The sequence below is a fragment of the Ammospiza caudacuta genome, chromosome Z (assembly GCF_027887145.1).
Source record: "Ammospiza caudacuta isolate bAmmCau1 chromosome Z, bAmmCau1.pri, whole genome shotgun sequence".
Classification (NCBI taxonomy): domain Eukaryota; kingdom Metazoa; phylum Chordata; class Aves; order Passeriformes; family Passerellidae; genus Ammospiza; species Ammospiza caudacuta.
The window spans coordinates 10,179,639-10,250,109 of record NC_080632.1 but is presented as its reverse complement, the minus strand read 5'-3'; the positions used below and the strand labels follow the sequence as shown (position 1 = coordinate 10,250,109).

Below are 70,471 nucleotides of genomic sequence, written 5' to 3'. Positions count from 1 at the left end.
TGGAAGCAGTTAAAGGTAAATCTATAAAACCAGAGTGACCTTGTGTTAGATCCCTTGTGCAGATCAGGATGTTTCTACAATTTACAAATAGCAAAACTTAGTTTGAAAAAACTCATTCTGAATTTTGTCGAGATTATCTTAGACTTGTTCAGACACATGTCTTGAAAGTCATCAAAATGTGGTTAGATACAGATTTAAGGGACTCAGAGCAGCCCTACAAGGGTGTTAAACATTTCCTTTAAAATAATTTGTGCTGTTTGATCTTCAGGAAATATTAATCTTAAGCCATTAAAGAGAAACTTAAGTTGTGAGTAGAAAATAAGTATTTTGAAGATCTAAGGACTGTCTCTTAGTGATCAAAACACAGTTAGGAGTACTTTTACTTAGAGCAGATAAACTAAAACTGCAAGAAGTTTATATAAAAAATTATCTAGGACTTGGAAAACCAATAATGCATTTTGTTTTTTTTTTTAATGAAAAATCATTAAATTGGCCAAGTTGGTAAGTATTTTTGTATGAATAAGGCATTGAGTGTTCAGGAGCACTGAAGGATAACAATTGTCCCTTCTCTAACCAGTTATGTTAGATGAGTAAGAGAATGGTCCCTTGACAACAGAGTACATGTTGTACAACTTGAGTGAGAATTAATCAATGCAGAATGTCATATTTATGAAAATTGAAGCACATAGTATCTGCTCTGTGTATCTTAATATTATAAACAACTGCTTTTTTTCCTGTGGAATTAACAGCTGGAGGATCAAGGACATTTCAAAAATATTTCCGAGGGTCATTTTGAATCCAAGTAGAAATTTGGAATTTGTTCATTAATTCTCAGAGCTTGTTGCTTTTTATTAGTTCTGTGGTTTTATCTGCTTCCGTATTTAACAGCATCACATTTTTGTGTGTAAAGTTTCATCAGTGTAAGTTACATTTTACCTTATTTACACTATTTCTGTCTGACATTGGTCTGAATTAATTCTTAGCTTGCAAAATTACATGACTCCATTTTAAATATCAAAGCACAAAATCACTAGAAGGGTTCTTAATTCTGTGTTGTGTGTTTGTTTCTCCAGATGGAGTCTGCGTGCGTTTCAATTCACGAAGCTTTGAAATCTGTCATCGACTATCAGACTCACTTCCGCCTGAGGGAAGCGCAGGGCCGCAGCAGAGCAGAGGATTTAAACACAAGGGTGGCCTACTGGTCAATAGGGGAAGCAATCATCCTTCTTGTTGTTAGTATTGGGCAGGTATTTCTCCTTAAAAGCTTCTTCTCGGATAAAAGAACCACGACAACACGCGTTGGATCGTAACCAGTAGCGGCAATGCTTCAGGTGTGTTACTCACTAAGATTAGTGGTTCTCCAATTTAACTGTAGGTACAGAGGTCTGAATATATGCAACACTCAAATGTGTTTACTCCTCATCTCTTAAAAATCACAAAACAGATCCAAAAAGTTATGAAAGGGACACATAATTTGAAATATTTTTAAGGATCCTTCGGAACGTAAATATTTTAATTCCTGTATTAAAATATCTAGCAGTGTCTAGTGTCTCTTTATTTCTACTGATATTAATCCAAACCAAGTTTGATTTTTACCACTACAATTAGTCATCTGCAGTGTAAAACTTTAAAATAACACAACAGTCTAGTGTCTGATACAAGAGATCATATATATGAAAATCTCGTTTCATTTTAATTTTCAGGCTGAATATCTTGGATTACAAAACAGAAAATATTATTAACTGTAGTGCACTGGTTTGATTTGCTGTTTTAGAAAAATGGAATCATACCCATTGCTTTTTTGTAAAATCATTGAAAGCTTGGCACTACATTGTGGTACACATTCTTTATCAGCCTGGAAAGTCGTCAGAATTTGCTGAATTTTATACTTCATTATGATTGCTTAAACATCTTCTGTATTAAAATAAATACATTTTCTCTTTTGCAATGTTTGTTTTACTGAAGAAATTGTAAGCTGAGACTAAGACTACTCAGGAAATCCACTTCTGCATACAAAACAAAAAATCCAAGTTTCCAAGTTTATGTAAAAAATGTGCAGTAGAATAGGGAGTCTTCTAACTTTGTCATTGAACCTGTGCAGTACTATACATGCTGCTGCTGCTTTTTGGATTTAAGACCAGAAGTAGCTTGGTTTGTTAAGCAGCACAGCACCAGCACTGGATGAGGTTATATTATGTGTTAGGCACGTACAAAGCTTTTTACTAAATTGTTTTCCTAGTAAGAGGGCAGTTTGATATTGATACTGCGTTGCACAAGTGCTGTAAATATTCCTCTCTGTGTTGCACTGAGACATGACAGCCTTGTGCATCTAATTGCCACTCTATTTTGTTAGTGGTCAGGAAATGTTTTAAATATTTCAGGTTATCTTTTTGGTAGAGTTATTAGAGTTACATTGCTTTCACTGCTCATGTCTTCAGTAGCTTATGTGCTGTAAAATTCTCTTTTATTTCGTTGTTGAAGGTAGTAAATGTATGTACATGCCCATTGTTTGAATTGAGCTGGTCATAGTAAGGTTAAACTCCTAATTGCTCTGGGGAAAAAAAAAGTATGCTGACCAATTCTTTAATGCACACAAAATAAGCTAAAGTAAAAAATTTGTCATATATTACTAGTTCAATCAAAAGATGCTTCTTACACAAGTTCTTGGCAAGCAGAGAAAGAGTTCTACACCCTTATAATTGCCTATAGTATTTCTAGCAAAAACTTGAAATTACTTGTTCAGGTGACACTTGAGCAGTCTGAGGAATTGATCTAAGATGACTTGATTTTAAAATCATGTCATGGTTGAAAACAATAAAAGTGCCCCATCTCTGTTGTGAATTGATTGACTGCTCTTTTGGAAACTGAAGGAAAACATCAGACAGCTCAAAGACTATTTTAGAAGGTCATGGAGGTATTAAATTTCCTTAAGTAAAATTCAGGATGTAAAGTTTTGCTATCCTGTACTGAGTTTTGAATACTGCAGTCTCATTTTGGGATGCACGTTCCCCAGAAATAGTTAGACCCACTAATACAAGAAAACAAAAGTCTGCTTTTGTCTTGGGATACAAAGCTGTGCCTGCATACAACATTCTTGATTGTACCTCTGTGCTTTCTTCTTGTGCTTCAGCAGCTGATGTCTAGTACTTTTTGTGCTGCATTGCACACAGTAGTAAAGCAAGTGGTACACTTCAGGTGCAAGTGTCAAATGAAAATATGATTTACTTTTGCTAGTGTTCATTATTTCTGGAGTTTGAATATTAGTTATGTAGCTTTAATCACAACAAAGGCATTTGGTTGAAGGCTTGAATTGTGTTGGGTTTTTTTTCTACTGAGTTGTTCTGTGTGCTGGCAAAAGTGGTAACTAGTGCTATAAAACTGATGATGATCAGCTATTGCATACATGTCTCTTTATTCTTTCACAATGTTTGAATGTGTGAAGTGGACTGTTCCATTCAATGTTACTCCCACAGCAGAGGTTTAGTGGACTTGACTTTTCCATTAAAGTTAGGTGTCTGAACCAGTGGTCTGGCATCCTGCTGCATAATGTGCAGCAACAGCTTAAAAATGCCTTCATTTTTGTGTTGTTAAAAACATGGCACAAACACACGTTTCAACGTAGCTGTATATAGTTTTTAACTGACTGAATAGGATATAATAAAACACACATGCTAACACGCAGTGGGTGAAGAAGTGCATTGTGACCTTTGGTTAAAGCTGCACCTTTTTAATATACGAGCAGTTTGGTTAATCTTTGGTGTGATACACAAGAGAACACCCTGCGTTAAAGGGGATATAACTGTGTTTTTAATTGCTAAATGGTCTGGGTTTCAGCTATGCGTTGGATGTTTTATGTTTACAAGACTTCTTTTTGTGTCCTGAAATGTCGGTTCTTTAGTTTGAGGGTATGGGTGGGGAAATTTAGTTTGAATAAGACAAAAAGCAGACCCTGTGAATATTGTACGGGAAAATAAAAAATTAATATATGAATGTAGTCCAATTGTTTTGTTTGCATATGGGATTGGGGAACATTATTCTTCAAAAAAATCTTTGAATTATAATTTGAATAGTCAGCTTGTGTTTTAATGTACTACAGTTAATCTGCCTCCTGACAGTTGATCATTACTTCAGCCATGCTTAGCAAGGTAGTGTGATTATTGGCTCTTTGCTCAGGACATCCTTAATGCAGGCAGACACAGTCATAAATCGCTTCATGTTGGAGTAGAATTCGAGGTACTTAATTGCAGGTGCCAGGAATTATTTGGGACCTATTGCATGTTTTCACATTAATTCTGTAGATACAGAGTTACAGAGGGAGCTGGAAAGGTGCCTTCAATTACTATTTTCCAATTACAAAATATGAACTTCAAATAAATAGTGACTGAATGTGTGACTTAAGGTACTTTATATTGCATTGCATAGGTTTAAAGAACAGATATGGTAGGCATCATTGTTTTGTGTGGACACCTTCCAGAATTACTCTTCTTGCTAAGTCAGTTGCTAGATATTCAAAAATTTCAAGACTATACAGCAGTTGGATTAAGGAAAGCTTTTGTCTAGAAGTATGGGTAAATACTTCTTTCAGTGATGTGTTAATATTATGGCCAAGTAGTTGTCTGGGGCTTTTTAAGGTGCACTGCACCCAGCACTTTGAAGCACTTAGTTGTGGTCGGTGGTGCTTTTCTGCTGAAAGGAGATAATCGTACCAAAAAAAAAAAAATTAGACAAAGTGAAAAGATGAATCATTGGATCAAGTGACATGCATGATGATGATGAAGGCTTTTATTAGGAAGGGAGGAGAAATGTGCTCTGGACCCCCACAAATGTAAACAATTCCTGAACTACTAGGCCACCAGAGGGCACAAGTGCAGCAGCACAGTGCAACCACCTCCTTCCGGGGTGAGATAAAACCAAAAGTTTAACACAGGTCCTAAATGAGATGGATGAAAAGTCTTTCACATTCTTCCCTTGACTTGCATAATCAAGTTCCAGAAAAGCAAGGTTATGCTATGTGCACACTGAGGGTGCTACTGATTTCCATCAAGTTAAGTGTTGTGAGACATGAAGGAAAGTAGCGACTCAGCTTAGCTTAGTAGAAGCTCCAGACAGTAATAGCTCTCAAAAGACTCATTATTTGTATTAAAAAGGCCCGGTTGCACTCCACAGGGCAAGATGTTATGTAAATGTAAGGTGGTTTCACTTTTCAACACTTCTAAGCAGATTGATTTGACTCATGCCTTCTGACAGGAACCAGCATACACATGTCAGAGGCCTGGTCAGCATCTATTGTGTGCAGCACATTTTTAAGCACGTGGACTGCCTTGTGTGTCCATGTTTTATGTTTCTTATTACAGGCTGTTTTGCTAGTGAATTAACAGGAAAGGCAGTGGCATGGGTTGTCGTTTTGTTGCCAGCCTCCTGTTTCAGGATGGAAGGTCCTTAAATGAGTCATCAGAACTGTAGTTTTATCAGAGTGCAGAAACAAATCCTGACAGAGACACCAGGTTCCTTAATTTCACTGTTGATCATTGTGTGTTCAGTTGTCAGTAGATGCCATTGAACAGAACTTTCTTCTTTTTGTGATCTGAACATCATTGTGAGACACTGTCAAGTTCAGAATACAGCACATGAGACGCAGTACAGCAGGATGCCATCCCTTCAACAGCCTGCATTGTTCAGGTGCACATTCTGTAGCTGAATGTATTTTTTTATTTGTTTCCACAAGAAGGATGCAGTGACCTCCTGCAGACGTGTGACAGTGCATAGTCCCTTATCAGCTGCATATTTAAGAGGCCTCCACTTGATGGAGTATTCCTGGCTTTTTGTTAGGGATGGTTTCTATGCATATCTTGGACATTCTTTCCTAAATTATTGTACAGGGATTTTCCTGGCACCAAGGACAGTAAATTTATTCAGACTTTACTGTAAATGAGTATTCTTTATAAATAACCAAAACAGAAAGTATATTGATATATTTGATATGCAGGATATTAAAAACCAAAGACAAGCATCTTCTTCCTGGAAAAAAATCAAACAGGAAGAAAAAGGGGTTGGGAAGGATAAAACTGATGAGAGACAAGAGCTTTTTTGGCACAGCACTGGCTTTTGCTCTGGTGTTTGGAGAACACAATACCACTAGATGTCAAGAAAGTAACTTGACAGGGAGAGAAAGGGGGTAAAAGTGGGGAAAGAAGGATGAGTTAGGGTGTATTAAAAGGATAAAAAAAGAAGAGATAGGACCCATGTGCTGGGTTTGTGAGGCTTAAGGAGTGTCTAGTTTGCTCCCTATGGTCAGGAGGTTGCTCCATCTCCAGGGGTGCTGGTGATCTTTGGTGGCTGCTACCCCCAGTACAGGTTTGCAGCACAATCTGCAAATAGCAGCTGAAAATCAGACAGAGTCAACTCTTCTAATGCATATTGGCACACACATAATGAGGAATTCAATGAAAATTACCCTGGGGAAACTCAGAAGAAACGTGTCAAAGGGTGGGTGAAAGTTGGAAGAGCAGGCAGCTGCTACAGGGAGGGAATGTGAAGAATGGAGCATGGTAACAACCAAGGAAGTGCTGCCACCTGTGAAATACTCTGCCTCGCCTAAAAACCAGTCCTTAATGCACTAACACAAACCCACAGTGACTCTTCATTTCTGTATCAGTGATTGTCCTGAACTACTGACTCAAGATAGCTGCCCACCCATTCTGCATGTCCCTTTCACTCACAGAGATGCCTAAGACATAAAAGACCTCACTTACCACCACACCACACTTCCCCTTCTCTGGAACAAAAGCCATCAGAATCCAAACATTCACAGAGCAGAAAATAAGTCCATATTTCATGACTTGCACTAATCCTTAGATCAAGCCCCTAGGGAGTTAGATTTCATTAAGTGGAATTGTGTAGCAAATGGAATTTTACCCTCCTGCAAAGAAATTTTTACCCTCCTAGAAAGAAATTGCTTGAATTTCAAAATGCAATTAACATCTTAAAAACATTGGAAAATAATGCTTTTAGGCAAAGTATGTGGCATTTCTGGTCTAAACATTGCAGTTTAATTTCAATTATAGACTGTTACTGTTTACAATATCTTGGGACACAGCACATGACAGGATGCCTAAAACATTTCTTTCCTCCAGGTTATAATATTTTCCTGCAAGAATATTCAAAACCAAAATATTCCTTTTACTTTTTACTCCAAAACTCCAAGAGTTGAAAGCTGAGCTGCTGGCAGCCAAGAGTCCTGCATGCAGTGTGGTCAACAGCAGAGGAAAACACTTGAGGGTGTCCTGGGAATCTGTATCACTCTGTAGGGTTGGGCTCCAGATATCTGTTTCTTTTCCATAATATTTTCTCATGACCTTGAGTGGAAGAAGGACTGCTATAAACTAAGATTGCTTCTGAGCACTTGACTGGAAGCAGTAATTTTACTGAAGCATATATTTGGAAGTACACAGAATGCAGAGCAATAAAGAAATAGGATGAATGGCACATGTCTGCAACTGTAGATCAATACACTTCATGAATGCCAAAACAAAACATTGCTGCCTACCTTCAGCTCATCTCTGTAGGACTGAACTTTCTTACCATAAGTCCTGACAATAGTGCATGGTAAAAAATCCAATTAAGTACAAAAATTAAATAGAAAAATTGAACTCTTGGTAGTCATACAGGTAAAATTCCATATGGGGAAGGATAACTGATTTAGGGCAGGGAGTGCTAATAGATGTATTGGTAACTCATCTTCTTTACTAATGCATAAAGAAAACCAGTGTCAGTGAGTGATAGGAACCAGGTTCTGGATTGGAAGGCATTCAGAAATTACAATATTGGGGTGTCTTGCTGTAATGTGAGAATTTCAACATCTGAAATCACTGCAGAAACTATACTTCTGCCTTTCCATTTACTGGTAGACCAAACACTGCATTCAGTCAAGAGATCCCTGCTTGGTGAATACAAACTGTCACTTAACAGTCTCACTGCCTTTAGCTGTTAGGATAGGAAAAGCTCTGATGGGCTTTTACCATATTCAAATAGTGATAATTATAAACCTCTTCATCTTTGTCATACCTGTGGTACATACTGATACAGCCTAAATTCCCTTGGACCAAAAGTAGTTCTGAAGTCATAACAAAAGCCCTCAGAGAGTGGGGCTAGCCTGGCACTTAAGCCAACTGGATGTGCCTTCTCTTCTTGAGGCCCTACTCCCTCCTCAGGACATCTGGCACATAGAACCATCCACTTCCCATGAATTCCTAGGAATATATCAAGATAAAAACAAGGATCATTTGGATCACTAAATCACACTCCTTCAGGTGCATCAACCATGAAATGAGCATTTATGCAGGAAGGGCTCAAAGAACATTCTACAGCCACTACAGCCTTCAGCACTCAATAGCAAGCAAATGGCCTGTCATTAAAATACAAGCTCAAAAGTCTCAATGAAGATTCCCCAGACGGTAGTCCACTGGAGAATCTTTAGGAGATCTTAAAGAAAGGTCACTGATGGAAAATAAAATTGAAGGAATGAAATTCTGAAAGACCCAGAGCCATCACACCTGCTCATTTAGTTCTTTTAGTGAGTTTTAGACGCTGTGCTGGAAATAGCAGACCAAACACAGCTCTGCACACAGATTTAGAACTCCATGCTTTTAAATTTTTTGTGGGTATCCTTCAGAGCTCTTAACAATCTTTGTCCACATCAACCAGATGTGGACACCTGGATTGTGGTACAAGATGGGCAGAAGAAACAGGTGCATTTGAATGGTTATTTCCTTGCCACATGATTAACACTAGCTCATTTTATTGTGGATTTGGAGCAATAAAGGTTCTTTTTTTCCCATTCTGCAGACTAGGCAGTGGATCTGAGGAGGGCAAATCCTTCTGTCTCAAGTTCCTCATTGAACTTGTGGAAATAACTCCAAGGCAATACTTGTGTCAGGATATGGAGCAAGACTCACAACTCATGTCAACTTCTAGACTCCAGGACAGCACAGAAACCTTCCTACCCACCTTGTGAAACCTAATAACCCATGGTCTTGTTAATGCTTTCAGCCCACCCAGGCCTGCATGGCTGGTATCATGGAAGTGAAGGCACATAGTGGCCAGGGAAGAAGGAGAGGGAGATGGGAAGTGCAATAGTTTGCTTCCCAGCACTTTGCCATGCATGCAGGAATGTGGAGGATCTTTGAGTCTGTGGTGATTGATGATGGTTCAAAACTTGCACAGTGTCTAGTTCTAGCCTTGAGCTGCAGGTGTGGAAGCTGACACACAATCTAAAGGACAGAAGACAGCACTGGACAACCTGTTCGAGGTGCTGCACCCCAGGGATGCCTTAAGGCAGAGCAGGTGGCTGCTCATTAATTCCAGCTCCTCAAAAAACCCCATTCATTTGGAAGGTTTATTTTTAGTATGTCGCCCTTCCAGTTTGGCTGATTAGGATAATGGCTGTCAGGATTTTCCTTCACATCTTAATTTCCAAAAACTGCTTTCAAGTGTGAAATAAACACAAAATTTTTGGTCTCTAACATTAGTACTGTAGGACAGCAAGTGGATGCAAAGAGTGAGCTACTAATTTTTCTGCCAACATTGAAAAACTTTCAAGGACAAAAACTGTTGCTAGATGGCTTATGCAACAAGGTCTGTGAGATAACACAGTGTGGCAGCAAACTCCTGAAGCTGAGTAGCTGGGTACTCTGAGCATATCTTTACACTTTCTAGACCAATAAATAATACTTCCTGCGCTCTACCAGGCCCACTGAGTAAAGGCAGGGCTCCATAGTTTTTATGTAGCTCTGAATTTGAGTTCCACATGAGTTCCCTTGCCCTTTCCCCTCCGAATAAGTGCTCACCCAAGCATTGAAGTTGGCTTGGGTGCTTCAAAACTACACTGCCCTTACTGTAGTTTTGCCTGCCCTGTGGCTGGGCTGCAAGACTTCTGCTGTGAGATTATTGCACTGCATTTGGGACCCAAATGAAAGATAATTGTTTCCATGTCAGTAGCCTAAAGAAAAAGACTTCAGTGTCATTCTAGAAAGTGGAGAAGGAGAGCAAACAAGTCAGCCTGGCAGGTTTGTGTAGAGGGGCTGGGCAGATGGAGAACACAGGTAAGTATAGGCAGTGTAGAGGCTGCAAGGCCAGATCTTTCCCAGACCCAGGCAGAAGTAAAGGACAGTAACTGAGCAGCACTGGGAACCACAAACAGGAAAGTTCTATGGCCATTTGCGCCAGGTAAGGTGTGAGCTGAAGGGATAGGACAACAAATTAGCTGAATTGGTAGAACTACAGAAGTTCAGTCGACACAAGATATCCCCAGATGGCACACTCAGGCATTAAAGAAGATAGGGATCCCCCAAAGGTCAGCATTGCAGGAGTTGGGATTACTTCACAAGTGACAGTTTCCTATTGGTGGCTATGGGACAAGAATCTGCTGCTTGTGCAGAGAGAATATTTGTTTTCTCAGATGGAGAGCTCTCTCCAAATGGCAGCAGCTGAGAGAAATGCAGACACCTTCAGTGGCAGTCCTCTAAAACTTATGCTCTCCTTAGGCTGTCCTAGTTTCCTAGGCAAGAGAGCAAGGATTGCAGTGCACCTTGGAGGAGCAAAGAGCATAAGGAACAGCAAGAAGCAACTTGATGCTGTCAGAAAATTCTGTTACTAGACCTGGGTAGCTGTGCTTGGGAAATTTAATGACAGCCAGCTGCTGGGCACACAGGCAGCAGGCTTTGTGCAACATCAAGATGTGGGGCTTCAGGGTCACAAATTACTATTTTGGTCCACGTTTGTTGCATTGATGCAGGTCAATGGAAGGGACCAAGTTTCAGCTGTCAGATAGGCAGCTCAGGATGAGGACGTGACACTCCATGCAACATTGTCAATTGCATGCATGAAGACAGGAATACATAGAAATCCTAGCTCTAAAAAAGAGTCTTAGTGCCCAAATGAGATACAGAGAGCAAGGTCCATGGAACAGGAGGAAACCACCTGGGACAAGAGGAGTTTGAACAAGAGGAAAAGACTGCACTTTGATCTTAATGAAGTGAGGTTTTTGGCCCTAAAAATTCAAAGGCTCCCAAAGTAATATTGAAAGTAGAAGCTGGGAGAAAGCAAACAGGCACAGAAGAGCATGTAGTGTAGATGATGTGATGTTAAAAAGTGGATACATCTAGGGTTCAATGCCTCTTGTGAAATACCAGAAAGGAAATGAAAATAAGAATTGCAATAAGTAAGGACAGCAAGTTAGACCGCCAATGCCAGTTCATTTTCACATGCAAAATTAAACGTTGGTGTCAGGACAAAACTGGCACATCCTTGCACGGAGCCTGGAGAAACAAGTTAGGGATGCTGAAATGGTTACCTTCACAGAACAATGGCCATCTCAGCAGCTGGAATATGGAGGATCAATGGCATTCGGTGTTACCTTGCTGACAGTTTTCACGGCAACGAAAGAGTCAGGGCCCTCCCTCCCCTCTGCAAAGCTGTGGTCAATGCCCTCCTATCTCCCTCCGTACCAGCAGAATACTCCCCATATCCATTGAGTGCTGTTCTGCCCCTACAGGAGCGCTGCCTGCGCCTTCAAGGCCCATTTTCCCTGGCACAGCTCCTGTGATGCCAGCTGGTGCCTGTGCCCAGCAGGACAGGAGCAGGTGGAGAAGGGGTGAGGGCCAGTGACCCCAGTGTCCACAGTTCCAGTGAGCACCTCCTTCTCTGAGCAGGTCTGGGGGCTTCCTGTGATGCAGGGTGGTAGCCAGTGGCCCCCTTGTGCAGCACTCCCCATGCCCAGGAGGCCCAGAGGGCTGTCTCTGGCCCGGGCGCCTACTGCATACAGATGAAGCCAGCTGGGAATGGTGGTGGGATTAAGTTACTGAAAGGCTTCAAAAACCTCCCACACACATCTCTAGTGAGTCAACTGACAAATGTGGGAAATGAAAATCTTCACATAAAAGAGCGGGGCCAGCAGCAGCAGGCAGTGATTGCCCCCCTATGCTCAGCATTGGTGAGACCACAATTGAGTCCTATGTTCAGCTGTGGGCCTGTTACCAAAAGTCAGTAAAAATAAAAACTCCTTAACACTAATGCAGCATTAAGAAGACAGCATTCTTTATTGAGCTGGAATGCATGAGGGGATAGCTCCTCCAAAATCTCATTCATGCTGAGTACAGAGCTCTAGTTTATGCACTGTATTTTACATACACATTGACAGGATTTCCTAGAAGAAACATACATATGAGAATCATTTCTCTGAAGTCCTTAACATATGTTCCCTCCCCTTTCTCCATGTGTTCTTCTGTCTTGGGGGTCTCTTTGGTGGTCCCTGGTGGTCAGGGACTCCAAAGTCATAGCTGACAGCCTAGTGAACTGGCAAAAGTTGGCACAACTGGGCTGGTTGCTTTCCAATTCTTCTTCCTACAGAATAAGCATTGGGCAGTTCCACAGGTCAACGGTTTTTGAAGAATAAGCATTGTATTAACCCACCCACTGCGCAAACAATTCTTCATCTGGCAACAGGCCCCTCTCTGCAAGAAGGATATTGAGGTGCTGGAGTGAGTCCAGAGAAGGGCAACAGAGCTGATGAAGGGCCTTGAGCTCAAGCGCCCTGAGGAGCTGCTGAGAGAGCTGGGTTGTTTAGTGTCAAGAAAAGGAAATTCGGGGGACTTACTACTCTCCACACCTGCCCGAAAGCAGGTTGTAGACAGGCAGGGGTTAGTCTCTTTCTCCCAGGTAGCAAGTGACAGAACAAGAGGACAGCCTCAATCTGTGCTGGGGAGGTTTATGTTGGACATTAGAAAGAATTTCTTCACAGAAGATCTGCCCAAGGGGGTGGTAAAGTCAGTGTCCCTGGAGTTATTTAAGGAGAGACTGGATGTGGCACTCAGTGCTATGTTTTTGTTTACATGGTGGGATTCGTGGGATCGGCCTCGGTGATCCCAGAGATCTTTTCCAACCTGCCTTCTTCCGTGATGCTGTAGCAGCTGAGCCATCACAGCGCACACTACACAGTCCGCGGTCCTGGCGCGGGGGCACATCGATACCGGCGGCGCTGCTCGGTTGGGCCAGCAGGACGAGAAGGGAGGGGGAAAAGGGGGGATTTCCTTCAAGTCTCGTCTCTACCTGGAGGCAGCGCAGAGAGCGACTCCTGGGACAGGTCCGCCCAGCGAGGGGAACGCGGGCGCGGCTGCCGGCCCAGCCCTGCCCCTGTGGGCGGTGCTGCGGGCGGTGCTGCGGGCGGAGCGGCTGCCGGCCATGCCCTTCATGTGTGGCGGCGGCCATTCGCCAGGGCCGGTTCCGACATGGCGGCCAGCGCGGTGTCCAACCCGTCCCAGCTCCTGCCGCTCGGTAACGAATTCCCGGGATTCCCAGCCAGGGCCCGGGGCGGGGTCCCTCTCCGGGGGTCGGGGCGGCTGCGGGCCCCTCCAGGGGCCGAGCTGCGCCGGCGCCTGGCGGGAAGCGGGAGGGCGGGAGCGCCAGGCGGCGGGGCCCGCGCGCGGCCCGCGAGGATATCGGGGTCTGGGGCCCGCGGAAAGGGGGGTGTGAGTAGGGGATCGGTGTGGGGGATGAGGTGTGGGGCTGTGGGACTGTCTGAGGGAGGCCGGTGGGAGTGGGGATGGATGTAAAGATGTCGGGGGGGTATGGGAGAGTGTCTGGTTTGTGTGGGAGGGTGGAGGAGGGGTGTGTAAGGTTGTGTGGAATGTGTCTGTTTGTGTAAATAAACTCAAGAAACCCCGTAAGGCACGAAACCCTTGCTTTGTAGAACGTATACTTTTCTGTGTATCTGCAGAACTTGTGGACAAGTGCATCGGTTCACGTATTCACATTGTGATGAAGAGCGACAAAGAAATTGTTGGGACACTTCTAGGATTTGATGACTTTGTCAGTATCCTTTTATGGACGTTTAAGGCTGCCTGCTTTATGCTCTGGCCTAAGTAATTTATAGCTCTTCAGAGTTTTGGGTTCACTGAATAGACCTTTTTTTTTATGGATCAGTTGTATTCTGATATTTTCAAATTTAAGGTAAAATCACATATTGACATAAAATGAAAATAGCATTAAATAGTCTAGTTGTAAAATCTGGGGCTTATTTTCGTTGAAACTAGATTTTCAGATATGGTGCTGGAAGATGTTACGGAATTGTAAGTATGTTTTCTGCCTCTTGTTGCTGTTTATTATTTGGTTCACTGAGACAAAGTACTATGTAAGATGTGTAAAAAAGTGTTTTTACAGCTGTGGAATACTTACCAGTTAAGTAGTTTAACATTGCACTTAAAACAATAGAAAGTGATCTTAAAACAATAGAAAGTTCAGGACAGCCATGTCATAGAGTAGCTATTGTGTTGTTTATACTTGTATGGGGGTCCTATTTGTAGTCTTAATTTTGCATGGGTTGTGTGGGAAACTTTCCAGTAGTTAATTTGTTTTTACACTTCTTTAAGACCTAGGCTAAGATTCAACAAGGTAGCAAACTTCAATATTTTTACTTTGTCATAACATGTTGATATATCATATTCAAGAAGTTGTTAAGCTTTAGAGGGTGAATACACATCTCCATGTACTGAGTAGAAGAGACCTTTTCAGTTAGCTTTCTGTACCTAGGTGCTCCATTTATCCAGGTTATGCTGCCATGTAGCTGATTTATTTGTTAGTTCCAGCAATGGGCACCTTTATGCAGAGATTTCTGTCCGTTCTGTGGTCAAATCTGGAGCCATTGTCCCTGGTTCTGTGTTCTTACTTACTGTTTCTAATGCTCCTTCAGTGAGATCACACCTGAGGGCAGAAGAATCACAAAGCTGGACCAGATTCTGCTCAATGGAAATAACATAACTATGGTGAGTCATGCATGTGTTGACTTTCTGTGCCTGTAAATCGATCAGGGATTGTATTCAACTCCTTTAAGCCGAGCTTTCCTGACAGTTCCACTACATCAGCAAGTTTCAAGTAGCTTGCATGCATAGCTGTCCACAAAGCCTGGACTTCCAATACAAGGGCATTCCTAATTTTGTGGGAATAGGAAGGCTGAAGTGGAAAGATCTGATTCTAATTTGGCTCTGTATGAATGAGGAATAGTCTCCATTGTGTTTTTTACCTATCTTGCATTGTGTGTCGGAGCAGGTGCCATTCTGTGTTAATTTTTAAGCCTTTTTTCTGCTTTGGTTATTGTTCTGCATGTTGAAAGGACAGCATATGTTCTGACTCCTTGTATGGTGTGAAATTCCTACCATCCAGTTAGGCTGGGCCTGTGTTGCCCTTGAAGAACCTGGTGAATTTTCAGCAAGATAGATACATAGATAGATACATTTGTGCATTAGATCTCATGTGTCTTTTGGTAATGTATCTTCCTATATCAGGAAGTCCATGACTTAGGCTTTTTTTTTATTTTGATCCCAAAACCAGTGAAGCTCTTTCTCTTTAGAAGTGCTCAGCTGATAATGAAAAAGATACCAGTAAAAGTAGTGGTTAATCCTTTTTTTCCCCCTCATGTTTTGTCTTTTGTATTTCTTTTTCTGTTCTTCAGTTCTTTGCTTTCTTCACAAGGAGGTGCTATGCTGATTTACTCCCTGCTGCCTTTTTGGTTTGTGCATTTCTGGCAATAACTGACTTCATCTGTTGGGAGAGTCTGAAAGCCACTTTTGTGGTCTAGCATGAAGTCTCCATGTCCTAAAATGTTTCTTGTAAAGTAAGAGCTGTCGTGTATGGGTTTATAAAGCTTAACTCTATGGAACTAATGGAAAAATGTCTTACTCTTTTATAGCTGGTTCCTGGAGGAGAAGGACCTGAAGTATGAAGACATGATATTCATATGTATTTTTTATATATATATGCAAAATCTAAATAGAGATTTTGTGGTAGAAATGTTTGGGTATGGATCGTTTGCTTTGCTTACACAATTGACATTGTACAAAAGACAACTCTTAAGGAAGAGTGCTGGTGGTAATGTTGATTTCGTAAATTGAAATCATGTCTTTCTTGTAAAGACGTCCGAACCTCTTCTGAATAAAAGGCTTTTTCTTCGTTGGTTACTGTGTTCTGTTATGTGAGTGCACACGTTTGATAATTGTATAACTACTTAATGGAGTAGAAAAATGACGGTTGTGTTTTGGTTGCCATCAGTCATCATTTTTTCTACATCTGTTGCATTTGTTGCCACGATTTTGCTGTGGTTTGGCATACATGCAGATACTGAACTGGATGTTTTGTTCAAAGTCTGTCACTGGAAACCATATGGCAGAGTTCTGTAGAGTTCAGGCTGGGTGCATCTGTTTGATGCTCACTGGCACAGGGCAGGAGCGCTCAGAGCCTTCGGCGGCTGCAGCGAGAGCGGGGGTGTCAGAGCCACAGCGAGTGTTGTTCCACCTTGGCTGGCTCCAGCACCCGTTGTTCAAGAGCCCGATCCACCCACTGAGTGGAGGTAATTATTTACAGTTCTGTGCAGAAAGGGGGGCTCAGGGACAAATTCACAAATCCAGCAACACGAGAACCCAGAATGTTTGAGTATTTATACATTTGAGCAAAGAAAGGAATCAGTGTTCATTGAATGCAAGTTCCCTAGTTCTCTTCATAAGGAGTATTCTGTCTGCTGTTGGGTAATGATCCTCTCACTTCTTATGCTCATTAGTCTGCAAGCTCAATCTCCCCTTCTTCTCAGAGTTTTCTTGAGTAAAAAGCTGGAATGGCCTTTTACTCTGCTGGAGCTGATTCAGCACAGTTGCTGCATTGCCTTTATCAGTTTGTTCCTTTTTTCAAGGATTTGTCCAATTATTCTTGTGCCCATAAATTCTGCATTTTTTGCGTCCACCATCAGTGGTGCATCCTTCTGCCCAAGCCTTGCTGACCTGCCCTGTGTCTGAGGTCACTGAAGCCTGTCAGGCCCTGCACCTCCACAAGGCAATTCAGCCAAGAAGTCACCTGCCTTTCCAAGGCCTGGCCATCGCTTCCAGCTTGTTGGCTACTTCTTGTTTCATGGGAATCGTCTCCCTTCTTGTTGATGAGCCTTGGAAGCCACAAAGGCCAAACGTCCAGGAACATGTTTTCCTAAGAAAGATTTTACATTTTTCAGATTTTCAGCAGTGTGTGTGTGGGAGCGGGAGCAGCCGAGGCAGAGCGGGATGGCGGAGCTGCGGGCCTGGGCAGGATCCAGTGAGTTCCGCAGGGCCCCATTCCGCACCGCGTCCCGCAGGGCCCCCACCAGCACTGCCATGCCCGTCAGGGTGAGCCAGAGGTGCCAGGAGCAGCAGGTGAGGGGCAGGTGTGGGGCTGTGCGGGTTGGCAGCGGGCGGGGCTTGGCCATGGTGTTGGTGTCAGGTGCTGCTGAGCCCGCGGGACCTGTTGGGCAGGGCTGGGGCCCCTCTGGTGCTCCAAGGGCCCTTTGAGGCAGCTGCCCGGGGGGAAGCGACTCATGGGGATGGCACGGAGGAGGTGCCAGTGGAACTGGGAGGTTCTCTGATGGAAGTGGCTCTCAGGGAATGATATGGAGAAAGTGCCAGCGGAAGTGAGAGGTTGCTGTCATGGATTCAAGTGGCACTCAGGGATTACACGGAGGAGGTGCCAGTGGAAGTCAGATATTCTCCATGCTGTGACACTCAGGAAATTCATGCTCTGGATGTGGCTCGTGGCCAAAATGCATGGATTTCTCATAGTTCCAAGTTTGTACTGCACTCACTGAACATCTGTCATGCATAGTGGAGAACTGCACCCACATGCACACCATTTCAAAGCTTTTCTAGTTACTGGTGCACATTTAGTAAACAAAGACATTAATCTTCATTGGTTCTAAATTAAAGAATTCCTTCCATAGAGTAATATTCTGTGTTCTATTGGGTAGTGATGTCTCCCTTCTCATGGTAATTAGTCCACAAGTTTCAGTCCATTTATCATAGCTTTTTTGATTTTATCTCAGCCAATTTTGCCTTCAGAATGAAGCAATTGGTTTGCAGTAGTGGTTTTTGTTAAAAAATATGCTTATGCCAATAGACATTTGAGTGATTTTTGAGTTCCAATGGAATGTGTTACACGCTGTACTAAACGATGATTTCAGCCAGGCAACCAAATTTTGAATTAACTTAGGATAAACTATTTCCTATAACTTAGGATAAACTGTTTTACATCTATGGAAATGATTGCCTCTAGAGCTGAGGAAAAGAGAAAGGATTTTGGTGCCTGTTACAGCTGAAATTAATATTTTTGCAGTTGAAGTTGTTCTTGGAGTTGACTCCAGGATGTGCAGCTTCCTTAGTGCCAATAAATCCCAGTGTCAGGTACTGCCCTGGCTTTCAGATCTTTTTGTGAGCCTCTCTGGATTTTTAGCTTAGCACTGACCAGTTCAATTGTACTCAGGGACTTGATTTCAAGGGAAGCCTGTGCCTATAAATTCCAGCAATTGGGAAAGGATGACTTGCTACTCCAAGGCTTGGCTGCATTAGAGGCTGAGTGAGGGTGGCTCTCTCAGGGCACTTTTGTAACCAGCTGTTTTCAGAGTGAGAACTGTGTCAAAGCAGCCCTTTTTGGTGATGTGACAGCAAACCTCTGCAAATACAGCTCTTGTTTAAAAAGGAGGGCCTAGTTAATCAGCAGTAATGGAGAGTAGGCTGAAGATTTTACAGAAAATTTCTTTCCCATTTTAGACAAATGCCAGTGAGGTGTTGCACAATGGAAGTACACAGGATGTCAAATCGTGTAACCCACTTGGAGGTATGGCTGCTTTTCATATTTTGCTCAGTGTCTGTAAGATTTTCCACTTGGTAATTAATTTTTGTGGCATGTTCATTGGAAAGGGGATCTTTTGTGTTCAGAGATCTCAACCTGGAGGTGGTTTGCCCTCAGACCAGACTTGCAGTCTCTTGTCACAGCATTCAGCCACTGGTTTGTTTTCCCCCAAGAAAGTCTGCCAGTCCTTCCTTGTTCCCATACTGCTTGATGGGTTGGATTTTGGAGCATGGAGGTCAAAGTTTGGACCACCTCATGCACCTATATTCACAGTCTTGGTAGCTAATGTTTTGGTTTTGGAACACCTAGGCACTGTCATTATCCATTAAATCTAATTGGGAAATTGAAAGAAAATGCCCTTCAGAAAGTTGCATAAAGAATTTTATAAGGTCAGCATGGGAAAACCATGCTTGATTTAATTTTTTATCTTGGTCATTAATAGCTTTGCGAAATTCTGCATTGGGTTCTTTTGAGGAAAATAGAAAGGAAGATATTGATGTCATCTTGTCCATGGATTCCAACATTTCCCACAAAGCACAATGTGCTTAGGTGGTGCCATTTGTATTAACCTGTTCTGAGTGCAGTTTCCCCAAGGAGCCTGGCTCCAGGCAGACACCAGGTGCACATTCCCCTTCCAGGCACTCAGTGGTGCTGCCTGCAGCAGGGAGCTGAGCCAGGCACAGCCAGCTGCCCTGAGCAAAACAGGCTCTGACCTGGCTGTGGCTGCAGTCACCTGCCTGCAGGGACATCCCTGCCCCTGCGAGTGCAGCTCTTGCTCTGCCTTAGCCTAGTGCAGAGCATTTTAAGGCAGCACCATGGTGGCTTCTGAAGAGACAAAACTCAACTTCTGAACTTCTCATTGGGGACTTTCTTTTTCACATGTGTGATTCTTGCTGGCAATCTACATAGATCCTAAGGGAATATTTAACACTGAATACCTGGGGTGTTAGGACTGGCAGTAGTGAGAGAGTTGTGGAACTTGGTGCTGATTTTGCTTTGAGCTGGCACAGAGAAACTCAGGTGAGACAGGACTAGTTGCTGGTAGGGTACAGGTTTCCTTTCCAATATGCTCCCTACAGTACCAGTTAGGGACTGGGCTTTTTCACAGAATCAGACAATATGTGAGTTGGAAGTGATCCACAAGGATATTCAATATCAGCTCTGTCTCCAAGATATCCATCATCATTTTAAATCAACTGTTTTGCCTTCTGCCAACTTCCCATTTGACACTTCTTTTTCTGTTTTCCTTTCCTTTGGGAACACAAACAGATGTGAGAAGAGTCAAATCACACACTTCATGTCCTGCCCCTGAAGACAAGAGAAAAAGCCCATGAAGCCTGCAGAGAGGGAACAGTGCTGTTTATCAGCGACCCTACAGGGACAGGGTGATTCATTTACTTGCTCTGAGGGCTTACAAGAAGCCAGAGTTGCTTGCTCACTTGCAGAGAGATGGAGTAATGCAAAAGGACAAGGGCAGCCTTGCAAAGATCCTTCAGCAGGTGTGGAAGGATATATCCTGTGGAGTTTGTGACAGCATTATTTCCACCACACTATTCTTTTGTTCCTAATTGTCACTTGTTCCTCCACTCTTTAAATTAGATACTGATGAACAACTTAGGAAATGCTCCCTGTTAAGTTTTTCCATCAACTTCATCCAGAGGTCTCAAGCTGCAGGTCCATGTGACAAAAAGAAAGAAAACTTCAAAACTATTGGGGCATTGTTGTTTTTCTAGAATAGCTGGCAATGAGTAACAGTTTGAAATGTTGTTGCTCCTCTTGCCTTATTCCATTCTCTTTCTTTTCCCTGCACAGTTTAACTGCTTCATTGAGTAACTTCCCAGGGATTCCTTGATTGTGTGAAATGGTTTGTCATGGCACTAAAAATTTCCTGGGAGAAGTTCTGGAGCAAAAATTTCAGGAATTGCAGAGGCCTGTATTTCATTTGAACAGAGTGGGTGGCCTCTCAATAATACTTGGCTTCTGGTGGGATCTCTGGGGATTGTCTTCCAGGGGTGTTCTAGGCACATCCTCCATGACAGAGGTGGTAGCCAAACTTTGAGGAGAGGGTTTCTTGTCATATGAATTAGATCTCCATCTTCCTTGGAACTCTTTTATTCAGTAAATTCTGAGTGCTCCTCTGAATTCCATGGTTATTTTGTTATTACAGCCAGCAATAAGATGCACATGCATTTAAAGATGCAGTGGTTCTTTCCTTCCATTTCAATATTCACTGTTTCCCTAGTCTCTTACTGAATTATGCCAGCATTATTATATCAAGTAGAAACATTTCTTCTTTAGCTAGGAAACCAATTTTTTGAAAGCTAGTCAAGGGAGGAAAATTTAATAAAATTTCAGTTGATCCCACAGTGACTTTTAAGAACTCATTCACTGAACCTGTGAAGTGTGTTGCTGGGTTTGCCCAGGGCAGTGGCAGTGCTTTTTTACCCTGAAGATATTCACAATATAATGACAGCCATGTTCGGCTGTCCCAACTGCATGAGTCCTTTTAGATTTCAAGTTGATTATGAATTTTCAAAGCTCAACTCCTTAGAAGGTAATGAATGAAAACATTTTCTCCTGTTCCATTGCAATGTTTGAGATTTCCCTGTAGTCAATGTGCTGTAGGAGATGTGAACTGCCTCAGGGTCCAGGTTCGCAATCTGAAAGTTCTGTGTGAGCAGCCCTGCAGCCTGAAATGCCTTGCTCAGGCTTTTGTGGATATCAGAGCAAGTGGGGGTTTATTTTGTAGAAATCTCAACTGGGCAGTGTGAGCTTGCTGAGATCTGGTACACACACACTTGCTTCCCTTCCAACACAACCTGAGTTCTGCTTCTGAGGAGTGAATCCCTGATTCTGGGTATCTTTGCTACATCGACTATTTTTTCAGGTGTGTAAAAATAGACATCATCACACATGTAAATTATCAATGTTTATCGTGTTTTCCAGGAGAAAAGTCAAAGTTGTGACAGATGTTAGTGGTGTGTTATATGCGTTATTCAGTGTGTTGCAGGGGTCAAATAGATGAAGACTTTCCCAATGAGCTTTTCTGTGGAACTCTGAGCAGGTGTCAGTTGAAGAAGTCTAAACCTGAACTTTTGATATCAGTGGTCTTCAGGTTTTACTACTACAATTTACTTTTTGAGGTGACTTTGTCTTCAGGAAGATATGAATCTCATTTCATTTCAAAGGAATTACAGCAAGGCATGTGCATGGCCTTCTCATGGCAGAATTTTTCTGGAATGAACCCTGGCTCTACCACATGAAGAGGGACTCTGGGCCTATCCCCCTCTCCTTACACATTGTAGCTCTCAATGTTGTTTTCAAAGGAACACTTGGTAGATATGGATGGAGATCCTGGGTTGTTTCCAATTGGTGAGACATTAATATGGCTTAAAACTCATGTGACAGAGGAATAATCAAACTCTGTACAAAAAGATATAATTGGTTGAAACTGGGTTCTCACAAGCATCTGTTCAGGACCCATCATATTTCTGTAGTTTGCATGCAGCTAGCATGATAAAGATTTGTTTTGCTACATGTCTGCCTGTAGGTAGCCAAGTGGAATGCAAAGGATAATTCCTTCAGTCTGAAGGAACATCTCTTTCAAACCCTTCAGACTGATTGGCCTGGCTACACTGAAGTAGACAGACAGAAGTTGAAGTTAATACTCTCTGGGTAAGTTCAGTCTTTCAGAGAAAGGAAAAAAATATTCCTGGTTAATGAAGCTTAGATTGTTAGAATATGGTGAGGTATCAGGGACCTGCCAGGATCCTGGCCCTGCACAGGACACCACAAGAATCACACCAGGTGCTCAAGAGTGTTGTCCAAACACTTCTTGAAGCCTCCTGCAGTGACCACTGGCCTGGGGAGCCTGTTGCAGTGCTCAAGCACCCTCTGGGCCATGAATGTTTTTCTGCTATCCTGCCTAAAGCTCCCCCAACTCAGCTTCATGCTGTTTCCTTGAGTCCTGACACTGAAGGTCTGTCTCCCCTGCAAGGAAAGAATTTTGACAGTTGATATTTAGGCCTTGTAACATGAAATATTGGACCATCCATACAGAAAATCAGCTCCCTCTCAGAACACCACCAACACCAGCCAAGCGACATCTCCGGGGCCTTCTGAGAGAGATGCTGCAGTAAGACCTGCTCAGGTATTTTGTGCATTTTTAACATTCTGGACTGTATGGTAAATTATAGCAGACTTGCTGGTGGTGTAAAATTGTCATGTGAATGTGCAGGACCTTCCCTTTTGGGGAAGCCTTTGATGGAGCTCCTGAAGGGAGTGTCTTTCTCCCAAAGCATTTTAGCTACAGACTTGAAGTAGGATGGGAAAGTGAGAATGAGATAGAGTCTGTGTTTACCCACAGTACTTCCTGGTTTGAATGCCCTTTTTTGTGTAGAAAGATGTGTGTTTAAGCTGGGCCAGTTCAGAAAAACTACTTTTTCAGAATGGGAGGAAAATCTGACCCTGATTATAGGTTAATGACTGAATTGTTTTGTTATTGATGCAGAAACGGCCTCTGGCTTCTGACTTTACCAGTCCTGTGATGAGCAAGAAGAGGAGAATTGGCCACCAGCCCGGTCATGTCCAGCCAGCAGCTGGTGGCCACTTTTCTTCTTTCCTTCTGCCTTCCGCATTTCTGTTCTCTTTGGACATGTCTCCAAGTGCTGGCTCCACTTCCCCCTGCACTCATGTGGTGCAACCAACAGAGAAATTTCAGAGTTCCAGGGTCCCAGTACCTGCCAGGGAGCAGAAGGAGATCCCCAATTCAAACAGGGAGAAAAATGAATTGGGGAGGCTGACGCAATGGCACCGCTTGGATTTTGATGAAGGTATTGATGTGTTGGTTTTCCTGACTCCTGTGTGGATAACTGTGGGATAAAAATTTGGTTATTAAGAGAACCTTCTGCCCAAATGAAGGTGAAAGCATGACTCCTTTCCACAGTCAATAGTAAAAATGTTATTGAAGAGGAAATGCAAACTGGGAAGATAGAAAGAAATGAGAGAAGAGAGGGAGGGTGAGGGGAAGAGAGAGACATTACGTAGGGAGATATCATCACCACATGGACTCTCTGTTGTCCAGCCTGTCCTTCTTCACCCATGGTCTGCTCAGTGATGGGTGTCCCCAGGTCTCTCTGGAGGTGCCACCTTTAGACTGTCCAAGATTGGAGTATCCACAGGTTGGTCACAGCTGTCCCCACATCTTGGGCTAGAAGCCATGCAAGCAGTGATTTTCCTTACCCACAGTCTCTACAGTGGAGGTTTTGTCTGGTGTCCTAATTCCAAACCTTCTCTTCTGTTAGCCCAAGGCTTCGTGCTTTTCTTCTTGCCAGTTGTGCTTTTCTCACAATTCCTGTTGTGGTGGCTTATCTTATGGGAAAATGGAAAATCTTTCTTTAACAGCATTCTGAAATAGTTAATTGTGCTCTTGCACCTTATGAAAAGGGAGCTCTGAAAGTGGGCACTGGATGCAGGAAGGCACTGCTCTACATGACTGCTCTGCCATTATCCCTGCTGGATGGTCATGATAAATCAAGACTTTTTTTTTTCTGCCATCACATAAGATTTTGACTCTTGGTTTAGAAGACAATAACAGCAAAGCCCAGAACCTGTGCTGCTGGATCCTTGTGGAAAACTACAACAAAACTACAATTTCTAACCTCATTTTTATAAATTCTTTCTTTAAGTAGTGCAAAACCAATGAAGAACAATGAAATCTGAAATAGATTGCTGTTGGGAGAAGGTGGTTAAAAGGAAGAGCCAGGCACTAGGAAGCCAAAGGGAGTTTGTTTTCTTTCCATCTGATTTCTACTGAACAGAAAGTAGACTGAGACAGCACTTTTTCCATTAGAAGATTTTCAAGACTGCATGCTGAAGTCAGAAACCTGTCACACATTTATTGCAGACTAGTTCACTGAAACGTGTCGATCAAATCTCAGTGATTCCATGGTTGTTCATTGAACTCAGCCTTTTCATGGAAACCGCAAAAGCTGCAAAACATAGGCTGTGGTTTCCTGGAGTTCTACTTTGAACTGTGCTGGGAGTTTTCTCTTCATCCCTGCTGCAGAATTTCATTTTTCAAAACCTGTAGAAGTGGTACAGACTGGAAACAGCATTGAAAAGCTAAACAGAAATGCATAAAGAACACCTGATTTCTGATGACAGGGACACACCCAGAAGGGCAGAGTTCAGTTACTTTGTTAAATCTGTTGGTTGCCTCTTTTGGAGGTTGACCTTGCAAATTCCAAGTTGGGTTCAGCCTGGAGGCAGGTTTGGAGTGTGCAGATGCCTCTTGCTAGTGGTGGTGTGCTTGTAGAGACAGGTGCTTTGAGATGGTCTTTCCACATTTCTTCTGAACATAGACACGGTACCTGCAAACCTTGGGATGCCTTTGGAAGGATTTTTGCTTGAATCTATAAACTCATGTGAGCAGCATTCTTCAGGGGCCAGTTCCCAAATTCTGCCCAGCTTTTTTTCCAGTGAAGGAAATTCTGTTCTGTGTTTCAAGTTGCGGCTTAGGCTGAAGCTTTCTTGTGGACTGAGGCATGAGAGCAAACGCGCTTTTGGAAATGAAATGCTCACTGCAAAGCTGTTTTTCCAAGTTGTGTTGAACGTACAGTGACTATTGGTATTTCTGTCCAGTTTTATTACCACTATTACACTTCCTTTTATTCTTCTGCTATCCAACTAAAATCAACAAAAGCAAGTGGAACATCACACAACAGCTCTTTCCTCAAGAATTGAAGCTCAGGTAGTTTAAACATTGTCAAGAATGGCTGAGTTTTAACAAGATTACTTTGTGTAAACAATGGCAATGGAAGCTCATAAGGAATGTAATGGATCGTGTGGGATTTTTCTGTTTGGCAAAGGACCTGAAATGGAAAACAGAAAGAGATTACCAAGATCCTGAGTATTCCTTCCTGTTTCAGCTGACTATTCCTTATGACAGATCTTTTCAATATCATCATAATTCTTGAACATTTCTTTGGAAAGAGGGCTTGATGTTATATGTATAATGCTTCCCAATTGCCTTTGCCAATAGGCAAAGGACAATTCCCAAGTGCAGAGCTGTTTCCAACCCCATCTTGCCACGTTAGTGAGGAGCACTGGGTTTTGTCTGCAGGGTATTGGAGCCTTAGTGCCAGTAAGCCCTATAGAATGGAATTGGCTTTCCTGCTGACAAGAGTGCAGGCACTCATCCGAACTGTGGTCCTCTGGAATTGGCAGGGAAGTGGGGATAAAAACATTGCATGAGAAGAACTTCAGCTTTCTTCTCTATTTTTTGTTAGAACCTCCATGTTGATCTCTCTCAAGCTGTTGTCTTTTGTGAAGCTGCATCTTTTGCTGCATGACTTGAATGGCTGTGCAGATGCCGCCTCATGCCTTCAAATACGAAAAGCTGAGCTGGGGCTAACACTGTGGGAATGCACAACCTATAGAATAAAGTGGCCATTCCGTCTTTCTAATTTCCAGGAATGGGTTCTTTGGAGGTTGTGTCTGTTGTATTATTAAATGTTGTTGCTTCTTGTGAGTAATTAGCTATGAGAGGAACACTCTGAAGGACTTTTTCAAGACTGTCCAATGGGGATCTTTTGGCCTTTTAACGATCTCCTGATGAAGAGTGTCAAAATTGTGCTTTTCTGCCGGAGCAAGAAAAGAGACTTCCATTGTCTCCACATGCTCTGCAACAAGCAAACAACCAGACTATCTGAGGTGAGTAAAAGAACAATTTACCCTTTTTTACAAATTTACCCAATTTACAAATTACTCTCAGTGGGGTGCAGTGTCAATGTCTTTCCTGTGCTGAAAGGGTGAGTTTTAGCAGGTTGAGTTGGGCCTGGAAGGCTCAGAGCAGAGATGAACACCGAGGTGGGCTAGGCCCAGACGGGCCCTCCCTTCCTGCACTGCAGTTGCACAGGCTCAGCTGCAGCAGTGCTGCTGCATCCCCTCATCGAATTTGCAGTGCAGGAGGGGAGAGAGAAGTGTGTGTGTGTGTGTGTGTGTGTGTGTGTGTGGTATAAAAGTCTGGAACTTGCTGCCAGCTTGTGTGAGAGCAGGGATGTTGGCAAGGGCAGTCAGGCCTCCTGCAGCTTTGGGGCAGCTGCAGCCTTTGGAGCAGGCGCGGCAGGGCCCTGGGTCACATTGCTCCGGTGCCTCCCAAAATGTTGCAAGCCACCTGTAGTTTTCTTTTCAAAATTATCCTGCACACTGGTCAGGTGTATCTGGCCTGGGATGCATCCTTGGCACAAACTGTTGTCTGTCCTGGGACTGAACTTCAACTTGTTGAGGATTTACTGCTTGTAAATGTTATTGTCAGGATGGTTTGAATTGTTTCTTCCCATGTGAAAGATGTTAATGTCATCCAAAAAGAACCAGGTCTTCAGGCCCAAAGGAGCAGAAGCATTGGTGTGAGAGTGTTGGGAAATGGCATTTATTGTTCTCATTGCCACTTCATCTGGATTTTTATCATGAGCTTGATAAATGTCATGCCTGTTGATTTAAGGGAGAAGGGAATGAAGAAGGTTTGACCCCCATCAGTGGCTGTAGGCATTAATGAATTTTTCCCTCCTTAGGAGCAGATGCTGTTTGGGTAGTAGTTGTAGTTTCAGGCTGATATAGAGACTGTTTTTTTGGCTATATTACAAATGCCTCAGTTCCATGGTCAGTGATGTAACTGCTGTCCACTTGAAGAATCAGATATTATCATTAACTCTGCCATTAGACAGACAAGAATGTAGCTCAGAAGTCCAGAACTCTGTGCACTCAAGTCAGAAGTCAGAACTCTGTGCACTCAACTCCATAAATGCAGTCCCTGACAAATACGTTTTACAGATGTATTGTCACAGGTAAATGTAACTAATTTAAGCTTTTCCTACAGAGGAAGAGAATATAATTTAGTAATGTATCTCCTCTCCATGAAGCTGCTGTGTTTGTTTGTCCTTTGACATTTGAAATGAGGGCATATATTTTCTAAGTGTGCTCCACTTGCTAATGAAGAAAACCTCTACGATGTAAACTATTAGTAAGTAAGTTTCATAGAAATGTGGCAGATTCCTAGAGTTACCTGATTACATTCTCTTGAAGCACATGAGCTTGAAAGTAGAAACTGTCAGTCCCAGAGCAACAGACTCAAAACTTGGGTGTCTGTGTTTGACAATATCCTGTACTTGGTGTAAAATTACATGTGTTTTATGGACTAGAAACATACTGGAATGTTCTCTTAGAGTTCACTCATAGAAAAATGGCCTCATTTTTTCCCTTAGAAAATACGTAGCCATTGTTTCCTTGGAGCAACGCCAGCGCTACAAGGATGACTTCAATGCAGAGTATGAGGAATACGGGAATTTACATTCTCTAATTGACAAGACCACAAAGAAGTTCAGACAGTTTCAGGAGTAATGGAAGTCTTTGATTCCAGGCTCTGAAACCTATCAGGTAAAGAAGGATAAAACTATGAAGGCTGTGCTTCATCATCGCAGCACAGCAGTGTTTTGGATTCCCTGGAACTGCTCAGTGAAACAAAGTGAACCTGTAGAATTGGCATATATGCTCAGACACTGCTTGGGCTGGGTCTGATTTTTGCCAGACCCTGCCCCAAAACGCCTTTTTTGAGCTGTCTATGAAGAAACACTAAGGGGAGAGATGTCCCAAACAGAGTCTTAGACCATGGGCTCCTTCTGTTGCCTGTTGAGAGGCTTAATTGCAGATCTTGGGTGATGCTGGGAGAGGGAGATTTGTTCTTGCAAATATCCCAGAAGAGTGGTGGCTGACAGAGAAGAAAATGTCTAGAGTCAGACTGAATGAACTTTTAGTGTTTTACCAAAGTTTGCATTTTATGGTGGTGGTGAAACATTCCTCATGTTTTTTCTCTTGTAGGCACTGCATCATCAAATCCTAGCAGATTATCAGCAGTTACAACAGGTACGTGTGACATCAGAGCTGCAGGGCCATGGTAACTGCTGAGTTTGCCTCAAGACTATTTAAAAGCAAAGGACATCAGACTCTAGGGTCTGCAGAAGTGTTTGCATGCCCTAAGTTTTCTTTCTCCTTCACAGGGTAGCCCCAACTACTCTGAAATGAAGAGCAGGTGCCTGTACCTCCACAACAAGCTGGCCCATATTCAGAGCCGCATTTCTGAATTTGACCAGCAGTGAGTGGAGTCCTGGCACCAGACATCTGCTTCAGCCTCGTGACATCTGCAGACCCTGGATTTTTTATTTCATCTAGAAGATTAGGTTTTTAGGAATATTTAAGTTAGTATTGAACAGTAGGTTATGTTAGCACTGAGCCGTAGATTATTTCTTAAAAGTGTAGGATTAGTTCAAAGAAGTTTGGTAAGTTTAAAAAGTTGAAAGATGATAGTTTTGAACATTAACAATGAAGAAATCACACTATTTGTAATTCTTTCTCTCATTGTTGCTTGTATAATTTTTGGAGTGGATTTCTTCTGGTCTATTCTGTTCTTCAAGTCTTAAATTTGTCCACTGAAATAAATTTATCGGTAGAGGGTGGAAGCCCATTACGTGTACTAATGAAGCTGTGCTCCTTTTAAGAATAGATTTTGGCCGATGGAAATTCTTTATAAGTTTTGTGGTGTTTTTTGATCTTTCTTGTTAATGCGAAACTGGTAAAAGGCATTGAAGTTTGGACAACCCTGTCTGCAAATCACTTTGGTTTGGAGGGTTACAGAGCAGTGTGCATGGGCTGCTCTCATCTGTCGTCTGAAGCAGCTCTCAGAACAGATTTTAAATAATGGCCTCCCTTTGTCAGTGAGCCAAGGAATATCCAGATCTTTGCAAGAGTTTTGTAAAACACATGGAGTAGTGTTGGAGGGAGGTACTTCAATGGGTTTTAAAGAGAAATTGGGTTCAAGTGTCCCTATGGAAATGCTGTCCATTTCTTTGCATATTTAAACCAGTCTGTCTCAACCAGCCTTTCTAGAGAGACACAGATGTTGATTTCTGCACAGACCTCTGGGAACTTGGAATAAAGTCCTTTTCCTAAGTTTTCTGCCATTTATTTATTTAGCTGAAACGGTAGATCTGTTACCAGAAAAGACTTAACCTTCCTTTGGGGAAGAATATGAAATTGTCTGAGGCAGGATAAAGGGAACACTCACAGGGGGCTCTGAATGCTCCTTTCTTCCTTAGAGAGGATTCTACAAATTCTCAATTGTCTCCATGCAATGATGTTAAGTCCCTACCTGAGAGATCTTTGAGTGTTTTCTGATTGAACACCTGAGCCATCGTTCCCCATCAAGTGAAGTTCAAGTAATGTCACCTCTTAAACCCTGAGACTTGGGTGCTTTTTTGCCAGGGTCAGGGGTTGCTCCTACAGCTCTGCAGTGCAGCAGCCCCACGAATGCTGCCGTGGGGGGCATGGGGTGAATTGTGCTGGGGAGCCTCCCCTTGGCCTGGTGGCTGCTGCTGGTTGACAGAGTGTGCAAGAATGCTGCTGGCCAAAGCATGGGCTGAGAGTGGGGATTTTTCATAGTTACCCCTTCATGACCTATCTTGCCTTGTATGGAATTTCTTCTAACTAATTCCACACTGCATAAAGAAGTTATATTTCCATGCTTTTACAAGTCTAATCTTCATATTCCCAGCTGACTCTATTTTCCCCACCAGTTCCTTGTGTATTGGGGCAGGCTTCCCTAGGGGGAAGATGTGTGAATGCACTGGTCCCATCTCCTTTTACTGCTAGAAGAGTGTTTAGGAATACTTGAAATGGGTCCTTTCCACTTTCCTTTAAGTGCCTTGTTGTTGTGCTTTCTGGCATACACACAGTCCCCAGGTTGATTAGGATGTACCTGAGCATCCAAAGTCCTAAGGGATGCTCATACCCAGAATTTCTGCAGAGATGAGAGAACCTTTTGCAAAGAGGGTTAAAAGGGACTTTACAATCCTTTCTAGAGAAAGTTATGTGATAGGAAATGATAAATTATCATTTCCTATCACATAACTTTCTCTAGAAAGGATTGTAATTTGGTATTGTCTTCCTGTGAGAGTCTGTCTGAATTTTCCCTCATCTGCCTCACGATCGTCATTGGGGGGACCACTGAAGAGAAGATCCCCCCCTGTCTAGAATCTCTGGCTCTGAAGGAAAAAGTCACATGCCGAAGGCCCTGAGACCTGAAAGCTCAGTGTTAAGTTATTGTTTTTACATGTCTGTTTGCTGTATGCTAAGAAGGGGGCACCATGCCCTGTTCGCAACAATAGCAGCTCTGGAAGCTGTCCCACCTCTCGGCCTGGCTGGACTTCTCCTGAGTTTCAGGAGAAGTGGTCTCCCACAGAAGACCCTCACTTGTTTTACAACCACCGTGACAGAGAGACTGAGATGTAAGGAACCTCTCCATCAAGGACTGAGACAGGAGACCTCCATGTGAAAAGGCCCCTCTGCTCCTTCCAAGGACTGGGACTGAAACCCCCAGCCTGGGGGAGGCAAGCTGACCAAGCTGAGGTGTTTGCCTGCAGGTTGTGACCATTGCACCAAGAAAACAGTGGTTCTTGCCTGCTGCCTAGCTTGGACTCTGTGTATCCCCCTTTCTATCCTTTGTTTCAGTTGCGAAATTTATTCTCCCTTCCCCCAACAAAAAGAGTATAATTGGTGTGCAATTCAGCCGTGCCTTTGAGATCTCCCCAGCGTAACAGGCGGACCCTTGACTGGACTGGACCAAAGGACTTCATCTCTGCATTGGTAGCTATATTCTCCCCCCTCTCTCCCTTTCTCTCTCTCTCTCCTTTCTCTTTCTCTATCCCTTAATCCCTCTTTCGCATTTTTGCTGTGGTTATTTCAATAAAACTGCACTTGTTTTGATTATCACTGCAAACCCCCTTGTACCATGTTGGTTTTTGCACTCTGAGATCACTCCTATGAACCATCAGGTCATCTGTTCACTAGGACAGATCCTGACAGAGGGTAAAAAAAACCCAGGAATGTTCCAGATAAATCTAAGTTTTAGAAACTTTCTTTTCAATCCTAATCTACAATCCTACTCTACTATCCAACTCTACAAAAGTACTCTTCAGTTCTACTCTAAGATGATTATGGAGTAAATGGTCCTGATGTGATTAGCACAGTGTTTACTTCACTTTCCTCCTCTTCTCTGAAATGGTGAGTGGTGCCAGGATGGATGCTGGCTTGGCTGATTCAAATGGATGCTGCTCACTAAAAAAACCCAACAAAAACCAATGAAGCCTGACTTTCCAAGCTCAATACTTCACAGGTTCAATCAGGATTCCGCTGGTTCTTAGAAAGACCCAGAAAGAGGAGCGATTGGACCATCTGCTCCCCAGTTGTTCCCAATGTACAGGACCTTGCCATCGCAGGCAAACCTGGCCCAGAGTCCCACTCATCTGTTTATCGTGATGTCTTCATCTTGCTGGGATTTTTGCCCTGCCAGTGCTCTAGAAATGGTACTTTCTGTCCCTGGGGTTTCTTCCTTTCAGGAAACTCCAATGGCTCACATAGGTGCCTGCCTATGCAAGACAGGCACTATGTTGATTTCCACAGGGAGACAGAGCAGTATCTACCTTTCCATGCCCTGCCCCTTGTGTGCTGGATGGCACCTTCCTTCCCAGCAGGGCCAGCCCAGTGGCACTGGGCCCTGCAGTTCCCTCTCTGCCACACAACCTGGCACTAACCCTGGCACAGTTCCTGTCTGCTTGAGCGTGCCAGGCAGCAGATGGGGCTGGTACAAGTCCCTCCCAGCTGTCCCTGTTGGCGTGGCAGAAACCTCTAAGGGTGGGCTGGGGGGCACAAACCAGGGCCCCCAGGAGGCTCACAGTGAGCACCCCAGGACCCCTCCTGCCAACAGCCAAATCTCTGACCCCTAGGCTGGGACTGGCTTCCTTGGGTTCCTGCACCACCATTTTATGTCTCTGTACCCTGCATTGCTCTACTTCAATTCTTTTGCCATTAGATAAAACTGAGCACACCACCAAATGACAAAAGAGGGTGACAGAAACAGTCAGAGGAGCTCTCTGACTCAGGAAATGCGGAGAGAGGTAGAGTTATTCAGTTTTGTGAAGAACAGGCCCCAGGGAGACTTTATTGCCACTTTCCAAGACTTCAGAGTGGCTTTGAAGAAAGTGGGGGACATCTTTTTTTACAGGGCCAGTTACAATAGGATGTGGGTGAATATTTTTAAAAATGGGGATCTAATCAGAGTAGGTCTAATCAGAACTTTTTTACTTGGAGCATGATGCCACCCTGGCACATGTTGCCCCAAGAGCTTGTAGGTGCCCCATCCCTGCAACCATTCCAGGGCAGGTGGGAAGGGACTCTGAGCAACCTGATCTCTTTGAAGAAGTCCCCGCTCATTGCAGGACACTTGCACCAGAGGACATTTACAGGGCCCTGCATGCCCAGCCCAGTCTAGGATTCCTCACCATTTTCATTTGAAGAGCTGCAAGATTGGAGGTGATGAGGAAGGGGACTCATGTGATGCCTTGGACTTGAGTGGAGGAGGAGCCCATGCCTCAGAACCTGTTTCACCTGCAGCCCCTTCCCATTTTACCTGCAGGAGCTCCCTGGCAGACCAGCGCTGCTCCTTGTCTCTCTGCAGGCAGCATCTCAGGAAGTCACGCAGGCAAGGCGAGAATCGGTTTGGCTGCCGCAGCCGTGGTGACTCTCCCCTGGCTATCATGATCTTAGTCTGCAGAAAAAGGAAACACTAGGCTCCACCTGCTTCTTTCCCATCTGTAACTGCTCTCCCAGATTCCATTGGTTAAGCTCCACTCTGCAGTAGCAGTTTCTGCCCTGGCAGAGACCCAGAGGTGATTTTCCTTTACCAACCAAAAACCCAAACTCCAATGCAGCCACAGCTTTTCCACTATCTCACTGATGTTGCCTTGGCAGCTGATTTCACTGACTGACCTAGTTAGTGGGAACTACATCAGCAAAAGCACATTTCCTTCCCTGAGGATTCATACTAGCTTGAGAGGCTTTTTGGAAGAGAGACTTTCTATACTGACTCTACTATATCCAAGGATTAGTATGTGAAAAGTATCTCTGCAGTGCTTCTTGGGCCCTTAAGCACAGCTGCCATAAAACAAAACTCATCAAGCTTTTTGCTTTGTTCTTGAAAACAATGGGAATTGGAAGGAAAGAAAGGAAATCCACCAGGTATTCCTCAGGAAATGAAACAAACATTTAGAATCTCATATTCAACACAGACACTTTAAGATGCATGCACAAATATATTGTGATGAAAATGTTTGAGCACACAGGTGCCACCTGCAGCTCTGTCTCTCAGCTCCAAGTTTCAGCTTCTTTATGTGGCAAAAGGAAACTCTTTCATGGTCAAATCAGAAGAAGGACTGTCATCCCTATGGTCATCCTCTGCTCATTTGGATGCTCAAGTCAATGCATTAAAGGTGTGCCCATTAGCAGAAAGTGTCGGGTAAGAAATGGGAGGTTTGGCAGGATCTCCATGACCCCAGGCTGTGGCCTGGTCTCCATAAAAATGCCCATCACAATGCTAACAGCTCTGTGCTGGTGGCACTGAAAGAGATGGTGACCAAAGAGGCTTTGTTATTATTCTCTTCAACCCAGAGGAAAATTTGCAAGTCTCAAAATGCAAACACACTCCCCTTGGGTAGAAATAATTGTGGCAGCTTTCTTTCCTTTTCTCACACCACCAGAGGTCACAAAGGGGGTTTTATCCTGTCCCTCTGCAGCTGTGCTCAGCCACTGGCCATGGTGGGGAGCTGGAGTCCTCACTGTCATTAGAACTGTGCAGGCCAGGGATGGCCCTGCTCCTGTGGTAAAGGAACACAGCACTGGTGTCAACTGCCCATGTTGGATCCCAGCCCAGGCACCTACCTGCAAGCTCATCAACTTGTTAAAGTACCAAGAAACAGCCAAGAGTTTGGCATACAATTCTAACTGCAGTCGGAGAAAAACACATCCTAAGCTTATCCAGGCCCACACACATGATAAGCTTGTAAGACCCACAGGATTTGGAAAAGATGCTACAGTATAGAGGAAATATGATGTGCTGTGGTTCAAAAAGGAAAAAGAAAGCAGAACTACTTGGGCATTGCTTTGTTGGTTGTTTCTTTTTCTCTTTTCCTTTTCCTATAACACTAAAGCTGGGAAGACTCAATGTCCATTTCAAAGGATATTTATCACACATCCAACCATTGCACTGAAAACTTCCTGTCCTTAAGAGACAGAACACCAACAGGGTTCAAAAAGCAAATGAGAAATGTCAGGCATGGCTGGAGGCCAAAATGGCAGGTTTCTGAACTGGTTAGGTTTCTGAACTGGTTAGATTTCTGAACTGCCACTTCCCCTTCTGATGCAACCAAAGCTACAGCAGATGCTGCTGTGCTGCAGGGACATTTTTAGAAGGGGACCTTGGTGGAAGTGGTGCCAGCAGATGGCGATGGGATTTTGTCTAATGGCACGCAGAACATGGGACAGGTGAGAAAGACTGGGATCAGTGAGTATTTGCACCTTACCAAGACAGGAGTTGCATTCCAGTAAGGAACTTCTCGTTCCACCATTTCGATGCCTACGATTCCCAAAGACCATATGTCCACTTTGGGGCCATATGGTTGGCCTGTCACCACTTCAGGCGCCAGCCACCCAGCAGCGCCGGCCACAGAGCTCCGTCTGCTCTGCTCAGGGCTGAGCTGAGCAAAGAGGCCAAAGTCAGCTGTGGAGAAAACAACAACCCATGAAAGCCAGCTCCAATTAGGAAACCAAGCAAAAGAATTCCCCACTCTCAGGCTAAGAATGTGCTGTTGAATCTCTTGGAGAACTGTCCACGCTCAATTTCTTTGGGGCTTTAGCCAAGGGAGTATGTAATCGGCCACTTCCAAAAAATCCCAGGTTTCTCAACGCTGCTAACAGCAGTGGACTTTATTCCCCTGAAGCTTTAGATTGTAGCTCCCTCTGTCTGGAAGGGACACACACAGAGCAAGGCCACTCTTGACGGCTTGTGGTTCCTTATACCTCTGTGCACGTTGCAACTGTGCCTTCAGCTCACAGCAGGAGTCCCTGCACTGCCATCAGCACAATTTTTGGGGAACTGGCTGTCACTCCAAGCAGCCCCACACCCACATCCCTGGAATGCTGCTCCTGACCAAGAATACACCGACCCAGCTTGACAGAACCGTCGGTTCTGAGAAGGATGTTTCTGCTCTTCACATCTTGGTGAATGATGTGGTTCGAGTGCAGAAAATCTAGTCCTTGCAGGCACTGAGAGGGAAAACATAAAGAGGAGAGCAAAAGTGAGTGGTGTGATTTCATCCCACAAGACAGAAAACAAAGAATCTAAAAGATTCCCTCTGCAGGGGAATGGGCAGTAATGGCAGAACAGTAATGGCCACTGAGAGGAAGAGCTTGCTGCTCCAACACTTGCAGAGGAGGACCTTTCTGAGGAATGGCATGTCAGCTTTTGAGAGAGCAACAACACCTGCTGTTGCAGACTGTCCCCTGCAAACCAGCCAGGATGACTGCTGCTGCCGTGGATGTGCTTTTTCCATGCAGAGGACAAAGGAGGGTTTTTGTCAAGAAAGGAAAAGTCCTCCCTTTGGTGTGAAGCAGATCTTTTTTGGGTGGGAGGCTGCATGACAAAGATTTCCTTGCTGGCCTCAGCACAGGCTTGGAAGTATCACATCAGTCACCTTCCTGAAGCAAAGAGCATTTTGGCTGCACTATGATCCTTTTCCGCTGAGGACTGTGGGAAATGAGTCTTTTTTTGTTTGCTGATCATTTCAAATCCTGCCACCAGCACCTCTGCTTTCACAGGCAAGGAATGCAGTGAAGACAGACTCCAGGCAAACATTTAGAGAGGCAAGGTGGAGAACAGCAAATACAAATACATGAGCCCGAGCGAGAATACAACAGCAGGAGAGAAGAGTACTGGCACTGAGTACAGGGAGTGCAGGGGCACTGGCAGGCCTTGTACTTGAGATGCTTTTACTTACCCATAGCACACCAGCAACACAGAACCAAAGCTTGGCACAGGAAATCACTGCAGGTCTGAGCCCCTGTTTCCCAGACAATCCTGCCCAAGCCCTTGGAAACACAGATGGGATTGCTGACCTCCCGACTGATGGCTGGTGCCTCATCTTCACACAGGGAGGTCGTGCTGATGATATCGCTCAGGGCACCTCCATCCATGTACTCCAGCACCAGCCAGAGTTCCTCACCCACAAGGTAGCTGAAAGAAGGAAACAAGGGCATGGAGGTGAACATGCTTGGCTGGGTTGTTTTCTTGACTGATTCCTGTTTCCAAGTTCCTTTGTGACAAGGACAGAATCAAAGGAATAGACATTCCCTTTCAGCTGTGCATTGTTTTCCATCTGTGCAGTCTCAAGGAGAAAGGCACAGTTCTAAAAAAAGAGATATCTTAAATAGCCAGCAAGTGAAAAATGCAGTTGAGTAAGAGATAAAAAACCTGTCAGGCATGGTGTTTCTGTAAATAAGCACCTAGTCTTCCTGGCATGGACAGCAATGGCAAAGAGTGGAAACAATCCAAGAAAAATCCATGTTATTTCACCCGGATGTAAAAAGACACTTGAATAAAATCAAGCCCCAAAACAAAGTTGTGGCTGTGAACCTACAGGCTATTGATTTAGTAAGATATGACTGATGCAGGTTTCTGAATAATTTTCAAACTATGTGTGTCAGGGAAGACTCATGCAGACAAGATGCACTCTCTTCCTATCCACTGGAGATGAAAAGAGCAAATATAATTACCTATAATTACAGCTCTATTTATTGCCAGTGACCAAAGTGGGATTTTACCTTGCATGTTTGCAAAATGTAAACAAACATTCACAACAACTCACCTGTCTAAATACTTGACAAGGTTGAGATTCCTATTCATTTTCATGACCATGAGTTCATTGACTTTTAGTTCCTTCTTCCTCAGTCCTTGAAGATCTATTTTCTTTATGGCCACCTAAAACGACATTGAAAATCAGTAACTTAAGTAATTGGTGGCACAAGACTACAATACAATGGAGCAAGTGATTTTGCAATGACACAGCTGAGCTGTGCCAAACTGCCTTGTGATTAGGCACTGCAGTAATTAGGAACTGATATTCCAACAGCCCATTTCTCTGCTCCCTTGGGAGCCAGTTACAGGACACGTGGGGTCACCGACATTTTGTCTTGTCCACTTGGTAACAGTGGTGTCTCAGCTACCAGCCAAAACCTCTGACCACACTCTCTGCTGCTCTTTCTAGGAATCAGAAGAATTAATCCATGCCTTAATACTCTGTGGATCCATCTTGGGCTATGGGCAGGGCTTAGGGCTTTTAGGGCACTTGCAGATCTCTCCCTATGTGCAGTTGCCAAGTGCAGCACTGCAGGTGGCCAGGGAACTAGCAGTAACTTTCCGATGGATTTGCTGGCAGCCAGAATCGAGAATTCAGGACTCTGGAGCTGTAGCCCCAAAGAGCAGGGAGGTGCTCTAAGGCACCACCTTTGTTTTAGCAATGGAGAGCGAGTGAGCGCGTCCTTGTCTGAAAGGAAGCGCTGCCCTGCGTGCCTTCCTTCCGGCAGCTGAGGAGGACAAAGTGCCAAATGTATTTTGCAGGCTGGCACCAGTCTGTGCTTCTTGTTCCTTTTCAGCACGGCTCTAGCCAAAGCTCCAGCCACAGCTCACACCAGAGGGGAAAGCCCCTCAAGAGCAGCAGAGTCTGCAGGGGCTGTTGACATTTACCTCTCTCCCTGTGGCATTGGTAAGTGCTCTGCAAACATCTGCAAAACTCCTAGAAACAAAAGAGAAGTAGAGAAAGGAGAAGCCATTTAGATCTTGCATTGAAAGCCAGCCCACACAGGAGATCTGTGCTGAAAATGCCTAAAACCTGCAGGATGCAGGAGGGCTCTGCCAGAAGGCAGATGATGCTTTTTCCTCTCAAGTGCATGGGCACTGGGCCTGTCCCTGAAGTGCTGGAGTTTACTGCCTCAGCTCCTAAAGACAGCTTCTTCTTTCATCTTGGATTTCAGTTTCTGAAATAGAAACTGAAATCACAGTTTCAGATAGAAACTGTGCAGTTTCTATCCTAACCTCAGAGTATTTCCTTCAGCAAACTCTTGGAAAGAAATGTTCCTGGGAACTGTTACCTCACAGCTATCAGGGAGTAGTTTGCTCTTTCAGGCAAGCAAGATTCTTCCCCTTTTATTAGTGTGGCTGTATGATTTAGAGAGATAGAAAAATGCTAAGGAAATTAACACAGAACTATTCCACAACTGGGTGACAAGGAAATTTTCCAGGTCCTGTTCCTTGATGCAGGCAAGACCTCGGCAGCATGGAAGTGTCTCTGACAATGCCTTCTGAGCCCACTCACAAATTCTGTGCAGCATTGATAGATGGGACAATCTATCCCCAGTGTGTGAACATCTTTGCAGCTGGCCTGATTTCATGCTGGATAGACATTCCACCAGAAAAACACCTGGCCCGTGGTTATGTAGAAGTAACTGTGGTTGAACTCACCCGCTGCCAATATGTCCCAGTTCGGTGTATTTCATCATGGGATGTTCCTGGTTCACCATTCTCCCTGAGTGGAACAAAATGCAAGATGATGACTTTAAAGCAGAGATCCCAGCTTCCAGGAGATACAAAAGGCAGCCCCAGTGCCTGGAGCTCTGAGCCCTTTGTGGTCCACTGGGTAACAACAACAACAGCCAGGCAGACAGCTCTGCAGCACAGGTGGCCAGCACAGAGACTGATTTTCTACAGCAATTTCTGTGGAGAAATGTCCCTAAATGTCCCCATGACACCAAACTCAGGAGAATCATTTGGTATGGTTATGCTGTCACCTGCACACAATGCACTATCCCTCAGACAAGAAACACAGCAGACGTACTCAGCAGCTCCAGGGAGTCACCCTCGATCTCCTGTTGCTGAGCAGCAGCTGGGTCAGCACGGGAGGTGAACAAACTGCCCTGGCTCCACTTCTCAGGTTGGGGAGAAAAGGATCCCTTAGACAATGCTGCTGCTGCTGCAGCAGGTTTGGTGACAGAGCCTGTGTAGATCTGGGACAAGAAATGAGTTGATGTCAGAAAGGTGGTTGGCAGAGATGACCCTGAGATCCCCTATTGAAATGCGAGCCTTTAGGGAGGTGCTGTCAGCCACATGCAGGGCTCTTCAATGGTTTTTTTCTGATGTCCCCTTCGCAAACTGGATGGGTCAAAACCAAAGGCAAGTTTTACTCGGGTTCATGGCCAGATTCGTGTTTGGTTTTCATAGATTTTCAGAAAGATGACTGCCACAATCACCATTCTACTTCCTCTCAAGGATTCCTTTCTCCTTACAAGGGCTACAGACACACTTGCAGCTTTGTTCAAAAGTTCTACCTCCTCCCACTGTGTCCTATTTTCCTGCATCATCTTAAGGTCATGCTCAACCTGTAGCACTTCTGGTGGGGATGGTACCTGTGCTTCACTCCTAACTTGTGGCTCTTCATTGCCAGACATTCGCTGGAAGTCTTTGCAGGCTGCCTGGTAAGATGTCAGCACTTGCACCTCAAATCAAACAGAACAAAGAAGTCAGACACTACAGCTTGTCCCTGTCAGCCAGGAGTGGGGGACAGACAGCTTGTTTCAATCCTCCATCTGGGTCACCATGCTCCACTGTAAAAACACCTCAATAAACAAGGCTATTCAGCGGCCCAGGAAGTGTCCATCAGAGCAGCTGTGATACACACCACAGCAGGATGGCACTCAGAGGCATGGCCCCACTCCCTGCTGCTCTGCACTGGGAAGGGAAGAAGGAAAGAAACCACCAGTTTGGTGACTGCAGTGGCTGCATCCCTCTTTCACTCACTTGCTTTTCTAGAGCCTGAGGGAGGCAATTAGCTGTCTCTCTGATAATTTTCATGTCTTCCTCAAGCCTCTTCTCCCATGCCTTGATTCTGGTGTGAGCTAGCAGAAGCTCAGCGTTCAGCTGTTCCTTCATGTTCTCTAAAAAACAAGTGAGAGGATGTTTCATGACTGGAGTGCCTGCCATTCTTTCACTCACCTGGTTGTGTTGATCGCCCCTCTGCTGATCAAGATTGTCCTCTTGAATTCTTCTCATGTCATCCTTGTTCCTCCTCTTCACTGCCATGATGGGACTCTGAGCTTTGGGCAGCTCTGCTTGTGGCTCTGCCTTGATCTTCTGTACACACAAATGCAGAGCAAGTGACTGGGAGCTGCCATCAGACTCAGCTTTTTTCCTTTTGCAGCCTCAAAATCACATTTATTCAACCACTTCTTTCTGCTTCCCTACCCACATCTGCTTCCATTGCAAACCTCCTGTCCCAGGGCTGATCTCTGCAGATTCCAAGGCTCTGTGCTTCCAGTGCCTGTGGGATTCCTGGCCTCCTCAGTCCCAAGGGCTGTGGTTTATGCCCTTCTTCCTGCCCTGCCCTCTTTCCCCTGGCCAGTCAGGCTTACCTGGCCTTTCTCCTGTGGCTCTTCCACCTGCTGCCCAAGCTGCTCTTCCTGCTTTCGGGCTGGGAACAGCTCTCCCTGAGTCTGGCATGGCATCTCTGATGAAGCAGTCTGCTCCTGCTCTCTCTCTAGAAGCACCTGCACAGAAAGCAAGAGAAGATGGGTTTCAGCTTCCCATATGACCTTTGTGGGCCAAGACTCAAAGACTGCTGGGCTCACACGTTCCCAAAGCACTGTGCTGCTGCTCTGCTGGGTCATTCTCTGTTTGAGGGGAGGCACAGATTCCAAAGTGACCCTGGCCCTACAATCAGGGGCCATCTGGGACAGAAGCTCCAAGAGCCTCTCAGGCAGCTGACAGGGAAGGTGTGGCATTTCTCAAGGGTGTGGTGAGGGCCTCCCTCTGCTTCTGCCATGTTTTGTTTGTCTTTCAGTAGTGACTGACACCCTGCTCTGTCCCACAGCTCCATCCTGGCTCTGCAGGTGGCTTCCTGGTTGAGCTCCCTCTTTGTGAGAGACAATTTTGGAGTTCTCTTTGCCCCCTAAAACATGGAATTCTTCCACCTCTCTAGGACAGGCAGAAAATCAAGAGAATTAACTGGGGGCTTCAGGGAAGAAGAGACTGGAGGAGGAAAACAGCTCTGAGGGGAAAGAACCACCATATCTGGAGGAGAAAACATCCCTCTCTTCTCAGAATCAGTCAATGAAATGTGTTCTCTAATCCTCTCCTGAAAGAGGTGCTTTAGCATGTGGAACTTTACTTCTCCAACTGCTTTGGACTAGATGATCTGAATGGTCTCTTCCAACCTAGAATTTTTGTGATTCTGTGTGATTCTGTGGTTCAATATGTAAATTTTACAGTGCATAGATAGATAGGTAGATAGATAGATAGATAGATAGATAGATAGATAGATAGATAAACAGATGCATCTAAATTTCTAAAATCTCTCTCTATTGTTGCTCTCTGTTGCTACACACATCAACAGTCAGCAGCCAGTGCCCCGAACATGAGCAATCCTGAACTTGATCTCCTGTTGCTCAATAAACCACACTCTTGGGGAATCTGTAGGTCCTTATGGAAAGGGATCAGACCCAGAGCACTGCAGTGGGAATTGCACTCTTTGTGCATCCGTGCTCGGGCAACTTCTTCTCTTGGACTCAACCACACTGATGGTGCTAAAGCGGCTGGAATCAGAAATGCAGCCCAGCCCCTCCCAGCTCCTGTGACCTCGGAGGAGCAGCTGGAATGCAAGGGCATTGATTCCCTACTCAGTTTCCAAACACAACACACGCTGATTCCGTGGGCTACAAGAAGGCAGGGGCTGTGTTAGCCTGAAGGCTAAATCAAGGTCCTACTGGCTGGGTGGAAACCAGAAGAGTTCCTTCTGCACCAAGGTCCCTATCCCAACCTATGTGTTCCCAGGCAAAACAAATGCATCTTCTAGAAGTGACATCTTACAAAATACATGTAAAGCAGAATTTCTGGGACACCTGGAAAAGGGCACAAAATATAGAGGAAAAGAAACCTTAATTCCTGACACAAGAGAAAATGAACAGATCAAGTCCTCAAAAAAAACCAACAAACAAGAAGACAGAAGTGTCACCCACAAAAGTCTCTAAAGCCCTTGGATAAACTGATGGAATATTTGGCACTGGAAAAGCCATTCAGCTGAGCATTGTCATGCAGGGATTGATGGAAGCTTCGTGAAAGTGACTCAAGAGCCTTCCATGATCCTGGCTAAAACTCCCACAGCAGCTCTTCCATGGCCTTATGCTGTACCCCCTTACCCAGCTCCCCTGTCCTTCTGTGCACATGCTGAAGCCAGATGCTCTCCCAGAGGCACCAGCCCTTTGCTGCCCCAACATGACAGCTCAAGGGCCAAGTTCTGTGGTCGCTGGCTGGAGGAAATCCCGAGCTCCTGGCAGGACTCCAGCACCCAGCATCCTCAGCCTGCAACAGCAAAGTGCTGGCTGCTCCAAATTTTGCAGCTCTGCCTTGCACTAAAGACAGCACCACACACAACTGGCACTTACAGCATAAGAATATCCAAGCCCTGGTGTGAGCACTGATGGAGGCTGGTGCTCATCCTCCTCAATTTGCTCCTCGCTGGCTTCTTCTCCAGGAGCAGCGGGAGCCAGGGGAGAGACGGCTCTTGGTTCTGTCATCTGTGAGAAGAGAGGAGCGTGAGGGAGAGGCCATTTCCTATCATGTAGAACCTCATTTCTTTTCACATCTACCCCCACATCTTCGAAGGAAAAATCAAAATATTTCATAGTGACAGAGGGGTTCTAAGTCACAGCCACCAAATTAAAATGGGCCAAATCAACAGCACTCTAGATGGATATGAAGCTGATTTTCCTCCCTGGCTGCTATCAGCAAGCAAGGTTGTTTTGGCAAAACCGAACTTTTAGTGCTTGAAAGCACTGAAATGGAAAAGTAGGAAAGCGACAGCAATGCCATTGCTACTGCTGCTGCAGACGTAGAAAACTCAAACTGGATCACAATCCCATCCAGGGCTGCAAAATGGCAGAAAACGTTGTGCAGAAGCCTCTGTGCTTGCTGGAAAAAGAGGAAAATGCACAGGCCTTCTCTTCCTAACAAAACAACAAGCCAACAAGCCACAAGATGGAAGCATCAGCCACTCTACTGTGTAAAGGCTTTGGATGCAGTGAGGGCATGTTTGGTGGTGAAACAACCCTTGTGCTGAGCACTGTCACACAGGGATTGATGAAAGTCTGTCGGAAGGTGCCTCAAGAGCCTCCCACTGTCGAGGCTAAAGCTCCCTCGGCACCTCCTCCCTGGCCTTGTGCTGCACCCCCTTGCCCAGCTGCCCTGTCCTTCTGTGCACACGCTGCAGCCCGTCCATGACTTTCTGCTCCCCAGGGCCCACAAGTGCACACAGCACTCCAGCTGTGGCCGCAGCACTGCCCAGCACAGGGCCACGCTCACTGCCCTGCTCCTGCTGCCCCACTGCTGCTGGCACAGCCACCAAGCCCTTGGCCTTCTTGGCCCCCTGGCCACACGCTGCCGCATCTTCAGCTGCTCAAAACCGCCAGCACCCCTGGCTCCTTTTGGTCCACGCACCTCCTCAGCCACAAAGGTGCCCATTTCACTCCAGATAAAGCAGGCCCCATTGCAAGATGGCCTTCCTCTTCCGAGCAACACAACACAGCAGTCAAGCACTTGGAGATTCACCCCCACTCGAAGCTCCAAGGAACTTGCCAAAGCTGCAGACTGCACCAAAATATGCATCAGAAGAAACTGGCCGCTTCTGATTTTTGCCTTGCAAGAAGGCTTCGCAACTCCGCACTTTGTTTCTTTGGCCACACGGGACAGGAATGGCCCCCACAGCTGCATGGACCACACAATCCTCCCCTTGCAGCTTATCAAAAGCCAAAAGACAGCTGGTCCAAAAGAGACTGTACAAGTGAAGAACCACTCAAGGAAAGTGCAGACCGCTTTCCCAAGCCAAACATACCTTTCCAAAAAAGGAAAACCAACAAAACAAGGCCTGGCACCTCCAGCATTACCGCCTTTGCCCTTGGCCATAGCACTGCAGAAGCCAAGAGATAGAGCTTCCCTGAGCCAAGCAGCCAGATGCTCTCCCAGAGGCACCAGCCCTTTGCTGCCCCAACATGACAGCTCAAGGGCCAAGTTCTGTGGTCGCTGGCTGGAGGAAATCCCGAGCTCCTGGCAGGACTCCAGCACCCAGCATCCTCAGCCTGCAACAGCAAAGTGCTGGCTGCTCCAAATCTTGCAGCTCTGCCTTGCACTAAAGACAGCACCACACACAACTGGCACTTACAGCTTCAGAATATCCCAGCCCTGGTGTGAGCACTGATGGAGGCGGGTGCTCATCCACCTCAATTTGCTCCACTTTGGCTTCTTCTCCAGGAGCAGCGGGAGCCAGGGGAGAGACGGCTCTTGGTTCTGTCATCTGTGAGAAGAGAGGAGCGTGAGGGAGAGGCCATTTCCTATCATGTAGAACCTCATTTCTTTTCACATCTACCCCCACATCTTCGAAGGAAAAATCAAAATACTTCATAGTGACAGAGGGGTTCTAAGTCACAGCCACCAAATTAAAATGGGCCAAATCAACAGCACTCTAGATGGATATGAAGCTGATTTTCCTCCCTGGCTGCTATCAGCAAGCAAGGTTGTTTTAATCACTGAAATGGAAAAGTAGGAAAGTGACAGCAATGCCATTGCTACTGCTGCTGCAGACGTAGAAAACTCAAACTGGATCACAATCCCATCCAGGGCTGCAAAATGGCAGAAAACGTTGTGCAGAAGCATCTTTGCTTGCTGGAAAAAGAGGAAAATGCACAGGCCTTCTCTTCCTAACAAAACAACAAGCCAACAAGCCACAAGATGGAAGCATCAGCCACTCCACTGTGTAAAGGCTTTGGATGCAGTGAGGGCATGTTTGGTGGTGAAACAACCCTTGTGCTGAGCACTGTCACACAGGGATTGATGAAAGTCTGTCGGAAGGTGCCTCAAGAGCCTCCCACTGTCGAGGCTAAAGCTCCCTCGGCACCTCCTCCCTGGCCTTGTGCTGCACCCCCTTGCCCACCTCCCCTGTCCTTCTGTGCACACGCTGCAGCCCCTCCATGACTTTCTGCTCCCCAGGGCCCACAAGTGCACACAGCACTCCAGCTGTTGCCGCAGCGCTGCCCAGCACAGGGCCACGCTCACTGCCCTGCTCCTGCTGCCCCACTGCTGCTGGCACAGCCACCAAGCCCTTGGCCTTCTTGGCCCCCTGGCCACACGCTGCCTCATCTTCAGCTGCTCAAGGCCACCAGCACCCCTGGCTCTTTTTGGGCCACGTAGATCCTCAGCCACAATGGTGCCCATTTCACTCCAGATACAGCAGGTCCCATTGCAAGATGGCCTTCCTCTTCCGAGCAACACAACACAGCAGTCAAGCACTTGCAGCTTCACCCTCACTCTGGGCTCCAATGCACTTGCCCAAGCTGCAGACTTCAGCACAAAACTGATCCGCAGAAACTTGCCCCTACTGCTCTTTGCGCCTTCTGAAAAGCCAAAAGGCAGTTGGGCCAACAGTAACTCTACAAGTTAAAAATGACTCAAGTAAACTGCAGAACACTTCCACAAGTTAAGGCACCTTTCCAAAAGGGAAAACAAACCAACAAAACCATTTGACTTCCAGCACTACCACTTGCGCCCTTGGCCATAACTCCGCAGAAGCCCAGAGATGGAGCTTCCCTGAGCCAAGCAGCCAGAAGCTCAGCTGCAGCCCCCAGCTCGGTGCTGCCTCAACAGGACAGGTCAAAGGCCAATTTCCAGCTGTCACTGCCTGCAGGAAAAGGCCACGTCCTGCAGGACTCCAGCACTTAACATCCTTAGCCAGACACAGCAAGTGCTGGCCGCTCAGAAACTTGCATCTCTGCCTTGCACTAAAGACAGCGCCCCCCACAAAGGGCACTTACTCTCTTGGGAAGATGAGCAGGCTTTGGTGTGACCATGACTGGATGCTTGCACAGGTCATCTGGCTCATTTTCCTCCTCTCTGTCTTCTTCTGGAATAGGAGAAAGAGCCAGGGGAAAAATGGCTCTTGCTCTTGTCACCTGTGCCAAGACAGAATGATAGGGACAGGCCGTTACCTAGCGCTTAGAACCTCATTTCTCCTCACATCCACAGACACATCTTCAAAGGAGAACTCATGAACTTTGTGTAGCAATGGCATTTGAAGTCACTCCAACCAGACTGAAATGGGCACATTCAACAGAACAGTATAAGGCTATGAATTCGATATTCCTCCTTGTCTGCTCTTTGCAGGCAAGGTTGTCTCTGCAAAAGGCAGCTTTTAGATCTTGTAAACTCTGAAATGGAAAAGTAGGAAAGAGCCAGCAAGGCCTTTGCTACTGCTGCTGAAGACATGGAAACCAGAAAGGGTTCAGAATCCCTTTCAGTGATTAAAGGAGCAGAAAAGGTTGTGCAGATGCCTCCTTGCATGCTGGAAAAGAGAAAAGGAACAGGCTTTCTCCCCCTTGGAAACCCATAAAGCACAAGACGGAAGTGACAGTGACTCCAGTGTCTGAAGACCTTGGATGTAGTGAGGTGATGTTTCAGAGAGGAAAGGCCCTTGTGCTGAGCACAGTTATGCGGGGATTGATGGAAGCCTCGTGAAGGTCCCTCAAGAGCCTCCCATTGTCCAGGCTAAAGCTCCCTTGGCATGTCCTCCCTGGCCTTGTACTGCACCCCCTTACCCAGCTGCCCTGTCCTTCTGTGCACACGCTGCAGCCCCTCCATGACTTTCTGCTCCCCAGGGCCCACAAGTGCACACAGCACTCCAGCTGTGGCCGCAGCGCTGCCCAGCACAGGGCCACGCTCACTGCCCTGCTCCTGCTGCCCCACTGCTGCTGACACAGGCCACCATCCCCTTGGCCTTCTTGTACCCCTGGCCACACGCTGCCTCATCTTCAGCTGCTCAAGGCCGCCAGCACCCCTGGCTCTTTTTGGTCCACGCAGCTCCTCAGCCACAAAGGTGCCCATTTCACTCCAGATAAAGCAGGCCCCATTGCAAGATGGCCTTCCTCTTCCGAGCAACACAACACAGCAGTCAAGCACTTGCAGCTTCACCCTCCCTCCAAGCTCCAAGGAACTTTTCATAGCTGCAGACTGCACCAAAATATGCATCATAAGAAACTGGCCGCTTGTGATTTTCTGCCTCGCAAGAAGGCTTTGCAACTCCGCACTTTGTTTCTTTTGCCACACGGACAGGAATGGCCCCCACAGCTGCATGGACCACACAATTCTCCCCTTGCAGCTTGTCAAAAGCCAAAAGACAGCTGGTCCAAAAGAGACTGTACAAGTGAAGAACCACTCAAGGAAAGTGCAGACCGCTTTCCCAAGCCAAACATACCTTTCCAAAAAAGGAAAACCAACAAAACAAGGCCTGGCACCTCCAGCATTACCGCCTTTGCCCTTGGCCATAGCACTGTAGAAGCCAAGAGATAGAGCTTCCCTGAGCCAAGCAGCCAGATGCTCTCCCAGAGGCACCAGCCCTTTGCTGCCCCAACATGAGAGTTCGAGGCCAGGTTCTGTGGTGGCTGCCTGGAGGAAATCCCGAGCTCCTGGCAGGACTCCAGCACCCAGCATCCTCAGCCTGCAACAGCAAAGTGCTGGCTGCTCCAAATCTTGCAGCTCTGCCTTGCACTAAAGACAGCACCACACACAACTGGCACTTACAGCTTCAGAATATCCAGGCCCTGGTGTGAGCACTGATGGAGGCTGGTGCTCATCCACCTCAATTTGCTCCTCTCTGGCTTCTTCTCCAAGAGCAGCGGGAGCCAGGGGAGAGACGGCTCTTGGTTCTGTCACCTGTGAGAAGAGAGGAGCGTGAGGGAGAGGCCGTTTCCTATCAAATTGAACCTCATTTCTTTTCACATCTACCCCCACATCTTCGAAGGAAAAATCAAAATATTTCATACTGATAGAGGGGTTCCAAGTCACAGCCACCAAATTAAAATGGGCCAATTCAACAGCAATGTAGATGGATATGAAGTTGAATTTCCTCCCTGGCTGCTATCAGCAAATAAGAGTGTTTTAGGAAAAGAGAGCTTTTAGTGCTTCAAAGCACTGAAATGGAAAACTAGGAAAGTGAGAGCAATGCCTTTGCTACTGCTGCTGCAGATGTAGAAAACTCAAACTGGATCACAATCCCATCCAGGGCTGCAAAAGGGCAGTGAAACGTTCTGCAGAAGCATCTTTGCTTGTTGGAAAAAGAGGAAAATCAATAGGTATTGCCACTCTAGTAAAGCAACAACCCAACAAGCGACAAGAGGAAAATGGAAACGAAATCAGTTTTAAAAGCCCTTCAATGCAGTGAGGGGATGTTTGGCAGTGAAACAGCACTTGTGCTGAGCACTGTCATGAACGGATTGATGAAAGTCTGTCGGAAGGTGCCTCAAGAGCCTCCCACTCTCGAGGCTAAAGCTCCCTTGGCACCTCCTCCCTGGCCTTGTGCTGCACCCCCTTGCCCAGCTGCCCTGTCCTTCTGTGCACACGCTGCAGCCCCTCCATGACTTTCTGCTCCCCAGGGCCCACAAGTGCACACAGCACTCCAGCTGTGGCCGCAGCGCTGCCCAGCACAGGGCCACGCTCACTGCCCTGCTCCTGCTGCCCTACTGCTGCTGGCACAGCCACCATGCCCTTGGCCTTCTTGGCCCCCTGGCCACACGCTGCCGCATCTTCAGCTGCTCAAGGCCGCCAGCACCCCTGGCTCCTTTTGGGCCACGCACCTCCTCAGCCACAAAGGTGCCCATTTCACTCCAGATAAAGCAGGCCCCATTGCAAGATGGCCTTCCTCTTCCGAGGAACACAACACAGCATTCAAGGACTTGTAGCTTCAGCCCCACTCCGGGCTCCAAGCCATTTGTCAAAGCTGCAGACTGCACCAAAATATGCATCAGAAGAAACTGGCCGCTTCTGCTTTTAGCCTCGCAAGAAGGCTTCGCAACTCCGCACTTTGTTTATTTGCCACACGGTCAGGAATGGCCCCCTCAAAGCTGCATGGACCACACAATCCTCCCCTTGCAGCTTATCAAAAGCCAAAAGACAGCTGGTCCAAAAGAGACTGTACAAGTGAAGAACCACTCAAGGAAAGTGCAGACCGCTTTCCCAAGCCAAACATACCTTTCCAAAAAGGGAAAACCAACAAAACAAGGCCTGGCACCTCCAGCATTACAGCCTTTGCCCTTGGCCATAGCACTGTAAAAGCCAAGAGATAGAGCTTCCCTGAGCCAAGCAGCCAGATGCTCTCCCAGAGGCACCAGCCCTTTGCTGCCCCAACATGACAGCTCAAGGGCCAAGTTCTGTGGTTGCTGGCTGGAGGAAATCCCGAGCTCCTGGCAGGACTCCAGCACCCAGCATCCTCAGCCTGCAACAGCACAATGCTGGCTGCTCCAAATCTTGCAGCTCTGCCTTGCACTAAAGACAGCACCACACACAACTGGCACTTACAGCATCAGAATATCCCGGCCCTGGTGTGAGCACTGATGGAGGCTGGTGCTCATCCTCCTCAGTTCGCTCCTCTCTGGCTTCTTCTCCAGGAGCAGCGGGAGCCAGGGGAGAGACGGCTCTTGGTTCTGTCACCTGTGAGAAGAGAGGAGCGTAAGGGAGTGGCCGTTTCCTATCATGTAGAACCTAATTTCTTTTCACATCTACCCCCACATCTTCGAAGGAAAAATCAAAATATTTCATAGTGACAGAGGGGTTCTAAGTCACAGCCACCAAATAAAATGGGCCAATTCAACAGCACTCTAGATGGATATGAAGCTGATTTTCCTCCCTGGCTGCTATCAGCAAGCAAGGTTGTTTTGGCAAAACCGAACTTCTAGTGCTTGAAAGCACTGAAATGGAAAAGTAGGAAAGCGACAGCAATGCCATTGCTACTGCTGCTGCAGACGTAGAAAACTCAAACTGGATCACAATCCCATCCAGGGCTGCAAAATGGCAGAAAACATTGTGCAGAAGCCTCTGTGCTTGCTGGAAAAAGAGGAAAATGAACAGGCCTTCTCTTCCTGACAAAACAACAAGCCAACAAGCCACAAGATGGAAGCATCAGCCACTCCACTGTGTAAAGGCTTTGGATGCAGTGAGGGCATGTTTGGTGGTGAGCACTGTCACGAAGGGATTGATGAAAGTCTGTCGGAAGGTGCCTCAAGAGCCTCCCACTCTCGAGGCTAAAGCTCCCTCGGCACCTCCTCCCTGGCCTTGTGCTGCACCCCCTTGCCCATCTCCCCTGTCCTTCTGTGCACACGCTGCAGCCCCTCCATGACTTTCTGCTCCCCAGGGCCCACAAATGCACACAGCACTCCAGCTGTGGCCGCAGCGCTGCCCAGCACAGGGCCACGCTCACTGCCCTGCTCCTGCTGCCCCACTGCTGCTGGCACAGCCACCATGCCCTTGGCCTTCTTGGCCCCCTGGCCACACGCTGCCGCATCTTCAGCTGCTCAAGGCTGCCAGCACCCCTGGCTCTTTTTGGTCCACGCAGCTCCTCAGCCACAAAGGTGCCCATTTCACTCCAGATAAAGCAGGCCCCATTGCAAGATGGCCTTCCTTTTCCAGCACCTCATGGTCCAATTAGGTATCAGAAAGTTTGATAGGAATAGTATTTTAAGTCGCTCATTCCAAATTAAAATGATCTTATTCAACTGTACAGAATGCGCCCTTTGTCAGATTTTTCGTGTCTGGTGTTAGTAAGCGTCATTCTCTTTGCAAAACATCATTTTCAGCTTTTCAAATCTCTGCGATGGAAATTTTAAAATAACTATCTTTGCCTTTCTTCTCTATTGGTTCTGGCATGAAAATGAATTTTGTTTCGGCCTTCCTTGCTCGCCCTCTATATTCTAGTGCTACTGGCTAAGCTCACATCTTCCTCTACAATTCTTAAACACCAGGGACATGAAATGTTATTTTCTAACTCACCTCAGGATCTTCAGCAGTGCTGAATACACGCTTCAGGTGTCCTGTAGTGCGAAAGGGAAATGAACCAGATGTTGTGAGAAAACTGCCTGGGCTGCTGAATCCCAGAGAACAAGTCAACCCAAACAGAGATGATATCCCGTTTCACAACATCCCTCCAGGAGAAACATTACATTCACACACCCAGTAATTGATCAGGAAAATATTCTTCCTTGTGCCTACACTGCAGCCTGTTTAGCCAGTAAATGAATACAAATATGATCAATAATATGCAAATTGTTCTCTAACACTCAATGCTCCTGTTCTAACAAACACATAAAACAGCTTCTGAAATCCTCTCCTTCAGGCACTTTTTTTTTTCCTCCAATCACTTACATGCACTATTTCTCATTAACTTGCAGGAAACAGTTGCCCAGAAAAGCTTTCCCACAATCCCCCTGAGCTGTGGCAGTTCTATTGTGGAAGTGCACAGCAGCACCCCTAGGCTTCAGGAGCAGACACTCACTGCTTTAGAGTTTGCACTTCCTTGCAAAAAGAATTACTATTTTAGCACTCAATTTAAAAAAAAAAAACAAACTTAAAAAAAATTAAAAATAAATAAGCTTTCTCTGAATCCTGAGAACAACTGCAGAGACTTTAAAAGGCCTTCCAAGAAGGTCTGCCAGTCTACATTTTCAAAGCTGTCTTGCTTGTCCCAGCAAACTGAGGAAATGACAGAGACTGCTGCCACAGACTCCCATGGAGGGAACAGAACCCCTGCAGGTTCCCTTGCAAATGCTGCCCCTGTGGCTACAGACACCCCCTTTTTGCAGAAGGGAAACCTCTACTTACGGGTGAAGTGTGTCACATAATAGATGGAATAGGAAACCCCATAGGCAGCGAAAGCTGCCATAGCCAGATGGTTAAACATTGTTAAAGTGTTGTGGGAGCTTGCCACAACACTAGGAAAGAAAAGGCTCTTGTCAGTGGGCACCTGCCTACTGATAAAAGGCGGCAGCCAGGAGGGGTCTCCTGATCTGAGCAAACGCTAGGGATGCTCTGACACTCAGGCCTTCTGTGCAGCAAGGCAACCTTCTGATGTCACTACGACAGTGTGACAACCATGCCCTGACATCACAAAGGAACTGCTCTGTGTTGGTCTGTGAGTTTATGCCAAGCAATACCCAACCTTCCCTACATCAAACACAAAAGAGCCTGGGAAGTTCTCCTCTGTCACAAAGCAGCACAAATTCCCCTCATGGGCCAAACCCTGTTGTTCAGGGCATCCAAGATGAACTCCAGGAGCGCCCCAAGCACCTACAGCCTGTGCCCCAACTGAGCACTCAGATGGGACACAAGCAAAGGAAACCAGACCAATAAAATGGCCCAAGCATTGCACATTTAAGAAATTACTCTAACTTTCAAAATTTAAAGGTTTATCAAAGCTTAACAAAGAACTGAATAAGAAAACTTACAGCATTGGGAGTCTCTGTGACTAGCAGCCATGTGCTCATCTACAAAAAGGATGCTCTGCCTTTTATACCCTCAGCTCCTCCAGAAGTTTTGTCAGTCAGCTCTTTCTCTGCTGTCCATTGGTGGAGATTACTTTCTTGCACCTTGACTGGAGGTCAGGTGTTGTTTCCCCCTGCCTGCTGGTCACAAGCCAACCCTCCCCAAATGCCCTGACTACCAAGGTGATTACAAAGGGGAGGGGAAAGAGGATAATGGGAGGATATATTACAATATCATCACTACACATTTGAACATCCACATAACATCTACTTCTTAATTGACAGAGCCAACCATTGCATTACTCATCTAGAACACACAGAACCAGGAGAGAAGCCACTGTTGGCATCACAGCTGAAATCTTTCCTAACAAATCTCCCCACATATTTGCCCCTTTCTTGGACATGCCCAGGGCTCCGGTGCATGTACATCTGTGCCTTTCTTGCCCTTAGGAAGCAGTGGAACTGGCAGCATCTGCCCACCAGCAGCAGCTGCTCCAAGCTGGGAACGCTGCTGGCGGTGCTGATTTCCAGAGGCTTCTGTGTGCCAGGGGAAGCCAAGGCAGGAGCGGGCTGAACGGTGCTGGCGCTGCTGCTGCTCTGTGCCAGAGAGCCCCGGCTGGGCAGGGCACGGTGCCCACTGCGCTGCGGGCTCTTTCTCCTGCCAGAGCTGGGCACACCTGGCAACAAGGCATGACAACTGGTGGGCAAGCCAAGGGCTTTCTGGGGCTGCTCTGCTCTGCACACACCCAGGACACCTGCAGCACAGAATCTTAACCCTCAAACAGGTGAACCAGAGGGAAACAGCTGGAAAAGATTTCATTTGGACCATTCTTACCTGCTGAACAGAAGTCTTCAAAATGAACGTTACCAAGCAGGGCCTGATCCCTGCTGCCAGCTCAGGGTTAGAAGAGAGGCAATACTTGATCTCAGCACTGGGTGTGTGGGGAATCACTTCCCTGATATGTGCACACCCAGCAATCTCACTTACTAATGTGTATCCATGGATCTAAGACATTTTCAATACTTTGCTGAAACTCACAGGCTAAACATTACCCCAAATTATTTGATTTACTGATTGATACCTTTTGACTTACTGATATTTAAAGCACTTCTCAGAATTTACTGACATGAGTATAGGAGTGTCCTGCAGGTTCCTGCTGGCCTTTGTCACAAGTCCAGGAGGAACCCCATGCATAAATAACCCAGGATAAAACGGGGCTTGCAAAGCAAAGTCATTCTATTAGTTGCAATAGCAAATAATACACAGCAACCCCTGGATTCCCAAAAATCTGCTGAGCAGGAAAAGGAGATGGAGCATGGTGCCCCGCAGCAGTGGCAGGTAGGCAGTGCACTTTCAGGATTTCCCCTGGATCAAAACCATGTGCATTTCATTCTTCTCACCCTTCCAGCTCAGAACCAGGCCCTATATCTCCTGCTCAGGAGTGGAATTTCCCAGTTACGGCATTGGCTCACACATGGCTGGCGTGTGAGATGAGGCCAATGAATCAAGGATTTGAAAGAACTGGAAGAGTTAAAATTTTAGCAAGATTTAGTTAGGGGGAAAGAGTATAGCAATAAGAGTAGAAATAACAAGGACTAGTTAATATTTTGCAGGTAAGGTAGTTAAGGCTAACGTAATATATCACTTGCTTGTCTTTCCTATGTTTAAAGAAGCAGGATGGGATGCGGATTTCTTTGTGACAAAGAAGAGGACCAGAGCCTGCACCTGGGCCCCGAAAGTTCAGCTATAGGCAAGAAGTGCAAAAGCCTGCCAACAGGTCATAAGTAAAGAGGTCAAATTGAGGAAGACGTCTTGGCCTTCATCAGAAGGACACCATTCCCCTCTTTAAAGCCCGCCAGCACAGGTGAAGTGAAAGACTGCAGAAATGTGAAGGAACTTTGGACTCAATTATAATACATTTTAATACAAAGGGGGGTATGCAGTGCTACCTAATGAATACGTGTTAGGTTTTTTGGGAATTATATGAATATGTAAGACATTTTAGATGAGTAGAGAGCCAGTGATTCTTCACACATGTCTTTAAGAGACAACTCCTCCTGTGCCTGGCGCTGTAATAAACACACCACCTTCTAACTTCAACTGTGGTGAGTTCTATTCCACACCTCATTTGGTGACCGTGGCAGGAACGCTTCTCTGCTCCAGCGAGAACAACCGCGCTGTGGACGTCTCTGGGCACTGCCAGGACATTCCTTTCCTGGAGGCACCTCTGGTCTGGGCTGTTCCTCGTAGGGGACAGACAAGACTGCTGGGACTGTGGAGAAAGGGAGTGTTTAACTCTGTATAAAGTAAACCGTAAGGAGAACGCAGGGGAAGGGCTGTTCCTAAGTCACACAGAGATGTCCTGCGCACAACGTACGCCTGTACAGTTTGGGTTTGGGCCTGGCTGCCAGCAGAAAGGATTTGCTGTGTCAATAAGGACCTGCTAGAAATTCTGGGGGTGAATTGAGCAAATCCTGTTTTATTGCTGCAAGTTTTCCTGTGTTGATGTAATTGTGGTTGTGTTTTCAGTGGGTGTGTTTTGAGGAAGATGATGTGCGTGGATGCTGATGTGGTGGATGGTGAGTTGTGTTGAGAAAAGCGAGCACTCTGTCCCCTCATAAAGAGATACTCCTTTATCGGTGAGCTTGTGTGTGTGGACTTTGTAATTGCAGGGGTTGGTACTCCCTGTGACACCTGGTGCCTGGGTATACAGGGGGGTTGAGTGGTTTTTCTCCCTACATTGTGGTCATTTGGGACTGTACGGTTGTGTTTGGGGAGATTTTAGAATTTTGTCTGCAACAAGTGCAGCAATTTAGGCAGAAAACTACAGTGTGGTGATTTACGTATGTTGAACTATGGTAGTTCCTTTGTACTGCCCCCCTCCCACAGAGTTACAAATCTCCTGCCACGAGGTGGACGCTCTCTTTCCTCTCCTGGACATCCTCTTTCCTCTCCTGGATGCTCCCTCTCTCTCCTGGAGTTTTTCTCCATTAAAGCTGTGCGATTTGGTCCCGAGAAGAAAGAGCGCCTCTCGTCTTTTGCTTTGTCCTTGTCAGTGTCACTGGGGTCCAGAGCTCGCCAAACTGATCCCCCACGAGGCAAAAACCGTCAAATGGCCCCACATGCAGAGCTCAAAAATTGGCGACATTTCTGATGGACAGGAGTGTTTGCCACACTTTTGGAATTCCCTATTCCCACACAGGTCAGGCAATTGTTGAAAGGACACACCACACTCTAAAACCCATTCTAGGTCTGCAAAAGGGGGAGTGGCCCAAGCAGCACCCCTGATAAGGTTCAGCAAAGCTTTAATGCCTTTATGTTTTCAATAGCACATTTCCAGGACCTAATCCTCCAATTTTAGGCACTTTTCAAACAGCACACAGGCAAAACTGAAAGAAAATGCTCCAGTTTTGATCAGAAACCTTGAGTTAGGACAAGTTGTAGGACCATTTGCACTAATCACTTGGGGCAAAGGGTATGCTTGTATTTATTTGCACAGGTGCCAGACCTAAGTGGGTCCCTGCGAAGAACGTGAAACCGTCTCATACACAAGAGCGCACCGACAATTCCACCAGCAGGAAAATGAGCACGCAGATGCGAGCCACACAGAGAAACTACAGTTCATGCCAGACGTTCCCTGTTCAACCTGTGAAAGCTACAAATCTTGAGTTTGATTGTTGATTTTTGGACTGTGAAAATTGTTTGTATCATAGAGCTCTTTCAGCAAAAGCGTGGCATCCATTTTGTTCAAAAGACTTCTAAAATATTCAGATTTGTAAAAATTAAAGGTTAGAGGGACAGTTTAGTGCCCTATAGTCGGCCAGTCCCTGAACAAGTGCTAAAAGATTTGCTTGAGAGCTGAAAGAGATGGGGAAGCTTTTGCCAAAAAGCAGCTGAACAGAAACATGGAGTTTGATCAAATGATATACTGGCATTTGTTGGTTTTGCTTGCTTGCTTTTGCAGTGCATATATGCCTGTAGATCAACCAAAAATGAATGTTTACCTTGCTTTAGCCAAGTCAGCAGGCTCAGACACCATATGTTTGACCAATTTGATCCCACAGAAACCCTTGGTGACCTGTTTGGTCGGTGTGCCAGTGCCAGCCAAGGAATGGCCAATAGCCAATCGTGACAAATATTGGTGTGAGGCTGCCAACAAGACCAATCCCATAACCAGCTGGCATCACTGGGCCCCTGATCTACTTAGAGCACCTTCTGAACCTCAAGAATTGGAATTCTTGGTTCATTTCTAATGGAATTTTGTGCTGCCTTTCGGCACCAGGGAGATCCACAGTTAAATATTACTCCCCATCATCCTGTGGACAGATACTCAAGTTTGTGGTGCAATTGTACTACCCCAGTGTCCCCTAAGGGTGAAACTGCTGACAAGCAGATGACCTAGATGAGTCCCCACGACAATTAGTAACAGAATATTGGCTCATTGGTGGAGATGAAGCCTGACAGGGAATTCCTCAAAAATTAAAGGTGGCCCATCTAGCATCAGACAACTCACTGGGATAGCACCTATCGTTAAAAAAGCCATCAAGAGAAAACACAGAGAAAAAAGATTTGCCCATCATTATAAAGAAAAGTGTAATAGCAATTTCAGACCTAGGGCCCTGCTAAATGAGTTACATCAAATTTATTTCTGCATCCACTTGCCTCGGGTGAGGCATTGAGACCATTATAGCAATTGGGGTGTTGGCTGGAGAAAGAAGACAGTGCTACTTGCGTTGCAATTAGTGACGTGATGACTGGTGTTAGTGCTGTCAGACATGCAACCTTACAGAACAGAGCAGCAATTGATTTTCTTTTACTGGCACATGGACATGGTTGTGAGGAATTTGAAGGATTGTGTTGCATGAACCTGTCTGATCACTCTGAATCCATTCAGAAAAGCATACAAAAGCTGAAAGATTTGACAGCTCCAAAAAAGGAAGACGGTGGGTCATGGTTAGATGATTTGTTCCAAGGATGGAGCTTTGCACCTTGGCTAAGGAGAACTTTGTAGAATAGGTCTCTATGGATTGGGTGTTTTGGTAGTGGTACTAGTAGTAATACCTTGCATACATTGGTGTGTGTGACAAATGATGGACAAAATGATCAAAGAAGTTTTTGTCACACAAGAGAGAGAGGTAGGGAATGGTTTCACAGAGAGTTCTTGAAATCTCACACAGATGGTGGATGAAGGTATGGACATGGAGGGAGGTTTTGAATTAAGACCTTGGAACAGGCGAGACTTTTTTGGAACAATGACTTGTAATTGCTATCAGACATGACTTTTGCCCTTTGAACTGACTGGACTTTCACAGCATTAAAATTGCTGTGTTGGAGTGTAGCAATGCTTAATGCGAGCAAAAAGGATGATTTAAGCAAGTAATAAGCAGGTATGCTGCAGTAAAGCTATGAAATGCAAGGTAGTTAATAAACGACATGGATACAAAGGTTTCTTTTTAGTTGTACTGAGAGGGGGAATTGTGGGAATCCTTCAAATCAGGGGGTTTTGGGAAAGCTACAAAAGGCAGAGCTCAGAGAAAGCGGTTGGAGCTAAGCAGCAGCCATAGGATTTGTCAACACAAGTGTTATAGAAGTAGAAAAGTAAGGAGAAATAGCAAAATGGCCTGTGTGTTAGTGCTTGCCTAGAATAACTCGTTAGCCTTCAAAAAAGTATCTCTAGCAAGATATTAGGAACTTCTCAGCTTAATAATGGAGCTCAGTGCATTGTGTTTTAAGGCTTACAAGCAGGTATTGTATTCAAAAGAAGCAAGCACTGTTTTAACAAAAGGTACGTGTGCTTATAGTGGTTGGATAGAACTACTGTCAGTATGCTTCTGCTTTGTGTGATTGGTCAAAAAATTTTTCAAGTAAGCTGTGCCATTAAGTTCTTTGCCTGCTGCCACAGATGTGAGCCGCTGGCATCTTCCCATAGTCAGACCCAAGTAATGAGACTGATGCTGGAAAACAAACAGCTCGAGGCGCGTTCCTCAGCAGTCCCGTCCCGTTCGTGATTTGTACAGGGACCCCCGGCTGGCAATAGTGTATAGATGTTAAATTACATCCATGATAAATTAATAGGTATTGTTTCATTAATTTTGATACTTTTTCATTTCATATAGATTTATATATTTTAATTTAATAAAGATTTGATTTCTTCCTCCAGCTTGGGAGAGCGAAGAATTACAACAGTGCAAAACCTTCTGCCCACACAGCAGTCAGCCCCCAGGCGTGTGCATGCACACCCACCCACTGCGCTTGCTCTTCTCAGCATCTCAGGGCTGCTGTTTGCACAAAATTGGGATGAATTTAACTCAACAGAGCCACGACTGGTGTGTCCAGCTTGTCATGAACACTCATGTGGCAACGAACAACACAGAGCTCTCAAATCACATGATCACAGGTCATTTCATTCCTGCTGGGCACTGAGGACATCTTAAAAGTGCCAAAGACACAGAAAACGGGGTGGAAAACACTGGCATCATGGTACTGCTGATATCCTCATGAAGGATAATCTCTTGAATTTCTTAAGGTGGGAGCTTTCCAAAAACTAGGAAAATTGCTCAGCACTGGCTGCCCAATTGTGAATGGTTTTCTTGACTTGGCAAAGCTGGGGTGTTAACAATGGACTCCGTCCTTGGTTCAAATCACCTGCCCTCACCTGCAGACAAAAGCACCACCACCAGCAGCAGAAGCTACTTCAGTCAATTTTCTCAAAAAGCTCTGTTAAATTTGGGAGAGGAAAAGAAAACAGATCAGACACTGGGGATTAATGACAAGACTCTGAGGAACAGTTCCAAAGCAAAGGGCAGCAGCTTCTCTCTGGGCCCCTCCTTGTGCTCCAAGGCAGCCGGGCTGCCCTGGCTGCCCAGGACCCTGCGCCCCGCGGGCTCTGCAGAGCTGCACAGCGGGGAGGCAGCTTCGGGCACCTCAGCCCCTGGGCAGGAGTGGCTGCTTGCCCTGCAGGGCTGCCTGTGGGCAAAAGCAGGGTGCTGGCCTTCTGCTCTTGGCCCTAGCCTGGCCTTGCAGGGTAATCCTGTTCCCTGTCTCAAATGTGCTAAAGACAGACTTGTTTGTTTCCAGCTCTGCACAGCATTGATGTGCACTGCAAAATACCAAAGGACTAAGGCCTGAACAACAGACCCTGACTGAAGCCTCCACAACAGGACCCGAGTCAAAGCTGCTCTCTAGATGATCTTTCCAACCCAATGTTCTATGTATCTCCTCCTTAACCAAGTATTACTGTCAAATATATTGTGTCCTCCATTCACTGGTGAAGCATGTCTGCATCTTTCTGCATGAGGAAAATGGACAAGGCCACACCTGGTCTTGGTTCTTCCTTGAGCCCTGGGCAGGCTCAAGGAGAAAACCAAGAGGAGAATGAAACCAGCTGTGCCCCAGCAGAAGCTCTGGCACATTGCTCGTCCAGCACTGTCGGAGCCGGGCTACTCTCACAGCGCACTCGGGAGCCTCGTGGCCGGCAAAGGTGGAGACACCGCAGCATTTCCCGGTTCCCGGCCGTGGCTCTGCAGGGCTTGGCTGGGACAGCTTCCCCCAGCTGATGTGCAGCACTGGATGAAGGGGAAAGCATTGGGGTACCTGGTGATGTATCTTCCTTAATAACCAGAGGCACCCTTTTGTAATAATGCTGAGGTGCTTTGCTTAGCTTATTCTTTCCTGACTCTTTTTTGCACTTTTGCATTACAGAAAATTACACTGTTCCTTCAGATGGTGTCTGTGTCTGCATCTCTGACCCTCCCCAATATCAAAACAAACACACAGCCAGTTTAGCACGAGACCTGCCTCTCTGCCAGCACATCTCTTGGCAAACACCCCTGGCAGCCATCTCCACAAATGAAATTCCCACGTTGCAACTTCCTTTTCTGCAGGCAAGTGAGAAAAGAAGCCGCTCCCAATTCTGGACACCTCTGAAAACCAGCTGCTTTCAGCAGTCACAACCCTGAAATATCAACCTCCTTCCTTAAGCTGCCACAGGGAGCCCCCACCAAGATCGTTTTGTCCAATGATACCCACAGAAGAGCTGGAGAAGGGAGCAGATTGAAACACAACTGCTTCAGAGTTTAAACCTGCCTTTATCAAATGAGAACACACCAACCTGTCCCAAAGGGAAAGCAGGCAGGAACGAGAAGCTCCTCTCCCACAACAGCAAACTCTGTGCTTCCTTCTGTTCCAGCTGAAGAGTGGAGGCCATGGGCTACACCTCACTTTGGGAAGGAGCCCTGGGAATTAGCCTGATCTGGGAGGGCAAAAAAAGGAGCTCTCCAAAAAGCAGGAAAAGATCCTCTGGAAGGAATAGATGATGACAATATTTCTGCAGAAAAGCGAAAAAAAGGATAATTGAAGCATTTCAAAGTGCCCAGACTGAAATTTATTTGCCAGTACGACAACCCCAAAGTCTCTGTGGTGTGTCAAGAAGCTCAGGAATGAACTGCAAGGCTTGGATAAACATCATTGGTGTTGTTAGCCTTAAGAAACACAAAATCCCATAAGCGATTATATGCAGGTGCTTTTATTAAGACCTCTGGGTTTCAGGAGTATTCAATTCAAATCTGACTCCAACCATATATTTGAGATGATCATGCTTTTATGTTCTATCGTTACATAACTTCCATGTTAATTATTACACTTCTATTGTTCTATTGTATACATAGACTTCAGCCAAGCATAGCCCTCCCTAAATTTCCAATATAATTGTTCATGATTCTTCTCATGACTACATAATAATTATATTTAATTACTAAACAATCATCACATCTAACAATTATATAATTTTTCATACTGCTTATGCAGGTTGATCTGGGAAAACACAAAGCCTAAAATTTTCAGATTCAATCTTTTACATTTTCCAGGGCTCCACTATCAGTGTCTGTCCCCCAGAGCACAAGCAGCTCCCCAACAAGACTAAGGGACAAAGCTTCCCCCTTCGGCTCCCCACAGCAGCTCTAGGGAATCTCTCTCCATTGCAAGATCTCCTTTGTCAGTCTACAGTGACAGGAGTTGGCTGCAGGAGGCATTTGCATTGGAGCTCTCCCCAGATGGGGGGAAGAAAAGGAAAAGGTGATTCATGAGGAAAGAAAAGGGCAATGCTGTTTGGGAAGACACCAGTGTGAGTTTGCTACAACTGTAGGCCAGAAATGCTTTGAAGAAAGCAACATCCATCCATGGGGCAGCACTTTGGCTTTGATATCCATGCTGACAAAATTGCTGCCCCTTCCTGCTGCTGTAGCTGACTCCAAATCATGAGAAATGCGCCAACTCTGCCAAAGACAGGAGGACATGCTGAGATGAAACCAGCCAGTCTGCTAAAACGGAGTCCAAATTAATGTTTTCTAAGTCCCACTTTTCATCCTTTCTGCAGCCAAGCCAGAGCAATGTCCTTCCTCTCTGTCCCCGATGGTTATCCAGGCATGGGATGCAGCATGTGGACAAAGCCTGTCACTGCTCCCAGTGCCCTGCCCTGCCCTTCGCTGCCTGCCTTGCCCTTCCCTGTCCTGCTGGAACCTGCTGTGCTGTGCCGTGCCGAGCCGAGCCGAGCCTGGCCAGCAGTCGCGTATTTCGGGAATGACCCTCCCCTCTGCTGGCCGTCAGCGTAATGAACATAGCACTTTCTAACTTTGACTAGTTAGAGAGTCTTTGTCGGTGATTTTCAGTTTTAACAATTCAGGGAGCTTTTGTTTTCCCTGACAGAAGCACAGTTGCTGCCAAGGGAAGCACACCCAAAGACCAGTAGTGACCCAGCCTTCCCTTTGCTTCCCTTTTCCTTCCCTCACTGCTACACAGTGCTCTCATACCACGACCTCAGTGCTGCCTCACCCGAGCATTTAGAGCTGCCTCCACGCCATTCCAGGTGAAGTGCAGGTGCTCATGATTCTGAGGTTTTCCTAGCTTCTTGGGAGAAGGTGTTTGCTTCATCTGGACTTCTTGGCGTTTCATCAGAGGAGCCAGGAACAGGCAAATTTCATCTCCACTGTGAGCTCTTCATTCTGCTTGTTCCCATGGAGATTAAATGCCAACCTGAGCTCATCGTTCCTCTGGTACCCATAGACCATCACAACCCTTCCCTGGCCTCTCCAGAGAGGAGCAGCTGCACATCTTCAGAGCAGCACTTGCCAGCCCGCAGCCCATCAGGGAGGGAAAGAGCTTCTGCCCTTGCTTTCCAAGCAGCTCCTGGTTAATGACCCTTTCAAGTGTTTTCCTGCAGTGCTCTATCATGGGTAGATCTCAAGTGAGAAGCAGGTAGAAAGTGTCAAGTCGCCTAGGAAGGGGGACCTTGAAAACAGAAAGATTCTCTGCCTCATTTTCCTGTCCTCGCTGCAGATTTGGAGGGTGTTGTTCTGGATATTTTATAGACAGACTCTCTGTAGGGGTACAAGGGCACGGTGAAAGATATTGCCTAACAAGTGGTCAGTGTTAGGTGCACTCTCCTCTTTCTTTGAATGAAGCCAAACTGGGACTCTGATAGGACATTGCAGATGTTTAAGACTGTCTGCCCTGCAAATCAAGCCGTGCCATTGAAATGAGCTCTGTGTGCCCAATAACAGCTGCAGCTGAAGAATATGACCTCACCCTCAAGGCTGTTTATAGAATAAACTCACAGTACAAGTTTAGCATGCATGTCTATAGATCTGGGCTCTTCCTGGGTGAATCCATTTTCTGTGGTCTTTTGTGATGAGAAACCAAATGTAGCCAAATCCCAAAGCTGCTGGGAAGACGCACAATGCTGTGATTCTAGGGTGTTTGTGTGTGTGTGTGTCTCTGTGCGTGTCTATATCAGATTTCCGGTCCATGCTTTAATCTATGTACATGTCAATTTGGATAAATATTTTTAAGAGGAAGAACTCACTCCTTCAATCCTCTGGGAAGTCTGAATACATTTCTGGAACGGAGGTTGCTGTGTGCTTCCTGTGATGTTTGATCCAAGGCAGCACTAGAGCTCTGCATCCCAGAGACACATTTTGGAGCCTGACCAATGTGTTTGGATTCTTGCAGCCAGGCCAGACACTTCAAGCCCCCAGCACTCCAGCTGCCAGCGCAGGTTCTGCAGCATGGACAGCCACAGCTGGCTGTGGAATACTCCTGGGAAAGAGGAATTGCCACCGCTGGATCTGGACATGGTGCTTAAAACACTGGAGGAGATGTTTTCTCCCTCTGCTTGGGCAACTGCATTGGGCAGGGAAGAAAGGGGCTGGACTGAGAACTTGTGAATGTTTTTGCATGGCTGAGAAGGAAAAGCTTCTTGAGTTCAGCTGTGAATGGACAAGGAAGTATTTGCCTGGTAAAGCATGACTTCCTAAAGAAGAGGGAATGAAAATATCATCCATGAGTAAGGATGGAAAGGTGTGAGCCTGTGTTGGCCAAGTTTGGGTGCTCCTTTTCCTGGGAAGAACCCCTGATGCAGGAGCATTTGTGGTGAGGAAGTGGAAGCTTTGTAGGTTCTAAGAGGCTTTGTTTGATGGGAAAGAAGAGAAGAGTGTTTGGAGAAGTGGCACTGAAGGCCCAGTGTCCCGTGCAGGGAGGGGCATGCCAGCGGTGCCTCTGTTGCAGCAGCAGATGTGGGCTGTGCCTCTTTTGGGTGGGAAGGCCAAGGCAAAGCAAGGGCTGGGCTGCTGCTGCTGCTGCTGCTGCTGCTGCTGCTGCTGCTGCTGTGTGAGCCCTGCCGTGCGTGTGGGCGCTCCCAGAGCCGTGGCTGGGGCTGGGCTGCAGCTGCAGCTTTCTTGTCCTCTCAGTAAGCTGCTGCCTGCAGTCCAGTTTCCATCTGGGGAATCCTCAGCTGGGCAAACTGGCCAGTCTTGCTGTCCATGTTGCAGAGCTCTTTCCCCTTGTTCTTGGGCATCTCTGTGGGAAGAGATGTGTGCTGCAGCCTGGATGAGACTGCTGTGCTCAGGGCTGTGGAGGAAGGAGCACATCCCTTTGCCAGGAGCTGGCAGGACTCCTGCTTAGCAGCCATTCCATGTGTTCAGTGTCACCCCCATGTTCAACACTGTCAGCTCTGACAGCTTTTGGACTATGTTTGAGAAGTCAATTTTTCTGACTGTTGAAGGGCTTTGGGTCCCAGAGTTGTTGTTAGGAAGAAGGGATTAAGTGTGTGAGCCATGGAGTTGTTGGACCAGGTGTTTTGTGTAAGTGGTGAGAAGGGTTTCTTCCTTTCTGTTTCTCTTTCAAGGGCAATATTATTGTTGCCCCTGAGTCTTCAGGAGGGGAGCCTGTGGGCAGAGCTGCAGCAGAGGGAGCTTTGCCTGGCACCGAGAGCTGCAGGAACAATTCCCAGGAGCCCGAGGAGCTTGGTAGGGACAGAGCCCCCACTGGTTTAGAGAGCGGTGAGATGGCTGCTCTGAGCCTGCCTCTGGCAGTGAGGGAGATGAGAAGGGTTGAGTTCCTGTCTGCAGGCTTGGTGCTTCCTGGTGCCTTGAGTTCAAATCCTGCACGGGCACAACCTGCCTGAGCCCTGCCCTCCACGCTTCTCCAGAGGCTCTGACACTGAGTCCTCTGCTGGGGCAAGAGAGCAGGGAATAAACCTGACCTTATGGCAGTTGTGTCACCAAGCCAGGTGTCCCAGTTTTGTGCTGATGTCCGTGGATAAATTTGCTGCAGGATGTCAGTGCTCTGGAGGCAACCCGGAGTGACTCTTGAAGCAAGAGAGGAAAAGCCCAGCAAAAGGTCAGTGTAGAAGTCTGAGCTTTTTGTCTCCAAGCATTAAATCCATGTAGTGCCAGTCTGCCGATAGCTGTAGTGAGATACATTAAAAATACAAGCAGCAGAAGCTCTGAGGCCAAGGAAATCATTAGTCACAGATCCAGGAGCTCAAGGAAAATCTGAAATCACCCCTTAAAATTAGTGAGAACTAAAGGAGAGAGAGAGCACTTTGGGTCTGCATCCTTGAGCAAAGCTGGTGCTGCCTGCAGTCCTGTTAGGGAGCTCTTTCCTTCACAGCTGTGAGAAACAGAATTCACTGCTTAGAATTATAAAATGTATAATACTAATAGGATAAAAAAGACAATATTTGCAGCACTGTGGTGCTCGGGGCTAACACCCAAACAACACCTGGTGCTAAGTGACAGTGTTAGCTTTATGGTGTTACATTGCTGAGAGGCAAGTATATTCATGTGTTTCATGAATTTTTCAAGAATTCTTGGGAATTTTCTGATGTTTTGGGAACTCCTTAGTTTGATTGCTTCGCACTCAGTTTTACTGCATGACATCCTTTGCACCAGGTCAACATGTATTATTTCTGCTTGTGTCTCCTGATGTTTCACACCCTCTGATAAGGCTTTAGTAGGTTCTCCCTAAATTTCACATGGTATTCTCTAATTGTCCTCTGGTGCTCTGGTTTGTGTCACGGTTATTTTATCACTTGGACAGGTTGGTCAGTGGACAGCCTTACACTGATTTTAGTTACACACAAGCCTTTTTTCCCGTTAAGTTTTGCTAGGGTCTATAACACAATACATTCATCACACAATTGTTTCCATAAGTGATGCATAGATATTATATTCATTATGCTACTGTTTCTATGAGCAACACAGTGCTGATAAATTCTATTATATTACAAGCAGCTACAAGAGTTCTAACTGATGCTATTTCTAAATACTTATAATCACTAACAATGCCCATAAGCTAATACATAAATGCCTAAGCCAAAATTACCTGGTCATTTGTCACGGAGCTGTTCATCCCAGAGCTGGCGGTTGTTTTGGAGGAGCTGTGGCTCACTGCAGAGGGCAGGTTGTAGATGGCAGGGAATGGTGCTAGTTGATAACTCAGCTCCCAGCACCTTCAGCTTCAGCCATTTCAGTGAGGACTGAGGTCTCTCTGTCAGCACAGAGAAAGAACCAGGCTGGGCTTCTTTGTGGCAGCTGGGTCTGTCTGTGTTTCAAGCTCTCATGGGGGCCTTGGCCCTGTGAAAGTATCCCAGTGCACTGAGGGCTTTCAGTGTATTGGGATACTTCAAAACTTCAGAAGTTATAAACTCTTGGAAGGAGTCTGGCTCTTTGAAGAGCAGGCTTCAAATTGCCAAGTGAGATTTTGCCTTTCGGCTCATCTTTTACAGACTTTGATAGAAGGACAGTTACTTCCAAGAGGACAAATGATGCAGAGAGGCCAATATTGACCCAGTGTTCCCTTTGCTTCCCAGATTTCCAGCTAATCTGCCTTGCCAGGAGGGCTGCCCTGCATGGGAAGAAGGACCAGAGGCAGAGCCTGTGAGCATCAGACGGGTGGAATCCCTTAGTGTACACATAGATTTATAGATTTCTACAATTCTCTTTCTATATCCATATAGTTGCATTTATAGATTTACAGAGGTGTGTTTATATGTGCATATATATACATCTATATAGTTAAATTGATCTCTATTGTTCTAGATGGGATAGAATTAGTTACATTTCTAGATTTTGTGATCTACATTTATACAATTAATAGAATTACATTTAGATGCCTACATTTAGACACCTACATTTAGATGCTTAAATTTAGATGCTTAGATATAGATCTAGAAATATGCTGAGTTATTTAGTTAGAGGTATGTGGAAGTTTAGATGCATAGATTGAGCTGTGTAAGCCTAGGCTGCATTTTTACCTCTTTCTCCCCTCGGCTGCCTTTTTCACCTCTTGCTTTTGCCCCTGTGCCCCCTGTGTCCCCTGTCCCTGTGCTGGGTCCAAGCTGGCGGCCGGTGCGGGCGGAGCAGCACTTCCAGCCCCAGCTGTCCCTGGAGCAGTGGGAGCTGCCGCTGGCCCCAGGCACTGTCCCCTGAGGAGCTGCTGAAGGACGGTGAGACAGAGGGGGCTGAGGGGGCTGAGGGGGCGGTGGCGCCGAAGGGACGCTGACCCTGAGCTGCTGCTGGGGCTGAGGGCTGTGGGGCAGCCGAGGGCCATGGTGGCACTGAGGGTACAGGGAAGTGGCACAGGCTGACAGACCAAAACTTCCCATGCATTTCTTCATCAATCTGCAGAAATGTTGGGTAAACAATTTGCTATTCCCTTTACTGATGCTTCTAGTATTGCGTGATCCTGTCCTGCCCGGTCAACGAGATGGCATTGGTTTAGGCATGGTGTTAGCCCTAGGGGTACTCAGCCCTTGCGGTTATGGCAAATGGATGTAACTCATGTAGAAGAATTTGGTCAGGAAAAATTTGTACATGTTTGCATTGATACCTATGCTTGTGTTTTATAGGGTACTCTCTTAACCGGTGAGACGTCACGTTGAGAAACATTTGTACAATTGCTTTCCTATATTAGGTATCCCCTTAGATATTAAGACTGACAATAGTCCTGCTTTGTGTTCCTTAAGATTCAATTTTCTGTAAGTTTGGGGTATTTGACGTGACACTGGTATTTCTCACAATCCTACTGGACAGGCAATTATTGAGCGTACCCATCAGATGTTCAAGGACATGCTGCAAAAAGAAAAAGTGGGAACTCCAGGGTTATCCCTTGAGGAAAAAACAGCTAAAGCCAATTTTGTGCCTAATTAGCTCAGAACAACAGGAGATAGGGAAGATGCACCTATTCTTGTGCATCATGCCCTCACAGATAATCCAAGGGAGGAATTGCCTGACGGCATTCAGGTCATGTTCACAAGTCCAGGACAGGGGTGTGGCAAGGACCAGCTACAGTCAAATGAAGAGGAAGAAGTTCTATGTGCTTGCTTACAGATAAAGGCGTTCGTTGGATTCCAGCCACGTGGACCTTCACTTTCCTCACAAGTTGTAAATCAGATAGAAAATGCTTGATATCTGCATAGTTGTGCATGTAAGCCATGGCTTAAAGTTCATTGTATCAAGTGTAACTAAAAAACTTGGTGATGAGTTTGTCAAGAACATAATTGAGCAGTGGTCCGAGGGAAAAGCAAAAATTTCAGCCTATCAACCTAATATGCAATAACTGCTCTTACACACTTAACACTAGTACCCCGAGAATGGCATTAGCTAAATTTTTAAGGCATAACTCAAGAAAATATCAGAGTTTTCTCTAAGATGTATCTTTGATAGAAATATATAAGCAAAGATTGTTACTGCAATTGCAGTTTAGACTTGCTTTAATTGCTGTAGTAAATCAAATTGTGCTGGAGAGCAAGATAATAGCTACAGAATGTAGAGTAAGAATAGCAATACCACAAACACATCTAAAGCAGTTTGGGCAAAGCGCAGGTGTGATGGACCACAAGGGCGACAATGGCACCAGTCTGGAAAATATTAACCATGTTGCTTAGTGGAGTGATTAAGGAAACGCAGGGGGTATACAAAATAGAGCAGCGAGCTAACATGAGGGTTACATAGGCTAACAGAACAAGGCAAGAATCTCTCTGCCTATCACTAGCTCCACCTTCGGATCCATTTGGCACCTGTTTAATTGGCATTCCTTCGGACTCAATGGAAGAATTGGGAAATTGGACCAGAGCTCAAATTTATGGCAACTTAAGTAAGGCCTGTTCAAATTGGTGCACTAATCAAAATGGGATGATCACAGAAATTTGGTGTGAAAAACAAAGCATCTCTAGAAATCCGTTAGGAATTCAGGCATTTACAATCATTCAAGGTTTAAATACTACAAGTCAGTGACCACAGGAATTGGATATTTTGGGATCAGTGCCAGGAAATTACTGTTTGTTCTATGAGTACCACCAGGTTAAAGAGCTGATTAGGGAGAAATCAGAAAAACTCGGCGATGACGGCACTTGGATATTTCCTGTTTCTTCCTGGTATTACAATACCATGGCATACTGAGCCAATTGGACATGGTTGTATCCCTAAAACCAAAATCTGCAAGGATGTCACCTCCTGGAGTTTTTCTCATTTGTGGAGATAAAGCTTAGCCTGAGACTCCTGAGAAAGCATGAGGAGGACTGTGCTATTTTGGGAAACTGACACTGTTTGCCCCTAGCATTCAACAGATGCTTGACATCAGGCACAAATTCCAATGTTCAAAACGTACTGTGCATCTATTAGGTTCAGACTGTAAGGATAATGTAGAATTGTAGAATATGCCTTTGGTTCTACTGGCATCACTTTTTACACCAGGAGTAGCTTTATCACAGGCCCTTACACAATTCAAACGATTGGCTTGTTGGACAAACAAACAAATTAACATTACATCTGCCATACTGAATGAGCTTACCACTGATGTAGGTAGCATACACCATGCTGTATTACAGGATAGGGCTGCAATAGTGTTTTTGTTGCTAGCACAGAGAGATGGGTGTGAAGATTTTGAAGGGATGTGTTGCATGAATCTCTCTGAGCACTCTGAATCTATGGACAAGCAAGTGTCATTGCTTAAGGAGAACATGATAAAAGATGACAGTTGTTTAGAATTCTTTTGATGAGTGGCTAAAATCCTGGGGAATAAGAGGCTGGCTCAAGGACTTAGTATGCTTTGGTATTAGGTATTCTTGGCTATGTAATGAATAAATAATTTTACATATTATTGGCTTTG

General features: G+C 45.7%; 4 protein-coding genes across 5 annotated transcripts in view; 3 read left to right on the top strand and 1 right to left on the bottom strand.

Moving 5' to 3' along the window:
- Positions 1 to 3,962, top strand: part of TMED7 (transmembrane p24 trafficking protein 7) — a 7,491-nt gene extending 3,529 nt beyond the window's left edge. The window contains exon 3 of the mRNA XM_058823330.1: positions 1,074 to 3,962. Coding sequence (XP_058679313.1) covers positions 1,074 to 1,310 — 237 coding nt within the window. The 3' untranslated portion in view covers positions 1,311 to 3,962. The remainder of the gene's footprint in view (positions 1 to 1,073) is intronic.
- Positions 3,963 to 13,223: 9,261 nt separating this feature from the next.
- LSM5 (LSM5 homolog, U6 small nuclear RNA and mRNA degradation associated) lies at positions 13,224 to 16,007 on the top strand. Of its 2 annotated transcripts, none has more exons than XM_058824063.1 (5): positions 13,224 to 13,329; positions 13,772 to 13,867; positions 14,096 to 14,123; positions 14,744 to 14,816; positions 15,740 to 16,007. In XM_058824063.1, exons 1-5 carry the CDS (start codon positions 13,284 to 13,286, stop codon positions 15,770 to 15,772), a joined length of 276 nt encoding a protein of 91 aa, XP_058680046.1. In that variant the 5' UTR covers positions 13,224 to 13,283; the 3' UTR covers positions 15,773 to 16,007. The 2 variants fall into 2 exon arrangements, with proteins under 2 accessions (XP_058680046.1, XP_058680047.1); XM_058824064.1 differs by having other exon boundaries at positions 13,260 to 13,329; positions 14,088 to 14,123.
- A 1,086-nt stretch (positions 16,008 to 17,093) lies between these two features.
- Positions 17,094 to 28,883, top strand: LOC131571592 (RNA polymerase II elongation factor ELL2-like). Its single transcript, XM_058824372.1, is given in 7 exon segments — positions 17,094 to 17,222; positions 20,058 to 20,189; positions 22,241 to 22,365; positions 27,954 to 28,085; positions 28,397 to 28,403; positions 28,567 to 28,611; positions 28,746 to 28,883. Coding segments are annotated over 7 exon segments (708 nt in total).
- Positions 28,884 to 33,214: 4,331 nt separating this feature from the next.
- Positions 33,215 to 68,797, bottom strand: LOC131571591 (serine/threonine-protein kinase Pak-like; the record flags this gene model as incomplete). The annotated part of the gene is made up of 10 exons (XM_058824371.1): positions 68,690 to 68,797; positions 48,299 to 48,430; positions 46,537 to 46,674; positions 41,092 to 41,220; positions 40,481 to 40,813; positions 37,497 to 37,609; positions 36,748 to 36,865; positions 35,799 to 35,898; positions 35,157 to 35,353; positions 33,215 to 33,346 (listed from the first exon to the last, which is right to left on the bottom strand). Coding segments are annotated over exons 1-10 (1,500 nt in total), but the record flags the coding sequence as incomplete, so codon positions are not given.
- Positions 68,798 to 70,471: the final 1,674 nt, after the last annotated feature.

Excerpts from the sequence above, each read along its gene's own strand:
- LSM5 (XM_058824063.1), top strand. The coding sequence starts at position 13,284 with ATGGCGGCCAGCGCGGTGTCCAACCCGTCCCAGCTCCTGCCGCTCG. Across the intron at positions 13,868-14,095 it reads AGGATTTGATGACTTTGTCA|ATATGGTGCTGGAAGATGTT; the intron begins GTATCCTTTTAT and ends CTAGATTTTCAG. Across the intron at positions 14,124-14,743 it reads CTGGAAGATGTTACGGAATT|TGAGATCACACCTGAGGGCA; the intron begins GTAAGTATGTTT and ends ATGCTCCTTCAG.